The sequence below is a fragment of the Akebia trifoliata genome, chromosome 4 (assembly GCF_017979445.1).
Source record: "Akebia trifoliata isolate Shusen 1 chromosome 4, ASM1797944v1, whole genome shotgun sequence".
NCBI lineage: Eukaryota > Viridiplantae > Streptophyta > Magnoliopsida > Ranunculales > Lardizabalaceae > Akebia > Akebia trifoliata.
The window spans coordinates 28,054,141-28,126,229 of NC_141378.1; the positions used below are offsets into that span (position 1 = coordinate 28,054,141).

The 72,089-nt window shown below is 35.4% G+C and overlaps 1 protein-coding gene across 1 annotated transcript; it reads right to left on the bottom strand.

Annotated features, from left to right (window-relative positions):
- Positions 1 to 324: 324 nt before the first annotated feature.
- LOC147404655 (putative methylesterase 14, chloroplastic) lies at positions 325 to 7,681 on the bottom strand. The gene is made up of 5 exons (XM_086440699.1): positions 6,884 to 7,681; positions 5,312 to 5,551; positions 4,731 to 4,874; positions 3,062 to 3,196; positions 325 to 860 (listed from the first exon to the last, which is right to left on the bottom strand). Exons 1-5 carry the CDS (start codon positions 7,154 to 7,156, stop codon positions 588 to 590), a joined length of 1,065 nt encoding a protein of 354 aa, XP_086296825.1. The 5' UTR covers positions 7,157 to 7,681; the 3' UTR covers positions 325 to 587.
- Between the last annotated feature and the right edge of the window lie 64,408 nt (positions 7,682 to 72,089).

Below are 72,089 nucleotides of genomic sequence, written 5' to 3' on the forward strand. Positions count from 1 at the left end.
TTAGAACATGAACAATTAAAGTGTCTATGGATATTTTGGTCAAAATTTAGTATTCATCAAAATATTTGCACAAAAAATTTACACTTTTATAACTAACATTTGATTATTTCAATAGAAATTCACTATTTATTGAAATATTTTCTGAAATGAATAGCGATTTCTACCAAAATATATACATAAAGAAACTGTCGATTAAATTTCGTGTCTGATCTTGTGGAAATGGAAATATTTTGATATATTTTGTGGAAATATGTAGAAATATAATACTACTCTTATACTACATATTAGTCTGATTGTAAAACATTTATAAGGCCAACTAACAACTGCAAATAAATCAATAAATTATAATTCAAATAAGAAAAACATCTCTCCCAAGAACATTAATCTTCTACCATCCCTACCTTAATAACGAATTACTATGCTACTTGTCAATTCTAAGAATCACATTTCCATCTCCATACCTGAACCAACAACATGCCTCTCTCTCTCTCTCTCTATTGTACAACGATGGACGCCTAGATTGAACTTTTTAAGCCATGTAATACTTCTCAGAAACGAAACTAACCAGGCAGATTCCGTAATTTCGGTTATGGGATTTGAGCAATTTCAAGAAAAATTTTGTGGAGGGACTGAGGCTTTGAGAAAAATGGGCAGTGGTCACTACCTTTGATCTTGTAGACGCCTTCAGGGGGGTTTACCCGGACGAGCTTCTCTTGGACATCCGGCGAGAGTGCATGGTCATCGAGTGTCTGAATAAAGAATCGCCTGCCAGTCCCATAATTTTCTGGTGAAAGTGAAAGCTTCTCCATGATTGGTCCCAGAGGGATAGGTCTCATGGAAACTGTGGACAAAGCAATATCCTGACATACACCGGCATCCTCAAGTCAAATTCATTATACATAGCTAATGTAAAACAGCGAAAACAGGTTGCGAGCAATATTTTTAAGAGACACCCACTTTTGCTAATGCCACCCCAAATGATTGCAAATTCTTTGGTGATTTACATATGAATTGGGGCGGCATAAGAAAAAGTTGGTGGTGTGGCAATAGAATCTCTCCTTTTTAAACTTGGAAGTGCGTAAGAGGTGCCTCCACAGCCTAAAGTGTAAGGCATAATCTTCATGAACACATATCCTTTTAAAAGGAAAGAAAGAATTATGCCTTATCAATAGAAAAAAGCAATCTACTTTCTTTTCTTTTTAGGAATTTGATTTTACCATACCTCATCCTTACCAATTTAATGACTATACCTCATCCTATTATAAAATCACATCATAAGTAAAATTATTAATTTTAAAGGTTATAAAATCATACCAATTATTTAAGATTGCATAATTTTGAAGAATCCCTTTAGTTTTGGTGAAAATTAGAGATACCCCCCTTACTTTTTCAAATCAATGACATACCCCTTGACCTCTGTTTCTGTGAAAAATCCATCAACTTCTAAGGTAAATTATTTTAACCTCATCTTCAATCTAAAGATTACCATCTCCTTCGGCCATCAAACCTCTTGAATAAGATAGGGACGTGGAGCATAGTAACCTAGTTTGGATTTGGCAAAATATAAAATAGGGTGTAAATTCGATTTTTTTTTTCCTTTTTTTATTTTATTAATTTTGGATAAATCCAAGAAAAATTTGGAAGAAATCCTCCCTAAAGACCCTATATTGTTATTGAGATTCGAATGTTAAGGAAGATTGAATCTTGAAGTTGGGAGGGGCAAATAGCCGATGATTCACCGATTTTACCATTTAGTCTCTTGTTTGGGGAATTTTTCCAAAATTTTTGGAAAAAAGGCCTATGTTATTTTTTTGATGGAATCTCCAAGTTGCTTGGCAATGTGTTGAACTGACTGAACTATGGGTCTAAGCCCAAAAAAGGCCGAATTTTGTGACTGATTTGGAGGGGGTTGAAGACAATAGATCTTGGGGAAGAAAAATCAAGGGGGCTTGACAACAGGTTGAAGACAAGTTTGAGGAGGCTCAATAGGTTAAAAAAAACTCATATCAGATGTTGCAGACAACAGGCTTCTAGGGGAAGAAAAAATCAAGGGTTTTACTTTTGTCATGAGGTTGAAGATGAAGATGTTTCCATCCTTTTATCTTAGTCTCCAGCAATACCAAAGTCAAGGGATATGCCATCCATTTGAGAACATGAGAAATCTTTAATTTTCACCAAAACCTGGAGGGGGTACCTCAAAATTATCCTTTAAAGTACTGGTTCTAGAGTTATGGTTTTGTAACCTAATGCAATAACATTTAATATTAAGAAAAATATCATAAAATGGGATTGTCATCTTGAGCATGCTAACTTAAAAGCCAACTTCCATGCGGATCTATTGAGGGTCTCATGTGATACAAAAGATAAAACAAAGTCCAACTCAAGAATGAGTCCATGGCAAGTAACATAAGTTTTTTGACTCATGGGGTGTAAATCCCTATTCAGAACAGATGATCTAATATATTACTGAACAGAATGTCTACATTAGTCTTGATTGCATAAAACAACTTCAGAAGAAAAAGGGCATATACGGAATGTTGAGAGATTTTATGGTCAAGGATAAAACTTCATATATGAGGAAAGAGAGAAGTAAAATAAGTAGGATAAACTTAAAAAATTGAATTACATAAATCTGACATCTCACTTGCTGTATATTGGCAAGTAGAATACAAGAAGAAAGGACCTAATACAAATGTTCTTAATTTATATTCCTAATATATTTACAAGATTTTTGTATAAATAATGAGAAATTAAAGACTAATGACTTAATTGCAACAAAACAATGGCTCTTTAAACTACTTTTCAAAAAAGAATTAGGGATCATCAAGCATAAGATTGTGGATCATGTGGATCTATTTTGTATTTCTAATAATTAAGAAAAAACTTGTCCTTAGATCTTAATAAGAACAAAGAAAAATGAATGTAGAGGTTGATTTTATTTGGTTGATAAAATACGGAATTTTAAAGAAAATTCAAAAAAGCAGTATTTCGTGCAATAACTTCATCCAAATAGTAGTGAAAAAGAAAATTCTCCAAATAAAATGTTTGGCCTTAACCATACCTTAGGGGGAGTCTGGTTGAAATATAGCCCCTTCATTTGTTGTTTTTCAAGTATGAGACTAGTAGGTGGCTTGTCTTTACCATTTCCATGCACAAGAAATTGCGACTCCTGCATAAACATCTCAGCCGAACCTAGCTGTGGACATCAATTTCCCTTGTAAGAACACTTATTCAGGGATTTTTCAATTCTTTTTTTTTTTTTTATAGTTTTTTTTTGCCTCAAAGTAAATATGGCTTATAAATAAAAAGATTGAATTTGATCTAGATTCCTAAAACCGGAGATCAGCTTGTTAGGCCAACATTTGTTAAAAGTCCAATACACTTGGCCTGAGACTTTATGACATTTTTTTTCTGGGTAAATTACATTTTCACCCCCTGTAGTTTGGCATAATTCCTTGTTAACTCCCTAACATTTGATAATTGCAATTACCCCCCTTCTCACTGACGGTATTAACAATCAGATGTTATTTTACAATTATATCCTCTCATTTTATCTTTTTTTATTAAAAAAATTGTAAAATGATAATTTAAATGCCCCCTTTAAGCATTCACACTCTTCTGCATGAATCCATTTTTTCACAGAAATGTTTCTTTATAAGAAAGAATAATATTTTAAAAAGGGTAAAATGGTCTGTATAAAATTATAAAAAGAAAAAAAAATCATATTTTAACTGTTTGATCTACAGAAAGTGGATGGGAAAGGGTAAGTGAGCCCCTTAGAAAATTATAAGGGAGGTAAGTGCAATTGTCAAAACGTTAGGGGGTCAACATAGAATTATGTCAAACCACAGGGGGTGAAAGTGTAATTTACCCTTTTGCAAACTATTGTCTTAGGGGGTTGACTAGGCGTGTATAGCAGACCGTAGTTCAAGGCTTATACATGAGTATTTGGGCTGGAATCCCGAGACATTTGATTTGTATCAAAATGCCCCAGTCCCAAATACTCAGAAAAGTTTCTGTGTAATTTAAGTTAAGTTGAAAGCTTGGGGTGAAGGGCTGACCTGGCCAGCACCAGCCACTACTTCAACGATTCAATTGATATAATTTTATTTCAATGGAAACATGACTCACCAGTCATTTGCTCTAGTGTGCTCTTACTTGGCTAAGTCATTTTGATTCTATTTGGGAACAAATCAAACTAAAGTTGATTTGGGATGAAGCACTATCATCACCATTTCCATCACCATCATCAAGGCCTTATCCAAATATTTGGAATCTGACGAAGGATTGTGGTTATGGACAAACCCCATATCCAAAATGACTCACACTAGAAGGATTTATTTACTACCAATATGACTTTTTCCAAGTATTTAATTTCATTTCCTTGATTTTAGATGGAAAATTGAAGGTTTGGTGTGGCTAGAATATAGTGATTTTGGTATGTCTCATCTAATATAACGAATACAGGCCAAATACCTTGTTAATTATGTGGCCTGCACTGACCCATTCAAATGCTAGAACATGTCAAATAAACTATTGATCATTTTCTTCAGAGCCATTTGAGTAGGGCCGACTTAGCCCTACATAGTGGACTCATTAAAAACTTGGTCAATTCACTGTGATTTGAGTGAATGATGCATGCATGTCTTACTCTAATTGACATCAACACAGCAATCAACTGATTTTGAAACCTTGAAGTACCGATTGAAAATTTGAAATAGATTACCAACCTCTTCAGCAAACACGTCGAAAGGCCTCTGGCCATCTGACACCATTGTAGCACAGAGAAAAATTGCTTTTGATATCTTTTTTGGGTAATGCTCCAAAGCATATGAGATGCTTCCACCCCCACAACTGTGACCAACCAAAATAACCTGTACAAGAAATACACAAATCACAACCTTATCAAGGATAATTACTGGGGTATTTTAGAAACACCCTCATTAAATAGGTGATATTAGGCTTACCCCCTTGCAAAATGCAAGATTATGTTTACCACCCTAGACCTTAAGTCAAGGTTGCTTGTTCTTGATCATTTTTAACCCTTAAATTTTGATTTTCTCCAAATTTTGATAAAGTAATTTAAGTATTTGAAGAGCATTTTGAAAAAAATCAAAATTTCACTAATAAATCATCAAGAAAATGCAATGTTCACTTGCAGTCAAGGGGGTAAACCTAATCTTGTATTTTGCAAGGGGGTATACCTAATATCACCAATTTAACAGGGTGGCATTTCTAAAATACCCTAATTACTGCTAGAGTACCTGTAAGACAAATGGAAGTCATGACCATCACCGGTGTGCCTTCTCACCTTTTCTTCCTCGGGTAGGTTGTGTAGATAATCAATCAGAGGCTTTGAATAGTCTGCCAATGTTGTTATACTATTTGTATCCGTCCGATCAATCCCAGATGCCAAAAGATCTAATGCCATGGGAAGCAAACCTGCTTCCTCTAACAGAGCAACACTCTTGTACCAAGACCATGCTCCAAACCCTTCTCCATGAATTAGAACGAATTTCTTTGTTTTGATAGTCTCCAGAAAATCTGGGTCCTGGAAGTTCCAAGTTTTTCTATATTATTAGTTTGACATCCAATGAAGAAAATAAATAATGAAGCATACCATACGCATGTAAAAAATGTAGCACATAAATTTCATAAACTAAAACAACAGGAATTTTCTTTTTAAATCATTTATCAAAGTTACCGTAGATTTTATAGGTTCTCTATATAAATCTACATTTAAATTAATCCTGCTGCAGAACATCAATTTCCTTTCACTTCTGTTAACCAAACTGGGAAAATTATAGTGGATTTTCCAGGGAAATTAGCAAATTCAAAAATTTCTTTCACAAATATAACCTTAAATATCAAATGCAGTTTAAGTTGATAAACAAAAGATGAAGTTGTTGACCACAAGAACATTACATAAACTTCATAGGTGGATAAGGACCATCAAGTACACTCCACTGATAGTAAGCTTGAATGTATACAAAACTCTTTGATTCATGAAATGTGTGGTTTCCTTGGTGTTTTGTTTCCCAATTGGATGGACTCTTCTGGTTATAATTAAGATTGGGATTAGTAAAAGCTTCAAATGTTTTTGTTCAAGTTCTTAGTTACAACCTAGGTAACCAAACATATTGAGCCACTCAGTTTACCCCTTTACTACTAAGCACTGTAACAAAATTCTTGAATTTTTGTAAAAAATTGAAAAAATTCTCTAAATAAAGGACCAGCCGGTTAAATTTACAAATGGATGATATTTTTATTTCCAAAATGAGAACCTTGATTTTTATCCTAAAAGTCCATCTCTTCAACCTCTAGGGCAAGATTTTTGCGCTAGAGCTTCAAGATTTTATACTCTTTAACCTGAAAATCTCAAGAACAAGATGGGATTTTTAGGGAGGTTGAAGATGACGGGTTTTGGGGAAGAAACCCAAAAACATCATTTGTATAATCACCAAAATTTACCCCATTTTTTTTTCCTCCGAGACAAGCTGATTAGACTGAATTAAACCGAACTAAGCCCCTCCCAAACTTGGTTACTATGCTGTGGTAAGCCTAAATGGATTAAAAGAACTTCAATCCAAGACATGGGCAATGCTTGTTCTGCCAAACAGAAGGACTTCCCTTGATTATAACCAAGAGTTCAATTCATAATGCCTCAAAATCAGTTTTCCATACCACAGAGAGGTAAACATAAAGCTAAGAAAGACTTGACAATTTGCACTATCAAAGGCGCAATATTTCTTGAATTTCTGTTACAGTCGAATACTCTTTCACTAGAAAACACACAAGAAAGTAAAATAAGGAACAAGTGGGAATCAAATTAAAGACTAATAATTAGAAAGAGAAACTTGAATTCGATCTCGAACTAACAGACCTGCTGCTTTCCATTGGAGAAGGGATCAGCGATAGTTCGCCTTCGAGAGCTCGTCGATCCCGCAATTCTGCGAGACATTGAGCCATCAAACCTCTGGGAAAGCTGGTGTTGATGTATGGCCATTGATAGTGCCTGTCTATGAATTAATTCTTCTTCTGATGACATTTTACGCTGAGATGATCTTCCATTGTTGTTGGTCGTGCTACGCTTGCTCCTTGATCCAATAATATCTTTGCTGTCCTTCTTCGACACGCAAAATAATCGATTACCCATAGTAGAACAACTCGATTTGAAGAGAACCCAAAGATTTTTCTCAGCGGATTTTGCCGGAGAATGGCTGGAATCAGGAGAAGATACAGAAGGGGACACAGGAGGAATTTTGCATTTTTCTCTTGTGTGTACGTGCGTGAGAGAGAGAGATTTGGTTTGCTTTGGTTTAGCAGAAGAAAATATGAGAAAGAAAAAAAAATTCCAACAGAAAATGCGAGCGCAATCAAAGCTCTCTGTTTCAACGCTTGAGCTTTCAATCTTACCAACCTTTCTTTTCTTCCCTCAATCAGTGTTTACTGTTCAACAACAGCTGTTCTAAAAGTCTTTCATTCTAAACTTGTGCGTTCATGTAAAATGGTGCCCTGTCTTTCTGCGCTGCCACAGTAGGGTGCTTATTTAGTGGTTTACTACACTACCACTTTAGAAAAACGTAATTATAATTCTTAAGTTGAAAAAGCTTGAAATCATTTTGGAATGTCACAATTATTTTATAAATATTATGAAAGGATAAATTCTCCAACCTATGAGATAATGACATGTATCATTAGAGGTGAGAAGGTTCACAGGATGGAGTCATCCCACTTGTGCTTTGGCATCGCTCGGGTGGTTCACTTAGGGAATGGGTTTGGATGAAGGACAGGGGAACAAAGTTCCGTAACTAGAAAGTACTCCGATCCCTTATTTTTTTTTTATTTGGGCGATTAAATTAGGAAGGACTTCCTACGCAATTTTCATCCCAAAATAAAGGTTGATAAGTAGAAAAACGTGCAAAATGTAAAATCTCCTCTATAAATAGAGGTCCCCACATCAAAGGTGCGCAATTTTCTTACACTAGAACCCTATCAAAATTTCTCTGGAATTATAGATTCATTAAAGATTTCAGGAAAACCTTAAAACCTTTATGTAAGTTATTAGGTAAGGATGTTCCTTTTAACTTCTCAAAGTCATGTCTCTTTGCTTTCAACCAACTTAAGTCCGATTTAACCTTGATACCCATAATTCAACTTCTAAATTGGAAAATTCCATGTGAGGTTGTGTGATGCTTCAAATTATGCGATAGGCAATGTCTTGGGTCAGCGAATCGATCAAAATTCTTACGTTATCTAATATGCTAATAAAACTCTTGACGATGCTCAATTTAATTACTCTACAATAGAAAAGAAAATGCTAGCAGTAAAGTATCTTCTATCCAAGAATGATGTTAAAACAAGACTAATCTATTGGATTTTGCTATTGCAAGAGTATATCTGAGACAAAAAGGGTGCAAAAAATATTAAAGTAGATCATTTGTTTAGGATAATTACTAAGTCATTGTAATGCCCGCGAAATACTAACACAAATCCCAATGTCAAATCTCGAGGTATTAGGTGGTGTCTCAAAATTTTGACATAGTTTTCTCTGTTTATGTTAGCGTTTCAAGGCATTTGAAAACCTGATAAAAATAAACACAATATGATGAATATATGAAAATGAAAAATATAGTAGCGGAAATCAAAATACATTGAATAACGTAGATAGATCAGAGTGCGGAAGGATGACAATATACAAGATTACAAAAATTATTCTCTCTCTAGCATGGACCTATCACTCAACTCAAAAACTATATACACCTCTTGGATGAACTGACTCCTAATGGATGTAGCCCCAATGCTTACCAGGTAACGAACTCTAGTCATCGATCTAACCAACCATATAATCTTCACTTGCTGACTCTAAAACTCCCTCACCAACTGCCGGCTTTGAAGTTAAAAAAATAGAAAATAAATGGTGAGTAGCAGTGGTTACCCAGTAGGTTCATAAATAATTCCTACTAATAACCTCTCCTAACATGAACGAATAAACAAATTGAATCAATATAATACATGCAAAATTTTACAGAATAAACTATGATTAACTGGTACATATAGTCAGAGATGAATAACTAAAGATTTTAATAGTACTCACTATAGCATTCTTTTTATATAGAAATCTAATTGGCAACATGGAAACATTAAACATGCATTTTCTTTTATAATTCAAAATAAAACAACATATACATAATACACAATGGTGGAGCTAGGGGTGCAAGTTAATTCGGTTCAAACCGAGAACCGAATCAAACGTGAGATTTGGATTAGTTTGGTTTGGTTTAAATTGATAATGGTTTGATTTCAGGTTGAAAAAATGAAGAACCGATGAATTCGGTTCGGTTCTCGGTTCAGACTTTATATATAACTGAACCAAACCGAAAACCGAACCCATATAAGACTTTTTTTAAAACCCTAAACATCTCACTCGTTCTTTCCTTCTTTCACTATCGTTCTCATCTCTTGCAGCCAACCTGCGGCGGTGGGCTCAAATCTAACGGCCGGCATTCAACGATCCTCCCTCCATCCTTCTCCTTCTCTCTCTCTCTCTCGTAGTTGTGTGCGACTGTGCGGCGTGCAGCAGCTCACTTGCGATTGTAGCCTCAAATCTGGCGGCCAACGATTGACGATCATTCCTCTATCTCTCTCTTGCAATTGTTTGCGATTGTATGAGCGTGCAGCTGTGGCTGTGGGTTGCCTCAACTCCGACAATCGACGGTTCATCCCTCTCTCTCGTCTTTTGCATCGACTGTAAGATAGCCTGTAGATGGCTAGTAGAATGGCCTGTAGATGGTTGGTAGATGGCTGGTAGAATGGCCTGTAGAATATTTATTGTAAAATATTTTTTTTTCTTAATTATTGATGACATGTATTTGGCAACCCATGGAACCGAACCGAACCAAACCGAATGAAGATCGGTTCGGTTTGGTTCGGTTATACATCAATTCGGTTCGGTTTCGGTTTCAATATAATGGAACCGACCTTGGTCGGTTCGATTCTACTTTTGCTCGAAACCGAACCAACCTGAACCGAGTTGCACCCCTAGGTGGAGCAGTAGAATTAGAGAGTTGGGATTTACGACTGGATCGCTCCCAATCAGGATATGATGTTACAATACTTTACTGACTTTTAATTTCTGATTTTGTGGTCAGTCGCTGCATTTACCACACTTGGTTAATCATTTATCTGACTCAAGCTAATCGTTTAACGTAACCGTAAGCAATGAGTATCTTTTCGATGTGTTGGAACGTTTGACTACTCTAGATTGTTAGTGATCATTGACTAATCATCTTTGCCTATAACTATCAGACGTGCATGTGATTCCCAAAATATACAATTCAATTCATGTATGACCATATTTACATTACAAGTTCATTGATAAAGAAAAAGAGAAATAAACTTGAATTCTAGTTGTGACTCCACTCTCATATGCGTCCCATACGACGTATGAGCTGAATTGTCCCTTCCAAACACCCTAAGATAGTACATCACTTTGGATGATATGATAGGCTATCCCTTCAAGCATTCACAAATTTTTTAACAGTTCACAAAATAGCTATATATATATATATATATATATATATATATATATATATCATTTTTTCTTTGAAAACAAAAGAGAAATTAACATTATAATGTTGAGAATAGATATCCAGTTTCCTACCATGCAACAATAACCCTATGGTCTAAAATAAATAACAGTGCAAAAATATAAACCACCACCTTGCGCTAACAGAAATTAAATAAACATGCCTCTGATATCATTATCCCTAGATATCCGTTCACCAACTTACACATAACACAATAATGTAAAATGCATATATCACCTCTTTGACGTGATTATTACATTTTACCATTTCATCTCCTTTTCCCTAATTTTTTTAGTATTTTTACTTTTCGTTTTTTCGAACACAAAATTATTTTTTTTCAAATTCATTTTGATCATTCAATTGAAAAAGTACCGAAATTTTGTCAAAATAAGGTCCCAATAAATGTGTGAAGTCAAATTGTCAAAATTGGGAAAATTGGTGGAAATTTGACTAAGTGTCAGAAATGTGATTTTTCATAGTTCTTTAAATTGAAAAATGAGTTTTTTGAAATGAAAGCCTTTAACATAAGATTCGACATCATATAATTTTTATAACTCAATTCAAAGTAACGCAAAAGATATTTATTTTTGAAAATCTGATGAAAACGTTGAAATTTACGTTTTGTTCTTGGAATCAAAAATTGGATTCTAATCCTTCGAGATTTGGATTTAGAAATCATTCCCATTGTTTTGAAATGGGGTGTAAAACCCTAATTTCATTATAGAAATTAAAGTAAATGGAAAGTAAAAAATACATACAAGTGGAGGGGAAAGCAAAACAAAAACAAAAGTCAGTCTCTATGAAAATTTTGTTCTAACGGTGGCGCCATTAGCAACTCACAAGTTGCGTGAAAAATTTGCTTTTTCAACCAAATTTTTGAGTTTCTTCGACAATACTTCGGTCAATTTCCCATCCATGATTTGATTGTTAAATTACAATAAAAACACATCAAATAAATAGTTCTAATATGAATTTAAAAATAAAACAAAGAGTTTCTATGATTTATAAACACAACACATTCGATATAAGCCCTAGATGTAATTTTCGAAATCTACGGTTGCCAATAGGAATTGAGAGTCCCCTACTAAAATTCGTGGTTGTCGGATGTGAAAAATTAGCACCTAAATCGATGATGGACAACACGGAACTTAAGATTATATTGACTTGAGTGCAAAACGAACGGAGGTTTGCGAAGCTCTCGGTAACATGTTATTTCTCCTTCTACGATGAAGAATGATCCTTCCTCTAACTTGATAAAACTTCGAGTGGGTGGTATCGAAACCTACTCCCTATTTTTTATGAGAGATGGAGAGAAAAAAATAAAATAAAGATTAAAAGTGGATGAGTTGTAGAGTTTGTCAACGTCAACAACTTTCCTTTTTTCGTCAAGGCTCAACTATGATGAGAAATAGTAGAAACCTTGGTTCAATCAGCTGGGGTTTAGTTCTTTAGAGAAGAAGATAATGAAATAAAATAATGGGTTTATTCTTTTATAAAAAGGACTGGAGGGGTATTTTAGTAGTTTTCCATTTATTTCGATAGTTGACGATATTTCGATTTTTCGGACTCAAAAATCGATAAATGAATATTCTACTCTTAATAATTTTTCATTGCAAACTTAATGGTACGATCGAATTTTATTAATTCTCACTCTAACGAAAATTCATCTTTTTTTATCTCATCTGACACAAAATTCGAGGATTTTATAACTATTTCACCCGAACTTGAATTTGAGTATGCTTACAAGGTAAAATGTATTTTTTGACCATTTTGAATCTAATGGTGAAGTTAGATTTCGTTAAAAACGAATAAAACAAAATTAGAGTGTTTTACACTAAATCTTTCTTTTAGAATTTCCTCCAAATTTCACTATTTGATTTCTTCGAGATACGAATTAAAAAATCAAGGTATTATAGTCATTCGAGGAATCCTTACCCATCTCTGAATCTTTTCTCGATGAGCAACTTATGTAAATCTCTTATTCAAACGATCCATGGTATGTTGACATTGTTATTAACTACTTAGTTACAGGTCAATTGCCAATCTCAATGATTAGCCAAGAGAAACTTCGTCTCCTTTCGAAAACAAAGTGGTATTTCTAGGATGAACCTTACTTATTTAAGTACTATTCAGACCAAATCATTAGATGTTGAGTTTGTACCTGTGAGCAAACTAATATCTTAATATTTGATCAGTTTTTATCATTTCGTATCCTCTATTAGTTTTGATTATTTTCTCTCGATTTTTAAATTTTTTTAACTCGATTTCAAAACCTAAAAACAATTAAATTGGTTGTTTTTACCATCGTGACCATTTATTCAAGTCAATCATGTCCACCACTCATCTTTAATTAAAAATAGGATCTTGTTTATCCTAATGTTAATATTTGATCCTAATTGGGTTTTGGATCCATATCCGAATCTAATTAGGTCCACAATCTATATTCGATCCAAATCAGATCCATAATCTAAGGTTGACCTAAACTGGGTCTACGATCCAAATTCAACCCGAAATAGGTCTATGATTCATATTCTACTCAAATCAGGTCAACAATCAAAATTTGACCTTAACAGGATTCACAATCCATATTTGACCTCAATCGAGTCCACAATCGTCCAGTCCACCCTAATTACAATGGACCGTTATCCATCATTCATCGATCCAAATTGAAACTACTACTTATAATGGACCCCGATAAGGTCAACCATCATCCGATTGATCATAATCGATCAACTATCTTCCAATCAACTTCAATTGGGTTTATTACCCATGATCGATTCAAATCGGTTTCACCATCTACGATCGACCCCAATCGAGTCTATTATTCACGATTGACCCGATTGGGACAACTATCCGTGATTGATCCCAATGAAGTCACAATCATCTGATCGACTTTAATTATGTTTACTATTTTCAAGATCAATCCAAATGGAATCCATTATCTCCAAGATTGACTCTATTTGGATCCATTACCTTTCAAGTTAACCTTCTTCGAGTTTACTATCATCCATCGACCCCAATCGAGTCTTCCACCTTTCATCAAATCACAATCAACCACAATTGATTCACAATTGTCGATCAATCGAATGAGGTCAACTATCTTTCAATTGACCCGAGCAGGATCCTCAATCCAAGCTCAACCCAAACCGGATCCACTATCCAAGGTCGACCTAAATCGAGTCCACAATCCAAGATCGAATTGATCCAAGTCCGCTATCCAAGATGGATCCTAACGAGGCCAACCATCCTTTAATCGACCCTAATCAGGTTAATTATCCTTCAATTGACCCTTAGTGGGTCCACTACCTACAATCAATATAAACCCAATCGGGTCAATTATCCAAGATCAATCCCAATTGGGTCCACTATCATTTGATCGATTCTAACTAGGTCCACTATCCTTTGATCGACCCAAACGAGGTCAATTATTCTTCAATGGATTCTAACGAGATCAACTATCCTTAATTTGTCCTCAATTGAGTCAACTAATCACAATTAGGCTCATAATTATTCGATTAATATTAATAAAGTCTATTATTAGTCATTATCCCCAATCATACCCATCATTATTGATAATCTTTTTTCTAAAAAAAAAATCTAAACTTTGAAAATTCGAGGAACTAATTGTAAGAGTCACAAGAACCCGAATACCTCATCTTTCCAATTCCCGCGCTTATGCCAACTCTATGTTGATGAACTCTTATCTTTAAAAAAAAAAATTCTACTCCATGCTGATGAACTTTTACAAAACCTTGATGTCAGTTCCATGCATATGAACTAGTCACTTTTTCAAAACTTTCCCAGTTCTGTGCTGATGTCAGTTCTATGCTGATGAACTTGTCACATTTTCAAAATTTTTAAGCTCCATGTTGATGCTAATGCTATATTGATGAACTTTTCATTTTCCCAATTCCATGCTGATGAATTTGTTTCATTTTTCAAAATTTCCCAACTACGTGCTAATGAACTCGTCTTTTTTTCAAAATTTTCTCAGCTCAGTGCTAATGATTTTTTTTTCTTTTACGAGCTTTTTCAACTTCGTGTTGCTGCCATCTTTGTGTTGATGAACCTCAAACTTAGTGTTTATGAACTCATCTTGTTTTCAAAATTTTCCTGATTCCATGTTGATGCTAATTCTGTGCTGATGAAGTCGTCACTTTTACAAAATTTTCCAACTCCGTGTTGATGAACTTGTCTTTTGTTCAAATTTTCCCAGTTTTATATTGATGAACTTGTAGACACCCCAATTTGAACGGGTCCCACTCAAAAAGACCTAAAAATCAGATTTTCTAATAAAATTCATCAACGGGCTTAAAAAGCCCAAATCGCCGAAGCGTGACATTTTGATTAATTTGAAGTCCCTAAGACCCCTTAAGGGTCCAATGGACTCACAAACAAAGACTTGGTGTGTCCCTTCCTCCCCACCTACCACTGCTCCACCCTCAAAATCGAATTACCTCAAGCCTGCAAACTTTCAACTCACAAAAAATTAATTTCTCACCTTATCCAACCTAATCTTACATCACCTAAATCATAAAACATATCCACCCTAAAAAATTTATTCTAAAATATACCTTAACCTATATCTAATAACCTAAAACCTTTCCTAAAACCTAAGCCCAACACACCAAAGCCCAAACCAATTTAAATCCATATCCATAATCCACAAAGTATTACCCACAAACCATTATCCACATCAATCAATCACCCTTTGATCATCAAAGGGGACACACGTCATCACCCCAACTCACTTCCCTCATCCAACTATCTACCCCCATCACCTTTCTCCAACAAATCATCTACCTACATCACCTCTCTTTAAAAATCATCTCAACCCATAACTTTCCCTAACCTATCCACATCACTTCTCTTTAAAAATCATTTCGACCTATACCTTTCTCTAACCTACCCTCATTATTACTTACAAATCCATCTCCACAAACCAAACCCACACCCCTCTTCTCCAATCAACTTATCTAATCACCTCACCTCCCCATCCCTTTTGACACATGTCATCATCCCCTTAACCCTCCCAAATATCGAAACACCTAACTCCTTACACAACCCATTCTTTTAATCAAACATTTCACCTCTTCAACCTACCTAACACTCAATCCACAAACCATTTTCTTACACTCTCATTCTCTTAAACCAAACACCCATCATCTCACTTCACCAAACACTCCACCCAAATAGATTGGGTAGGATCAAAATCATTTGGATCAAACAACTATCCATTTACCCTCCCTTCCACAAATACCTTATTCTTTACCTAAAATTTCATACCCTTCATCCTTAAATCCCATGCCGTTATCTACTATTCTAACATTTCATCCCATCTTACCCTTAAAAGCAACCCTTCATCCCTATAAATACCCCCTTATCTTTTAAAATGGGTACCAAAGTCTAACTAAAAAGATCTACTCTCAACTCATCTCTCTACTCTCAACTCTCTATTACACTATTTCATATTCTCACATTAGCTTCTAAAAGAGACATTTTCATACTTTACTAAGGACTCAAGAAGGACTTAAGAAGAAGAAGAAGAAAAGAAGAAATAAGCTAAGGCCTCGAAGTAGAATTGAAGGAAGCATTGTACCCCTCTCTTTACCCTTTCCATATCCCTTTTCTATTATCATCTTCAACTCTTTATTATTATTATTTTATTTTAGAAGCCTCTACGGTGTGATGTTCCTCCTCCCCTATCCCTGGTAGATCAGACTTTGGTTCGATTAAAAGTATAGGGGTTGTAACTATTTTAAAAAACAAAATTGTTTCAATCCTTAAAATAGTTTTGAGGCAACCGGCATTTGGGTTCTTCCTTTCATGAGAATGGACCTGTAACCATAGCCAACATTTTTCAAATATGTATTATTTCCAAGGCTAATGCCCATTAGGATCATCTCTTTCGATGAGATAATCCTTATAAGCTAAAGTCGATAGTAAATCCCAACTTAGGGTACAAGTTATCGACACGTGGTAATTTATTTTATTTTGCATTTTCATCCAAAAATGACCAAGTTGAGTTGAGGTTACCACTACTTGGTGAGGAGAAAAGGGTGCCTAACACCTTCCCTTTTCTCCAATCGAGCCACTTACCCTGATCTCAAGTTGGGGAGCTAGGTTCAACCTTGTGTCAACTCGATCATTTTGGAAAAAAAGAAAAAAAAAATTATTGATTTAATAACATTGCGTGTTATTTATTGATTATATTTCTTTTGTATTCAAGATAACATGTTGTAATGTTTGTTCACTTTCTTTTTTACTTCACTACATATTTGTAAGGGGGTCGATGATGAAAAGAAAAGAAAAAAAAAAGATGCATGAGCACTTGTGAGCATAGCCCATTGCACAAGCTACCCCACCTTCAATATATCTAGCCCTGATGCATAGTAGTTCTACGGCTTGAGATCGTTATTTCAAGTGTCGGGGATGAACACATCAAGTCCAATCACCAACTAACAACATGTATACTCTGGTATGCATCGAGATTTGAAGATCGGATAACCATAACCCATATATTAGCCGTATGCATATGCCCGACTAGATGTGCTGGGACACATGTTCTAAATGAGCGCATCGACTCCCAATTGTGAGTTGTATTTATTTTCGAGGCCTTGAAGACCAAGTTGTAAGCCCACAAGGGCAAATTGTATAGGCTTAGGTGTGCTTCTTTTTTTTTCTTTACCTATTCCCTTAGGTAAGAGGGGAAAATACGTTTTTTTAGTAATGCATATCATTAAAAACAAAAACAAAAAAAAAATGTATCTTTTTTTATTGGCTCAAGCTAAAAACCAGAGGTAATGTGCCTTTAGTTTGGACTAACAAACTTAAAAAAAATATATTTTTAGCCAAAAAATCGTACTGGCCGTGTTTAAAACACGGATAGGTATAAAATACCATGATTCGTACTTGAAATACGGATTAATTTTTTTTTTTGCTCATTTCATTCCTAATATCAGTCTTGACAACTTTTATTCTGGAGTTTATTTTTGTTTTGAATTTTAAGGGCTTAAAATGCTTAAATGGGTGGGTCGTTTTTGTAATTAAGTTAAGGGCTTACCACTCGTCATCATTTTAAATAAGATTTCGACTCTCCTAAGTGTCCATATAAGATTCAAATTGAGTTCGTCTATTTTCTATCGAGACCTAATGTGGCGCACTATCGATTACAATCACATCCACTATTATCCATTACTGAGGGTCAACTCAAATCGGGTCCACGACCCGTAACCACTCTGAATTGGGTCCATGACTCGTAACCACTCTAAACCGGGTCTACAACCCATATCCATTACAAAATGGGTCAATGACCCATATCAATCCAAATGGAGTCCACGACTCGTATCCATTACCAATCGGATCCATGACCCATATCAATCTAAATCGAGTCCACGACCCATGTTAATCCAAATAAGGTCCATGACCTATATCAATCCAAATAGGGCCTACGACCTGTATCCATTACGAAACGGTTCCACGATTCATTACAATCCGGATTGGTCCACGACCCACATCCATTTCAAAATGGGTCCACGACCTACATCCATCTCAAATCAAGTCCATGACCCGTATCCATGTTGAATCAGGTTCTACGACCCATGTCCATTCCAAACGAGGTCCACAATTCAATTTTTACCCGAATCGAGTCTAGGATCCATATGTTACCCAACAAGATCAACGACAGGTCACTCAAACCAAATGAATTCAATCACTTTCCAGTAAAACATATTTTCAAAAAATAAAAAATTTCAAAATAAAAAAAGGAAAAAAAAAAGAATTTTAAAATACCAATTGCAATTCTTGATCAAAGTCGGTGTCCTGTTAATACGAAGGGGATAGATTACGTCTATTCAAGGAAATATGGTGATTTAAGAGTGCTTTTGCGAAAGCATTGTATGCCACCTCTTCCTTAGGAATCTAACTGACCGACCTTGATTTCAGATAATTGAATTGAAGGCTAACAGAAAATGTGTGCTCTTCCAACTTGATTTCGTAAAAATTTGATTTTACAAAGTATCTTCCAACTCTGTGTTGATGCCAGCCATGTGCTGATGTAATCTATTATTTTCAAATTAATTGAACTCCATGTTGATGTCAGTCTTGTATTGATGTAATCCATTATTTTCAAATTAATCTAACTTCGTATTGATGCCAGCCCCGAGTTGATGTAATCTATTATTTTCAAATTAATCCAATTTCGTGTTGATGCCAACCTCGTGCTGATGTAATCCATTATTTTCAAAATTAACCTAACTCTGTGTTGATGCCAACTTTGTGCTGATGTATTTATTTTCAAAATATTACTATCTAGCTCCGTGCTGATGCCAACCCCGTGTTGATGCCAACTCCGTGCTGATATAATTATTTTCAGAACTATGCACGCCAACTCCGTATTGATGCCAATTCCGTGTTGATGCCAGCTTCGTGCTAATGCAATTATTTTTAAAAAAATACGACCCAGCTCCGTGCTGATGCAATTATTTTCAAAAATATATAATCCAACTCAGTGCTGATGCCAACTCTGTGTTAATGCCAGCTCTATGCTGATGTAATTATTTTCAAAAATATGCAATCCATCTCCATGCTGATACCAACTCTGTGTTGATGCCAACTTCGTGTTAATGTCAACTCTGTGCTAATTTTCAAAAATACGCAATCTAACCCTGTGCTGATGCCAACTCCGTATTGATGAAATTATCTAAAAAAATGCACAATCTAGCTCTACATTGATGCCAATTCCGTGTTGATATCGGCTTGGCGCCAAAGAACCTTTTTTAAAAAAAATAAAAATTTCAAAAATTAGAAAATTTTCAAAATATATTCAGTCCCTTCTTCTTGGGAATATTTAACGGACATTTGTCCTCAGAAAATGTATTAATTAGAATATCCACCTTTAAAATATATATATATATATATATACATATTTAAAAAGTTCACAAAAATGCATGCCCTCCCTGGGAATATTTATCTGAAATTCATCACCAGGAAAACTATTAATTTATAATGCTTGTCTTTAAAAAAAATAAAAAAAATGCAGCCCTTCTTGGAAATATTTATCGGACATTCATCCTTAACAAGACTATTAATTTATAAGGTCCATCTTAAAAAAAAAAAAAAAATTCAAAATTTCAAAAAAAAATCAAAAACACCTTTTAATTATGAGCTTTATGACCATAAAGAATTTGGAATTAACGAACGACATGAGTGTCTTGTCAAATTTTGAAGAGTCGAACTCAGTTCGATTAGAGAACTAAAAATGGTGAACGGTTAAAAATACAAAAAAAAATATCAAAAAGCTCGAACACTTGATCTTGAGCTCGACCAAAAATCTCCAGCCTAAACAAGTTCGAAAGATATTGGAAGGAGACATAAATCACTTTTTCGAAACAAAAATAGACGAACCCCATGTTTAACCCACTCTAGACAGACCCTAACACTAACTTTAGTCTTTTTGTAGCTTTCCACTACCCTTAACCAAAGCCAATATTTCATCTTACTGAAAGTCCTTTCAGGTCAAGAAATGTTCTAGGGCAATACAATGACGATGGCAGCACCAAGGATCTTATAACTCGATCCGGACATCAAGTCTTATCAATCGTTGGAAGATTCGAGAGGGAAATCCAGGTCGGATATTTGAAAAAAGCATCTTGAAGTGTAGAGTAGCTGATCTCGCGGCTCAACTTGAGTTACCGAGCCATGAGAAGTTGTCAAAATATTTGAAAAGAGAATCTAGATCGACTACTCAAGAAAGAGTGCCACTATAAGAGTAGAGTTGCCGATCTCGCAGCTCAACTTGAGTCACCAAGCCACAATGACACAAAAACTTCGAGCAAGAATGGTAATGCAAAAGTCCAAAAAAATACAAGCATTGTCCGAAAGGGCATAGTAAAAATTTGAAAGGGCGTTATGAGTAAAAGAATCAGACTACGGTAATATTAAAGCCACCGGCATGATAAAAATCTCAAAAAAGGGCATCGATTGACAAAATGTGGAAATCAAGTCTAGTGAAAATCATAACTGATGCTAGGGGCAATAAGGGTAAAAAAGACAAGAACTCCTGGCCCGCATGAGTATAAACTGTAAAAGACGAAATCTTTCCAAAAATCCTGAGGCCCAAACAGATAGCAATCTTCTAATTGACGCTTGTATCCCCTATGGTTGGCAAAAACATCAAGACCGTCACAACAAAAAATTTTACAAATTCTGAATTTATCGTACACATTTGATAAAGACATTTCATAAAATTTCAAAAAATACTATTTTGGCTAATGACGACAAATCTATGACTTATTCAATAAAACTTTGTGTTTTCAAGAACAATAGATATACTTGAGGCCAAGTAAGTACAAAACCTATTTTCTTTGTATTAAATCTTTCAAACATTTTGCATACATTCAGATAATGTCAAGAAAATAAAAAAAATGAAAATACAACACGCAGTTCGTCAAACATTGTGGTAAGAAATGAAAAAGGAGTTAAGGCATTTCTCCAAAGCGCGGATCTGAGCAGCTTGACTAGTCATCACTCTCTCAGCATCCGATGCGTCACTGAAAGCGCCCTCGATCCGTGGGGTGCGTGGATCCACTTTTGACCTTTGAGGTTTGGGAGTCGCCACCTAGTTATTACGATTTAAGAATCGAACATCGACTCTAAACGGATAAAAATAACTAATCTACTTAAAAAATAACTGAGTTCGGGGATCACATTACGGGGTTAGAAGGTATTAGGCACCAACCCCGCCCGGTAAACATCGGTCTCTACTAATTTCCAAATAGAACTACATTGTTAAAAAGACCTAATCAATATTTTTTTTTAGATCTTTACCTTTACGAAGACAGCGGTCTTGTTCCTTTAGATCTGGTAGAATAGTTCTTCGTTCAATACTCTTCGTTTCATTCTGTCACTGGATTCGTTTCGGATCTCCAAAATAAAATATCTCCTTCTGAATTTTTCTAATTTTTTTTTATAGATTTCTAGGATGTTTTGGAAGGATTTCTAGGTATTTTTTGAGCTAAAGTTGGGGTATGGATGTTAGGTAAGGAGTTAGGATTTCAAAATTAGGGTTTATGAGAGGCTAGGGAAGCTTTTTGACATATTTTTTCTAGGATTTTTTTATATACGAAAATAGGTTGTAAGGACCCCTACTTATAGATTTTTTTAAGTACTTGTTTAGATAGAGTTAGTGTTTAATTATAATTCTTTTAGAAAGAGTTATTGTTTAATTATAATTGTTTAGGTAGAGTTATATTTTAATTAGAATTGTTTTAAATAGAATTATTATTTAATTAGGATTGTTTTAAATAGAGTTATTATTTAATTAGAATTCTATTAAGATTTTGACTTTTAGTCTCACTTAATTGACTTTAAGATTTTGACTTTAGTCTTACTTGATTGACTTTAAGATCTTTACTTTAGTCTTACTTGATTGACTTTAAGATCTTGACTTTAGTCTTACTTGATTGACTTTAAGATTTTAATTTGAGTCTTACTTGATTGACTTTAAGATTGAATTTAGTCTTACTTGATTGACTTTAAGATTTTAATTAAATTTTTACTTTACATTAATTAATGTTTTAATATTAATTTCAAAAATTTTAATTATTAAAATTGTAAAATTACCGTTTTGCCTCGGAGATGACTTTTTGCGTTTTAAGTCGGTTTTTGATGTTCCTGGATGTTTTGGAATCAATTTTTTGTAAAGAATTCAATGGGAGTGTTGATTTTTATCATTTATAAAATTTTTGTGCGAAATGGTAGTGAACTTTGTGAGGGGCATTTTCGTAATTTTGTCAAATTCTGTGAAAATTGGCGAAATGATTTATTTGGCTTCGATTTGTTGTTTTATGTATTTGAAAGGGTTTTTCTAAGCGTAATGTAGGTTCTAGGGATGTTTTGATGTTAGGAGTATTTTGGTAATTTGGTCATTTTTTAGTGATTTTTATCGTGAAACTTCTTTTTGTCTGAAAAATGATGATTTCTATGTTTTTGGGGTTATATTTTCCTAGCGTAGCCTGATTTCTACAGTTTTGTTAATTTGAGATACCTCATCCGGATTTCTGAAACATATCTGGTAACAAAATAAAACATTGGAATAAACATCCATCATTGGAAACCGTTGCAATCGGGTTGACGAGTTGAGTAATCAGGCGAATGAAAAAATGGGGTGTCTACAGATGTCCCTCTTTGGTAGAGGGTTGAAGCAAACTAGATAGCAAATCCATTTCAGTAGATAGTGCGATATCCAAATGCCAAAGCTAGTGACAGTTCTTTTTGCACCCTGATTTAGCAATTCGTCAAGATGTTCGGATCCTTGAGGGTAAGCCTCTCACCAAAATAAAAGGTTGTCAGTCCTTGAGTGGGAACTCTAACTGACGGTGTCAGATCCTTGAATTTTAAAAAATTCTCCTTGACTAATGTGTGCAATGTGCACGTGTGTGCACTTAAAATCTAAGATAAATGTCAAATAGTTTAAGTGAAAATTGAGTAGAATCTGAGCATAAAATGAGTATAAACTAAGCATAATTTGAACATAAATTGGGCATAAACTGAGCATAATCTGAGCATAATTTGAGCATAAATTGAGCATAAACTCAGCATAACTGAGCATAATTCTGAGAAACCCTCTGCGATATCTGAGCATAATTCCAAGAAAACCCTTGGCAGTAACTGAGCATAATTTCGAGAAAACCCTCGGCGGTAACTAAGCATAATTCTGAGTGGGTAACTGAGCATAATTCCGAGAAATCCTCGACGGTAACTGAGCATAATTCTGAGAAACCCTCGACGGTAACTGAGCATAATTCCAAGAAACCCTTGGCGGTATCTGAGCGTAATTCCGAGAAAACCCTCGGCGGTATCTGAGCATAATTTCGAGAAACCCTCGGCGGTAATTGAGCATAATTTCGAGAAAACCCTCGATGGTATCTGAGCATAATTCCGAGAAACCCTCGGCGGTATCTGAGCATAATTCCGAGAAAACCCTCGGTGGTAACTGAGCATAATTCCGAGAAACCCTCGGCGATATCTGAGCATAATTATGAGAAAACCCTCGGCGGTAACTGAGCATAATTATGAGAAAACCCTCGGCGGTAACTGAGCATAATTCCGAGAAATCCTCGGCGGTATCTGAGCATAATTCTGAGAAAATCCTCGGCGGCATCTGAGCATAATTCAGAGAAAACCCTCGGCGACATCTGACTGAGTAAAACTGGGAAAGAAAGAATGAATCTGGGAAAGAATGATTGAAAATGAACCTGAAAAAGAAAGAATGCCCTATCTCCTTTTCTAGGTAAAAGGGTAGTGAATTAATCTCAAGGCACAACCAAATGTGAGATCAGAAATGTTTTTGTTTGAACCTCAAGGTTTTTCGAAATTTTATGAATTTTAACTTCTCTTTAACCTCAAGGGTTTTTAAAAAAAAATGCTATCAAGAGGGTTACCTTAAATTTGGGGTTCCCATTATCTTTTAGGATTAACATTGCTCAACCTTAAAAATAAAATGCCCTTAGTTTGATAGGAAACATGGTATTGGAGATAATTGAACACATCATGCAAAAATAAAAAAATGCCCCTAGTATAAAGGGGAAACTACGTATTTAGAGGAAAAAGAAAATGCTCATTGTATGAAGGTTTGAATATTTGATTATCACAAGCGCAATAAAGATTGAACTTTTAATTTTGACATTTTATATTGAAAATTTTAAGTTAGGCTCAAGAGAACAAGGTATTTCCTTTAGAGGCTCTTCATGGAATTCACCCTTCTCTCCCTTTGATTCACTTGGGGAAGCAAAAAATTTTAGATCAATCGTAGATAGGATACCTGTGGCTTCTGAATCTCTGTTTGGTTCAAACTGGGTATTGAAACTTGATTATTCGGACTTCAAATATCTCGGCTTGAACCTCCTGGGATTTTCTTTTGTTTTTCTTTATTGCTCTAACTTTTGCCTAGATCTCCTTTTCAAGTTTTAGATCTAGTAAGCTTTTTCTTTTTTCTTTACTCTGATTGTTGCCAAAGTCGTCCTTTCAGATTTTTAACCTTGCGAACTTGCCTTAATTTTTGCCTAAATCGCCCTTTTCGGATTTTCAACCTAGCAGGCTTTATTTTTATTTTTTTTTTCTTCTTATTTTTCTTCTTATCTTCTAGAGTTACTGTCTGGTCATGCTTTGCTACCTTCCTTGACTTTTTCAAACGGTACTTAGGAGGACTTTTATGGGTAAGCTTAGGACTGGGTATAAAAAGAAAGGGATTTTGAGGTTCAAAAACCCGTATGCCCTTTGTGTGACATTTCTTTTATTTTGCTTTGAATTTTCTTCCCTATTTTGAAGATATATATATATATATATATATTTTTTTTCTGGGGAGTTATATATTTTTTATTTTGATGTGGTCGGGCCTGAAGTAACTTCTTAGGTTGCCTATGTACCCCAGAATTTTGGGATCAGACCAAAACGTAATTCAAATTCTTCCCTCCCCTAGGTTAGGTGATCGGGCTGAGAAATAAAAAGGCATAATTTTTTTTTTGAAAAGGCTGCAAAGGGGTTGAGAAAGGATATATTAAACTGGATAATAGGAGAATTGATTCGGCCAAAGATGGCTTCCTTAAATGTAGTACCGTTTAATTTGGTTAAGATTGGTTGGTTCTGGTAATTCGATTCCATCATAATCTTGAAGTTTGACAGTTTTTCCTGGTAATATTTCTTTGATGATGAACGGACCTCCCCAATTTGGATTGAACTTCCCTCTAGGGTCAAAGATAGGTGCTCGATTTTCTTTGAGTATCAAATCTCCGACTTGTAAGTGACGGGCCTTGATCTTTTTGTCAAACGCACGGACGACTCTTCTTTGATAAGCTCGTACGTGGTACAAAGCTCTTAGTCATTTTTCTTCGATCAAATTTAATTCTTCATACCGTTGACGAACCCTATCTACTTCTGACAACTGACTTTCCATCAAGACCCTGAGAGACGAAATTTCCATTTCAACTGGCAAGACTGCTTCCATGCCATACACTAAGGAGTAGGGAGTAGCTCCAGTAGAGGATCAAATTGAAGTTCAATATGCCCATAGTGTAAATGGCAGTTTTTCTGACCAATCTTGATGTGATTGACACAGTTTTCTAATGATAGTCTTAAGATTCTTATTAGCTGCTTCGACTCCTCCATTGGTCTGAGGGCAAAAAGGAGATGATTTGTGGTACGAGATTTTGAACTTCGAATACAGTGTAATAACTTCGACTTTGAAGTGCGATCCATTATCAGAAATCAGCTCCGAAGGTATGCCATATCGACTGATGATGTTCGTTTGGATAAACTTTGCAACTCGAGATGCTGTGAGAACAACATAAGAGGCAGCTTCGACCCACTTAGTAAAATAATCGATAGCAACTAGAATGTATTCATGCCCGTTTGATGCCTTAGGTGATATTTTACCAATAATGTCAGTTCCCTAAACTGCGAATAGCCATGGTGAAGTCAGACCAACTAATTGAGAAGGTGGCACATATATGAGATTTGCATGTATTTGGCATTTGTGGCAGGTTTTGACCATGTGATGACAATCTGTTTCCATCGTGAGCCAGTAGTATCATTGTCTCATAATTTTCTTAGCTAACATTTTCCCACTCATGTGGGGGCCACAGTCCCCTGAATGTAGTTTAACCATTATCTATTCAGCTTGATATTCATCAACGCATGACAAATGAATCCCATCATAAGACCTTTTGTATAAACTTCCTGCGCACAGGATGAATTGAGATGCTAATCTTAGTAAGGTTTGTCGTTCTTTCCTCGATGCTTCTTTCAAAAATTTTTATTTTTCCAACACTTTCTTTATATCTGTGTACCATGGCTTCTCATCGGTTAGTCGAGTAGCAATGTTGATCTGATGACAATATGCAGGTGATCGGTCTCAATTCTATGTCAAGGGGCAAATGGATTATTGAAGAGAAAGTGACTAAAGAGTCAGCAAATCTATTATCTTTCGTTGACAAGTGTTTGAATAGGATAACTTTAAACTTACTCACTAAGTTTAGTAGATACTCATGATAAGGCTTCAACTTTTCATCCCTAGTCTTTCATTCTTCCAATGACTGATATATAACCAAGGTCGAATCTCTGAAAACTTCAATTTCTATAATGCCCAGGTTCAAAGCAGCTTCGAGTCCAGCGATGCATGCCTCATATTCTACTGTATTATTAGTGTTCTAACTTAATAGCGATAGGTATATGGCATCCTTCAGGAGAAAGCAAGACTGTCCCTATTCCATACCCATTCTGATTGGCGGCCCCATCAAAGTATAACTGCCACGTTTGATTCTGCGGTTCTTCTTCAACATACAAGATATTTTCATCTGGGAACTGATCAAAAGACCTTATTCCTTCTACTACTGGATAATCTGCCAAGTATTTTGCCACAACTCTCTCCTTGATAGATTTCTGCATAACATGCGTGATGTTAAATTCTGATAACAACAACCTTCATGTGGTTCTCCCTGTCAGTATCGATTTTTTGAAGAGATATTTGAAAGGATCCATCCGAGATAACAAGATAACTGAATGAGATAGCATATAGTGTTGGAGTCTTTGAGTAGCCCATACTAGTACCAAATTTTTTTTTTCTAGGACTGAATACTTTCGTTCATACTCTAACATCTTTTTGCTGATGTAATAGATAGTTATTTTTTTGTGAGTATCTTTGTCATATTGTGCAAACATGTATCCCATAGCTTCTTCTGTGACTGACAGATAAAGAAGAAGTGATTTACCCGGTATAGGTGGAACCAAAATAGACGGGTTCAAGAGATACTCTTTGACTTGGTCGAAAGCCTTTTGACATAGCTCATTCCAAACTGTCGGTTCATTCTTCTTGAGAAGCTTGAAAATAGGTTCGCAGACGTTGGTGAGTTGAGCAATAAATCTGCTGACATATTAGATTCTGCCCAAAAAATCTCGGATCTGCTTTTTAGTCTCAGGCGGTGGCATATCTTGGATAGCTTTAATTTTCACAGGGTCCACTTCGATCCCTCTTTAACTGACCACAAATCCCAATAATTTTTCAGAAGTTACTCCAAATACACATTTATGCAGGTTGAGTCGGAGTTGGTACTTTTGAATCCTTGTGAGAAACTTTTCTAGTACAGCAACGTGCCCCAGTCGTTCCTTAGATTTGACTATCATATCATCTACATAGACTTCGACTTCCTTGTGTATTATGTCATGTAGTAAAGTCGTAGCTGCTCTTTGATAGGTGGCTCCAGCGTTCTTCAAATCAAAAGGCATGACCTTGTAGCAAAAGGTTCCCCACTGTGTTATGAATGACATTTTATGCATATCTCGAGGATCTATTTTTATTTGATTGTATCCCAAAAAACCATCCATGAAGGACAACAAAGCGTGCCCTGCCGTACTATCTACTAGAACATCTATGTGTGGTAAAGGAAAACTATCTTTTGGACTTGCTTTGTTTAGGTCTCTGAAATCCACATACATTCTGACTTTTCCATCCTTTTTAGGCACCGGGACGACATTAGCACTCCACTCAGGGTATTCTTCTACTTCCAAAAATTCAGCGTTAATCTGGTTTGTAACTTCTTATTTAATCTTTAGAGTCCATTCCGGTTTCATACGTCGAATTTTCTGCTTGATTGGTCAAGCATCAGGATATAATGGAATTCGATATTGAACAATATCTGTGCTTACTCCCGATATATCCTCATAAGATCACGTGAACACGTCTTTGAACTTTCTGAGCAAGTCTACTATCCCCTTGCATTCATCGGGGGATAAGGTGATCCCAATTCGAATCTCTTGAGGACTTTCTTTTGTTCCGAGGTTAATAACCTCTACTTCCTCTATTAGAGGTTGAGCCCGACGTTTATTTTCTTGTTCAATTAATTTGATTATTTCAGGGGGAGTTTCGTCGTTAGAAGACTCTCCCTCCGAAGCCAGATTATTAGTTAAATTATCATTGTGCTCAGGGTAATCAAAAAGTTCTTTCATTTCATTAAAAATAGATGGGGTAACAGGACTCATCGCATACTTAACAGATTCACTTGACTCAGTAGAAATAACGGACTTACTAGAAATAACAGACTCAACAGAAACAACTAACTTACTTGACTCAACAGAAATAAAGGACTCATCAGGCATGTCAGACTGAACAGGACTAATAGGACTGACAGACCCAGTCTTGACGTGCAGCACATGACTAATTATATGATAGTTAGAGAAACACCCAACATCGGGTTTGATTACAGACTGAGGATTTGGGATCTCTTTCTCAATTGACAACACTATGACGCTGTGATCTTCAATGAATAACTGATCAATATTGAGGGAGTCCAGATTGAGCTGCCAGTCTTCAACTTCCTTTTCTTCAACTTCTGTGCTTGCGTTTTTTCAGGCCATTCCATGCCAAAGAATATCTCAAACCCAGGCAGACGAGTACCTGTGATGTGATCAATGAACGACTCTAGGAACCCACAATAACATAAATCTTCTCTTTTTTTCACGAAATAGCCATTAAGGGTCTTACGATAAGGCTTCATTTTAATGGGATCCGTGGTGCGTCTTTGCCTTTTTGTAATTGCTTTGTCCCACTTTGTCTTCCAGTATTGGGCCCAATCTTCCTTAGTAGGCTTATATCCTAGCCCGAATGTGCCGATGATTTCTTTAATTACTGGTGCCTCTTTAATACCTTGTTGCTTGTGACCTAGGCCCATGCTAGGGAAAAATCTCATTTTTTTGAACATATTGGCCATGTAACAGTTAAAGTTATTCTCGATAGGAAAATATTCTTTCATCGAGTGATCCCATTGAATTGAGTAGATCTTCCCAAATTCAAACCCGTTAAGCTCTATCCCCTATTGTTCTGGTTGAATCTCAAGCAGTGGCTCATTCTTGGTTTTGGTACTATTTACAATCCCCACAATCTCGGCATCTCCATGAAGAGTAATTACTAGTTCATCTTTGATAAATTTAACTTTCTAGTGTAGCGTGTAAGGTATGGCTTTGATCTGGTGTAACCATGGTCTCCTTAACAGTAAATTGAAAGAGGACTGAATATCAATCACCTGAAATTCCACAGGAAATTCAACTATGCCTGTTGACAATCGAAGCTGCGAAATTCCCAGTACATCCTTCTTGGTGTTATCATAGGTCCTAACACCTTGATTAGTGGGCTTGAGATCTTTAGCCTTAAACCCGAGGCAGGTAGCAGTCTTTAAAGGACAAACATTCAGTGCACTCCCATTATCAATCAAAACCAGAGGTACCCACATCCCGTTACAATCGACTGTGATATGCAAAGACTTAGTGTGGCTTGCTCCTTCTTTTGGGAGATCTGAGTCCGAGAAGGATAGGATATTCTCTACGTAAGTTGCCCTTACTATATTGGCCAGCTGATCTGGAGAAGTATCAAAGGAAACTTGGGTTGTACTTAATGCCTTGAGAACGACTTCTCTATGAGCAGTGGAAGCCATGAGTAAACCTCAAACTGAGATGTTGGCTCCTGATTTCTTCAACTGCTTGATCACTAGGTTATCTTCTTCAATATTTTCTTTGATATGATTTTCTCTTTCTTTTCTTGTCAAGGCCGCAGGGTTATCAACATAGAGTTCTTGTGGCTTAAAAACTCTATCCCCTCGAGTCATATGTCTAACTTTATCACAGGAAGAAAGGCTCATCTTCTTCCGTCAACAAGTATGGATCTTCATCTATCAAGGAGACAAGGCTCTCTAGGTTTATTTGAGCCAAAAGATAGTTAGTGAATGTGGGGCTACTGTAATGAGGTGGGGATAGACAATACGTATCATCCGAGATTAGATCAAATGGTTCATAGTTTGTGGTGAAAACCTCATCAGTGAAAGCTATCCCGGCAATGGGGTAACTAGGCGGTTTGACTCGGATTGGATAGATGAGAGATATGGGATTGAATAGTAATGGGATATGGGAAATCATGTTCACCGTTGGTGGAGGTTGATAGGTAGGTAGTAGATTAGCTGTGACATTTGGTGATGTTGGACTAGGGATTGTGACCTTTTTGTTGTCAATAAGGTTTTGAATCTCATTGCACAAGGTGATATATTGATCAGTGTGATGGTCAGAGTTTTGATGGAACTTGCAGAACAAATTAGAGTTGTGTCCAGCTGGCAAGGGATTTGGTAAAGGTCGGGGTTGGATAGGGGTAAGAAGCCCTTTTTTCATCAATTTGTGAAGAGCTACCGTGAGACTCATCCCTAGATTGGTAAACTGACACGAAATTCAAGGTTGACTTGGGTGAACCTGGTTATTAGTCTGGGCTGGGGGTTGAACTGGGGTAGCTGACGTGTTGGCTATGTAAACATGGTTGGTACTAGGTTTGGGAACATAGGGTTTCTTAGACTTGTTATCCGAGGGGTTAGAAAGAACCCCAGAGGCAAAAACATCCTCGAGTTGGCTCCCGACTTATAATAGGGATTCATAGGTAGGAAGATATTGAGCAACCAAGTGCTAAGCATATCCTTGTGTAAGGTTTTTCAAGAGAATGGCTACTTGTTCCTTTTCTGATGATCTATCCCACATTTGGGCAGCCTTGGCTTTTCAACGGCCAATGAAATCAGTAAACGTCTCCCCGTTCTTCTGCTTAGTTGACTTCAAATCCCTTCTTGAAGTCTCAATCTCGGTATTGTACTTATACTGATGCTAGAAAGATTTTGACATTTTTTCCCATGTACCTACGGTAACTGGATCTTGAGATATCAGCTAACGTAGTGCCGATCCTGATAGAGTTCTCTAAAATAACAACATCAGCTATTCGTCGTTGAGTCCCATAGTGCTCATGTTAGTAACATACACCACTGAACTTGTCCATTTTAGGCATCACAAACTTTTCTGGCAAATAAATTCTAGGGATGCGGTTCAGAGCTTCAATGCCTGCTGTAATTTCATCGATACCCTTTATACTTTTCATAGCTGACTCTAACTGAGACATTTTGTTAGGTAACATCGAATTTTCATCGACATATTCTTCATCTCCGTCGAGTTCAAAAATCTTATGTGCACGTCTCATTATATTTTCTTCTACTCTTTTTCCTTTAGGATTGTCAAAGGGATTGCCCATTGATTCTGAAATCTGTTCTAAGACTTCCACTTTGCATTTTATATTGTTGATATCATTGGCAAAGACTGTCAAAATCTTACGAATCTCTATAAGCTCAGACTCTGAAGCCATTTCTGCCTGTTGACTCGGTATTGACGTTCGCTCTAACCGACTGGACTTACGACTCCAACTAGGAGGTGGACGCTTGAATTTGGGTGCAATGATAATCCTAGACACCCCATTAAAGATAAATTTAATCAAATTCAGTATTACCCCCTTGATAACATTTTAATGAGTCATTTTATTGAAGTTTGTGCACTAATCCATTAAATAATCTACTCATGCGATGATCATTCAACAAGGAAATAAATGTTTATTCAAAAGAAAAATAACGTTATTAAAAATGATTGATAAAGAAACGTTCTCATTAAAACATTTTTCAACAAATTTAACTTAAGTTATTCTTTACATGGATGCTTGGCTTTGTCTTGGTAGTCATCAGGATTGCTATCAGGCTTGATTCTTTTAGCTTTAACAACTAGCTCTTTGAATTCTGTTGATCTCCTCTACAGGGTGCATCCCGATGACGGTTGTTTTGACTAACTGGTCGATCGGACTATTGCCTGTGGTTAGCACTCTGGTTTGATACAAAGGGGTATTTTAGTACACTTCCAAGGTCCATGTAAAATATATTTTTATAAGTCATTTATTCAAAGAAATCAATTACTTTTTCTTTATCTTCATTGCTTTGTAAAACATTTACTTTTGAAAAATATTTTTTTTTTGAAAAATCTTGTTCTTATAGAAAATATTTTCTGGAAAACACTTTTTCTTGAAAAATATTTTTTCTAGAGAATACTTCTTCTGGAAATTTTTTTTTTCTAGAAAATACTTTCCTTTTGTAAACTATTTTTCTTCTTTGAAAATGGGTTGAAACCCGAATTTAGAAAAGAATTTGATTTCCATTTTGATTTAAATGGCCCAGCCCATCATGATTGTTGGATCGAGATGGACAGGGTCATTATGAATTATTGCAAAAAATGGATTCTTTATTGGGTCGGTACACCCATTTTAATCAGGTAAAACAAAAACTTTAATTTTTGAGGACAACCATACATTCTGATCTCATCATTCACATACATTCATCATTCAATAAGCAATCCGGGAACACCCATGATAAGTTCGAGTCATGACTTACAAGGGAGGTTTCTAGATTCTAAGCTTACTATGTGCAATGCATTTTTATCTAGCCACCCTTGCCCAAGTACACCTATATACCTCTCGAACGTACTCAATCAGACGGTACGTGGTAACTTAGTTTGATATACCGTATATGTGATAATCTAAAACTCCAACCCACTTATTTGAAGTCAAAAGCAGCCATTTTAATCCCCAGATCAGAGGTGACGTGCGATGCTTGAGCAAAGGTACTCTTAAATCACCTATTTTCTAGAATAAATGTAGTCAATCCTCTTAGTACTGTAGTACATCAAAGCAGGATCTCGCTTAGGTACTGGTTTTGACCAAGAAGTGTAATTGATATCCTTATATTATCTTTGATATACCTATGGGTACGAGTAAAGAGTTGTAGCTTTCATAAATGGTTTGGCATCCCAGGGGACCGACCACGAACAAGTACTACGTTGGCAATAGGGACATGTGACTGTGCGGCTTACAATAGGTCAAAGGCTCAGGTCGCTCCAGCCTGGGTGCATCTATATACCTTTCAGAGTCACCTGATCAGACGGTACTGATGCCCTAGTTTAATATACCCTAAGGTACGTGACTGGAGTTGTGATCATGAATGACGTCGCATCTCCGAAGAGACCGGGCCACGCACTAGTGCCGCGTTGGCTATATTGGGACATGCAAGCGTGCAAAGCAATAAAGTAAACGTGCCAGTGGTGTGTGCAAAATAATGTGGGGTGTGCCCGAGGCCTTTTTTGAACAAATGAGTCCATGGGCCTCATCATACTATCATAACATGAATTTCATATAAATATTAATCAAGATAATGCAAAAACAAATCACATCGAAATTAAGATCAAAGCCATAAAATCACATATATCAATCATGGCATGTTAGATATACAATCAATGGGGATAACATAAAGACTAATAATCATAAACAAACACCCAATTTTTAATCCAAACCACAAGGATTTATTTTTTTGGTCCAATTGGGGGTTACTTTTGGCGACCCGAAATAATCCGAAATTTCAAGGATATTGAATTAAAAAAGAACGATGATTGATGAGATAAGGAGCGAAGTTTTTTCTTATTATTATTATTTTTTTGAGAAAACAAATTGATTTTTAAAACCCAAAAGAAATTTATGAAACAAATTATATGTTACTGCCAAAAAAAAAAATTTCATTTTTTCAAACTCAAAGACTATAAATTTAAGATTAGCCTTAGGTGTCAATCAAGGAACAACATAACCAGTTAAATACAATTCCATAAAAAAAAACAAGACCCTTATTCAACGAGACAAGATTAGAACCTTGACTATCAATGTGATAACAACTCCATTTGATTTTATGTGGATGCATTGGTAAAGTAGAGACATCAAGCAAACAAGGTAAGAAACCTTGCATCTTCTCATTCGGTTCAAAACTTATCACCATCACCATTCTCTTTACTGGTTCTCTCATCCCCAATCGACACACAAAACAACAACTTTTCATTCAAATTCAAGGTATCGTCTGTGATCCAAGTTTGGAAAATCGACTGCATTTGATCTATTCTTTCTCCACCAAGTCTAGATGATTTGGTAGCAACAGCTAGAATGCAATAAAACTTGATGATCTGAACTACGAAAAGTGGTGAAAGAAAGGTAACCAATGATTTCGACAAAGTTAATCTAGAATAGAGCCGAGAGAAAATAAAATATCAGAGTTGCAGCCTAAGAAAAACTCATGGAATTTGTTTATCCGTCATCTTATCTTGCTGAGATGAAGAAATTCTCTATGAACTGCCTTTTGGTGATTTGAATCTTTTATTTGAAAGAAAGAAGAAGAAAACGAGATTCAAATAACTCTCCATGGAGAACCTTGCGCTCGAAATTGAAGTCAAAAGCTCCTAGATAACAAAATGATCGATCGAAAAAACCTCACAACTAGAAACAAGAAGTAAAACGATATTTGTCTGAGAAGAAATGCAGAGAGGAAGATCAACATTGAACTTATTCATGTGATCTCTGATCTTCATTGAATCTTTCATCTCATGTAGAAGATCGTACCACCTATCAGACCCTTAATTTATCGTTACTCGTTTGATCGAGAAGTAAATGATGAAAGAAAACTTAATCGACTGATCTCTGGATCGTTCGAGATTCACAAACCAAAGTACGGGTTTGGAACCCTTGAGGAGTAGAGTTCTTGAGTCTCTGTTGAGACTGACAGAACTAAATGGGGAAGAAGACACGTTGTTTTAAAAAAATTGATTAAAAGAATTGAAAAAGTAAAAGGACTTTTTCACTAACAGCACCTCATTTATCAAGTTAAAAGTTAAGGGTTTGAAAATTAAAATTAGATTTTTCTTAAAACATACCACCAATAAAAAAAAAGATTAGAAATGCTATTGTTGCTGTTCCCAATAGCACGCCCAAATCTTCTTTTTATTGGTATATTTTTTGCTAATTTCCCAATAGACAGATCACATCGTTTTTTTTTTTATAGAAAAAAAAACACTACTGTATCGATACCTACTTAATAAAACTAAGTTGAAGTTTTTTCTTTTTGTTATTTTTTTAAAATACTGTCAAAGGATAGATCAACACACTCCTAAAAAAGAAATTTTTTTATATTTTTTATAAAAAAACTGACAATCTCCTTGCTTCAACAACCATTAACCTGTTGTTAATAAAATCAACTTGTGAGATCTTGCATTATTTGAGGTCACCTTAAATGACCTTCAATTGAGCCATAGAAAATAATATGCCAAATCAAATATTCAAAGTCCAAATCAATGATCAATAATTGAGCCAACAAGAATAATAAGAACAAAAATAAATAATTAAACAAATAGCTAAAAATAAAAAACAAACTAAAAAAATTATGTTGTTTTGGCAATGTTCCCATACTTGGGGCTTTTCAAGTCTGATCCTCAAAAATCCATAGTGGAGTCGTCATTGAAAGCGTCCTAGATCCGTGGGGTGTGCGGATCCATTTTTGATTTTTGAAGTTTGGGAGTCGCCACCTAGTTATTACAGTCTAGGAACCGAACATCGACTCTAAATAAATAAGGAAAACTACTAATCTACTAAAAAAATATTGAGTTCGGGGATCATATTACGGGGTTGGAAGGTGTTAGGCACCAACCCCGCTCGGCAAACATCGGTCTATACTAATTTTCAAAAAATCATTACATTGCACAATTGACCAAAAAAAAAATAATAAAAAAAAATAAAAAAAAAATTACCTTGCGGATTACAACGATTCCCTCAGCATTGGTGGAGAGTATCCTCGTATGTATTTCCTTGCTATACGCCCGTCACCGGATCTGATTTCTGATCTCCAAGTTGAGGTATATTCTTTTTATATCTGTGAGTTTTCTGATTTTTTTTATGGATTTCAAGGTGTTTTAAAAGGGTTTTTGGGTATTTTTTGAACTAAAGTTGGGGTATGGATATTAGGCTTCAAAATTAGGATTTTGGGAAGGTTGGGAAGGTTCCTTGACCTACTTTTTCTAGGATTTTCTCTTGGATACGAAAATAGGTTGTAGAGACTCCTATTTATAGATTTTTTAAGAGCTTTTTAGATAGAGTTAGAGTTAGATTATGTTTCTTTTAGATAGTTTTAGAGTTTAATTAGAATTATTTTAGATAATTTTAGACTTTAATTAGAATTCTTTTAGATAGTTTTAGAGTTTAATTAGAATTCTATTAGAGTTTTGACTTTTATCTTATTAGATTGATTAGGATTTTGACTTAAGTCTCACTTGATTGACTAGAATTTAGGGTTTTGACTTAAGTTTTACTTGATTGACTTGACTTTAGGATTTTGACTGAAGTCTTACTTGATTGACTTGTCTTAAAAAAATTTAATTTTAATTAGGATTTCACTTTACATTAATTAATGTTTTAATTATTAATTTCTGAATTTTTAATTATTAAAATTATAAAATTACCATTTTACCCTCGGAGAGGATTTTTTACAATTTAAGTCATTTTTCAATGTTCCTAGATGTCTTGGAATCGATTTTTCGTAAGGAATTCAATGAGAATATTGGTTTGTGTCATTTATGAAATTTTTTTGTGTGAAGCGGTAGTGAATTTTATGAGGGGCATTTTCATAATTTTGTGAAAATTGGCAAAATGATTTATTTGATTTCGATTTGTTATTTTATGTGTTTGAAAGGATTTTCCTAAGTGTATTGTGGGCTCTAGGGATGTTTTGATATTAGGGGTATTTTGGTAATTTAGTCATTTTTTAGTGATTTTTATCTTAAAGCTTCTTTTTGTCTATAAGATAATTTCTATGTTTTTGGGGTTTATATTTTCCTAACGTAGTGCGGTTTCTATAGTTTTGTTAGTTTGAGATACTTCATCTGAATTTCTGAAACACATCTGGTAACAAATAAAGCATTGAAATAATCATCCATCATTAGGAATCGTCGCGATCGGATTAACGAGTTGATTAATTAGGCAAGTGCGAAAATGGGGTGTCTACAATAGGCTTCGACGCGGTCTCATAGGTTAATTAGTGATCACTGTTAGTCTGCAGTCGTTAAATGATAAACCTCATCAACAGGTGAATTGAATATTAGATTCTTGGTCAACGGCCAGTCTGAGCCGGATAAATGATCTCAAAACTGTGGTATGCTTGACCTGTTAGAAAATTAAATTTTAATAATGAGATTCCATATTAGATTTGAAGTTTGAAATATCGAATTGTCATAGTTAAGGCGGTCATATCGATGTGTTCCTCTGATCTTTTATCGATTACACCACCGTGTTCTTATTATGTATCTTTTCTTTATTTTTATAATGTTGATAGATGTTTTCCATTTGAAAGTTGTATATGTTACTTTAAATGATAGAAATGATAGATTGAAGTTTATTACAATTGTCTATTGAGTATGCTTAAACATTTATCATATGTTACATTTTGAAAACTTGTCTTATTAAATTATTCAGATGATTACTTATGTATGTATGACTCACTGTTAGAATGACGTTCATCCTGTTGAGTAACATTCCCCTATTACTTACCTTATCCTTCACCCTTACAGATTTATTAGCTTTGAGAAGCTTTTCTTGAGGTGTCATTCGAAGAAGTCCTTGAGGAGGATCAGGTTGATGTCTTGCCACCGCCTTCTATTTAAAGATTATTAGAGGATCTTAGCGGTTATTTGATTATAGACTAGAAACATGTTTGTTTAAGAATTTTGTAATCTAATGTATTATGAAATTGAGGATTTGGATTATGATTGTGTTTGATTACAGCTTCCACATACTCTAGATATTTATAGATGTTAGTTATTTTATTGTTCTACTGTGTATATTTTCATTCCTCAAGTATTATTGTTTGTGATTATTCTATCAATATCTTGGATAGATTATAAAGTCTACCACCAATCATCACACAATCCTTTATCTCATAATCAAATACCATTTAGTCATTTTCTATCCTTTCATCAATATCCGATGGTGGGGATGACTCTAAAGGACCTTAGAGAGAATTGAGGAAAACTACTCTCTATTTGACAGGCACACCATTATCAATATTCAACAATGAAAAATTATCGATATAAGTATTTTGCTTATACTAAAAGGATAATTTCAAAGAACAGAAAAAAAAAAAAAAAAAAAACAAAACAAAACAAAAAAATAAGTAATACAAAAAGGGTTTTTTGCATGCATCATGCAAACTAATATTTTTGGCATATGACGAAAACTTCAATTTGTTCTTTGAAAAAATATCGAATTACTTGAGACTAATAATTATAAAACTATTTTTACATAAACATTTTTTTTGCACTTTGCTCTTTTATGAGTCTAAACTATATTATGCTCTTCCGTAAGATCCTAAACTGCATATGACTCATTATTGCATGACTATAAATTGCACGATATTCTCAACTTGTTAAAAAGAAAAAATAAAAAAATAAAATATTGAGGAAAAATGAATTTTGATCACCATTAGATTTCATAGGTTCGTCGTTTAAAGCAACATATGCCAAACCATTCTTATCGAAATAGTCTTTAGATTGCAATCTCTACTTTTCATAGTTTGTTCTATCCCTATTACACTCCTAGTCCTGGAAACCTACTTCTTAGTAAATAGATCCCATCCCTGTGAGACTCAAAGCTTCGGAAGATCATATTTTTTTTTTCCAACCACTGCAATTAGAAAGTGTTACGGTGAGGTTGAAAGTCTCTTTAGTGTAGACCTACCAAATGATCATCACAAGCCCTTTACTTCTTCCACAAAAAGTCTTTGTTATTTGAGTTTATTTTGTTTAGGAAATGTATCTCAATGTATGAAAAAGTAAAATCAAGAATCAAAAATTTTAAAAGATCCTTTTGAAGTTGCATTTAAAATACAATTTGTCGGAATACAATTAAAAAACAAAAAATTCAAAAATCATCTTACTTTTATCACAACCTAAAATTTTAAACGAGCTCCATGCCACGAGATCGAAGAATTCAAAGGCCAACCCTGTTAGACCTCGTACTTGGGTAGCTACTTCCTATAAAAATCATCAACTTATGTGGTGTGTCAAAATCGTTTTTTAACAAATTTTCGAGGTCCATACAAACAAGGATTAAGTCGATTCTTTGCACAAAATTCCTCTAAAGAAGGTAGCTATATAAACAATCTAATTTGAACAGATCCCACTGGAAAAGGGGTTAAAAAGACATTTTTATCAAAAAATCGATCAATAGGCCTACGGGCCCAAATCATCAAAATTCAATATTATTTTCAAATCAAAGGCCCTAAGACTCTTAATAGTCCTATGAACCCACAATAAAGCCAATCTAATTTCTAGATCCAATCTTTTTCTCAACCCATCATCACTCTAAACCCAAATCTAGAATCAAGACCTAAGCTTATTACCAAGCCCATTTAGAATCCACTACTTCCAAACCCCAAAGCTTCTTCAAATCCTATCCTAAATCAATTCTTAACCTAGCCCAATCCAACCCAACTCATCCCCTAACCTAAGACCATTTCAACCTAACTGAAACTACAACCAAGTCCTAAGCTCAATATGTAAAAGCCCATTATAGATCAAACCCCTACTCAAGTCCAAACCTATAAATCAAGGTCTACTCAAGATAAAAAAATTCATGATCATCAAGGTGGATACTTGTCACCACCACAACCCACTTCCCAAAATTAATCTACCTAATCTAATCATCATTCTCAAAAGCTACACAACCCATACCTCAACATACACCATTTCTCATCACCAATCTTCATCACATTCTCCAAATCCTCATCACAAGCCATCCCTATACCCCTTCTACTTAACCTCCTTACGTAACCCACCAAAAAGTTACACATGTCTACCACCTTTGGGAGACATGTCACAACAACCTTCACTCTCTTAGAATCGAAATACCTAACCCCTTACATAAATCATTCTTTTGACCCAACACCCACAATTTTCAATCTCACCTAATACTCAACCTATGTATGGATTGCTTAACCAACCCATTTGGATCTTATCCATGGGTATGGTTCAGAATCAACCCACTTAACCTCTTTCCCATAATTACCCCTCTTAAACTCCAAAATTTAAAATCTCTTATACTTAAAACCCATGTCTTTTTCCCTTAACTTTTACCTTTGCCTTATCCTACCCTTAAAAGTCATCTAAAAAATCTATATAAAAAAATCCCCCATCTTTTGAAAATGATCATGCGTGAATCCCTTATCTCAAGCCTCTCAACTTTTAATCTCTCAAATCCCTTTTAAATCTCTATTCAAACCTCTAAAAACCCTTAATTCATAACTCAAAATCCTTACACTAAAATACCTTTACTATCATCCCCAAGTTCAAATACAAGATCTTGAAGACATATTAGAAGATCAAGACGAAGAAAATTCAAGAAAAGAGGACTCAAAAGACAAGTTAGATTAAGGACAAAGTGAAGCAAAAAAAATCCCCATTCTCTCCCCTCTATCTTCCCTCTTCTATTTTCCCCATTTCGTTTATTTTATTTTTTATTTAGAATAGTTATTTGATGTAATGCTAACTTCCCTACCTTCGATAAGTCGGACCTCGGTTTGGTTGAAAGTGTAGGGGTTGAAACATTTTTTCAAAATAAAATGTTGTCATCTTTAATCACTACTCACAACTTGCACACAACACAGAAAATTAGTTTTGAGGCTAAGGTAATTGGGTTCTTCTTTCATAAGTATGGGCTCATAACCATCAAAGCCTAAAGTCTTCAAAAATTATTTGAATTTAAGATAAAGTTATTGTTGAAATTCCCTCTTTCAATGGGGTGATTCTAGTGACTTTGATAAAAAATAATGTCTCCCTTTTCTTAGGGGGTACAAATCGTATTTTTCAACTTTTGTTTTTTCTCTAAAATGACCATGTATTTATGGTTACCACTTTTTGGTGGAGAGAAAGGGGTGCCTAACACCTTCCTCAATCTCTAACTGAATCCTTACTTAGATCTTAGGTAGATCAATGTCCAAATCCATACGAGAGTCACTATAAATGTCCATTTTTCAAAAATACTTTTTGGAGGACCATTCATATTTTTTTTTCCAAAAAAGAATGGTGGCAACTCCACATTCACATGGTGGTTATCTTCGGACTCGAAAATCATGTAGCTACAAAGGCTGATTTCTTGTGAGGAGTCTGAAACTTTTAAGTCGTATAGGACAAATTTTGACTCCAAACATTGGCTACCAAACACTACTCGATGGACATCTAAAATTGACAACTACTTTTACCTAATCACCCAGATGTTATCTATTTTTCAATATTTCCTGCAATATCACCAAACATGACTATATGAAGGTCTCCTAAATGCGTATTTGTATATATATGAGTAGCGATTTAGTGGTTATATGGACTGAGGGACTAGGCTGAAGTTTTACTAAATGAATGATAAAACGACATGTGGATAATAGTTAACTTGAGTAGAACCTTGGTGCATCCCACTCGTCTAACTCACTTTTTTTTCTCTTCCAACTCTCATTTCTCTATCTAACTTCATTTTCTCTCTCTTCTCTCATTTTTTAAAATTGTTCCCACTGATTTCTTCATCACCAAAATCATCTTCAAAACTGAATCCAAGTATTTCTTCAACCCCCTTTATTTTTTTACCATTTATGGTTTTTCTCCATTCAAAATTGAATTTCTTTCGACTTTTGATTTTTCTTCTTCTTTCATTTGGTTGCTTTTTATTGGGGATTCTTTTTCCAATAATTTCTCTAAAATTTCTATGGAGAATGAAAAATCACAACTTTTATTTAGGAATTTTTTTCTTTTCATTTGTTGTTTTAGAATGGAACCCACGTATTTAGAGGGTGTTTTTTTTTTTGCATTATGAGAATTTAACAAAAAGTGAAACCCTTTATCATTATTTTATTTGTTAGGTAATATGTGACTAGTTCTTTGTCCACTGGGTGGAATCGAAGGCCATGAGGGATATGAGAATCACTGTTTCCCATTGAAATAGAGAGGGATGCAAAAATAATGAAAAATTTGCATTTTAATATTATGTTTAGATTGAGAGAAATGGAGAGCAGAGAAGAAAAAATAAATGAGTTTCTCTCCATTTCTTTAAGAAAGAAGAAGAGAAAAGAGAAAAAAATTGGATAGAAAAAATGTACGTTTCCTTATCTCTAAAAGTAGAGAGAAGAGGAGAGAAATCCTTTTAAATATTGTAGACACCCCAATTTGCACGAACCCATTAGAAAAATCCAAAACTTTTTTGAGTTGATTTCAATTTAGAGCTTAATCCCTCTAATGGGCCCACATTTCCACTTGGCACCATTTTCATGCATACATGCATCATGTTAAATAGTTTTGTATGCCCATACTATGTCCCTAATCCAATTAAATTTCACACCCACCTTCCTAATTGTAGACCAACCCAATTTCATAGCCATTCTCCATTAACCAACCCATTATCCATAACCTAAGCCCATGAGCCAAGTCCATACTAAATTTACTCTCAAACCTAGCTTTAATACCCAAAGTCCATAACCCAAGTCCATTCTAAGCCCAACAGCAAGCCCATTTTCTCACACCCCCTCAAAAAGTGACACATGTTGATCTCCCTTAAGTCCTCAATAACCAATGCTTTAATCTAATTGGAGAGTCAACTCCCCATTGTGAAAATCCAAGAATACCCTTCCTAAAAAGGGTGGTCAAATCAAAAAGGTTATTTGGTCATTGAGAAAATTAACAATCATACCCTCAAAAGGTGGGAATCTTCAAGTACATACATGGATCTCTCATTAGTTCATTTAAAAAATATACATTTACCCTTCTTTATGAGTTATTTACAAATTAACCAAGGTCTACTTTTCACCTACCACTGCACCTTTACATATGTCATTCTCCTACTCACCCTCCCAAAAGTACTTTTGTTCTCCTATTAGTCAATTTTAAAAATATACATCCACCCTTATTTTATGAGTTATTTACAAATGAACCAAAGTCTATTTTTCACCTACCACTTTACCTTTACACATGTCACTCCCCAATTCACCCTCCCAAAAGTACTTTTTGTTCTCCCATTTCTATTTATTAAAAAATCAAATATGAAAAAATATTTTATAGGTTTCTTCACAAATGTCACCTTTACCCTCATACAAATGAAAAATCCAAAAATAAATAACTTAAACCTTATATCCATTCTTTTTATTTTTAGGGTTGGACCACTTTATCCCTAAAAGTTATCCAAAAAATCTATAAATATCTTCATTTTCTATGAACAAGGTATGCTCTTAAGCCCTTATCTCTCAACCTAAAATTCCTACTTATTCTCTCATTTCCAAACCTTCATCTCAATGACTCTCATTTTCTATCCTTAACTAAATCTTTCAACCTTCAAGTTCAACCCTCAAGGCTCAAGCTCATTCGAAACTATCAAGGGACAAGGTGAGTTAAGAATTAGTTTACTTTTAAACTTGCATCTTCTTATTTTATCTCTTTTTTTAGAAGCCTTTAGATATAGTAGAGAACCATTCTTTATCTCGAGTAGATTGAACCTCAACCTTGTGCATGAAATGCTTGAGTCGATTTGGTCGAAAGGATGTAGGTTGAAGCCTTTTTTAATCCATTGCCTTTCATGCATCATATGTACACTATGCATGCATATCATACAGCTTGGCCATGATGAATAATTGTGTAACTCTTTCGATAGGGTTGAAACACTATGTTTTTAGCCAAGCATGCATGCATTAAGGTTATGAATTTAAGGGGACTCCATCCATAGAATTTCTCTAAAATCCTAAACCAACATTTCAACTCATATAAAATGTGATGACTCCATAGGATGTCCCCTTCCATAGGATAATCCCCATGTCAACACTAACATTAAACCTCTTCCAAAAATGTACATATCCCCCCATGTGCACATACCCACTTCATACATCTCATGCATTTTGTTGTTTTGAAAAATTATTCATTTGGCCGTACCTAACTATTTGGTAGGGAGAATGGGGTACCTAATACCTTTTTCATTCTCTGACCGAATCCCCTTACCTAAATATTAGGTAGACCGTACATTTTTCATTAATGAGAGTCACTGCAATACTATACAAAAATGATTTTTCTAAAAAATTGATTTGGATGCCCATTCACACCAATTTCCAAAAAAAAAATGGTGGCAACTCCAAACAACGTAGCATTAGAGGTTCTAATAATGAATATGTCATGTCGACAACTTGGTGACTCCATCGGGAATGTTGCGGGTTCAAACTATAACCATTTGGCCATTTTTACAAAGTTAAAATTTTTTTGATAAGTGTTCACTAACATTTTTATTGTTTGTGTTTGTTTAGGTACTTTGCTTTCTCTATTTTTTGGGAATGGTTGTAATATTGTCATTTTCTTTGGTGAGTGAAATGTTTGTAAGGGGGTTGATACCTTTTGTTCTTTTTTTAAATGCACTTGCACTTGCATAGCCCATTCCACAAACCTCCTTTACCTATGAAAGTTTAAAAACCCGAATGTTTAGTAGTTTTATGACTTGAGGTCACTTATTTTGGGTATGTGGACGAATGCATCCAACCCGATCACCAACCTATGACGTGTATACTTCGGTATGCATCGAGGTTTGAAGAATGGGTAACCATGAAGCTACCTATAACCGCATGCATCAATACGATTAGAGGCATAGGACACAAATGTTTCAAGATGTATCAACCCTTAGGTATCTTGTGTTTTTTTAGCCATTGAAGGCAAAGCTGTATAGATTTAGGCTTTCTTCCCTTTTTGTTTTCGTACATGTTCCCCTTGGTAAATGGGGAAATATACTTTTTTTATGTATGGTCTACCACTCACCACCTTTTGTTTGATCCAAATGGAGCTTGCTTACTCTCTATCGATCAAAATTGATCCTGACCCAATGTGACACTCTATCAACCTCAGTCACAATTAAACTCACTATCATCTATCATTGATGATCAACTCAAATCGAATCCACGACCCATATCTAATCCAAATCGAGTCCATGACCCGAATCCAACTCAAAATGGGTCCACAACCCATATCCATGTCAAATAGGGTCCACGACCCTATCCAACCTGAATTGGGTCCACGACCTATATTCACTCCAAATCAGGTCGATGACCCATATCCAATCCGAATGGGGTACATAACCCATATCCACTTCAAATTAGGTCCACGACCCATATCTACTTCAAATTGGGTCCACGACCCATATCTACTGCAAATCGGGTTCGCGATCCGTATCTAATCCGAATAGGATCCATGACCCATATCTACTTCAAATCAGGTCAACGACCCATATGCATTTCGAATCGGATCCACGACCCATATCCAATTGAACCTGGGTCCGCGACCTATAACTAATCCTAATTTAGTCTACGACCCATATCCAATCCAAACTAGGTTCACAACTCGTATCCATTTTGAATTGGGTTTATGACCCATATCCTGTCCAAACCAGGTCTACGACCCGTATCCAATCCAAATTGCGTCATCGATCTAAATCCAACCTAAATAGGGTCCATGATTCCTATTCAACTCAAATCAGGTTCACGATCCACATTTCACCCAAATCGGACTTATCCTCCAATTTCAACTCGAACCATGATCCATATGTAATCCATCAAGATCAATAGTCGACCGATCAATCCAAATGAATCCAATCATTTTTTAACAAATTAGATTTGAAAAAAAATTAAAAAATTTTAAAAATTAAAAAAAAAGAATTTTAAAGCACTAATTGCAATTCTTGATCAAAATCGGTGCCTAAGAATGATCTTGCTCTATTGATACGAGGGAAATAGACTACGTCTATTTAAGGAAATGAGATAACTTAAAAGTGTCTTTGCTAAGGCATTGTGCGCTCTACTTCTTCATTGGAAATCTGACTGACCGATTGTGATTTCAGATAACTGAATTGGGGTTTAATAAAAAGGTTTTTCCAACTCAATCTATTTGTAGTAATCTGTCTTTACAAAATATTTTTCCAATCTCGTGCTGATCTACAGTTCTATGTTGACCAATACCTAGTTCCGTACTAACAAATTTCTAGTTTCGTGTTGAAAGCCCATGGTTCCTTTCTAATAAACCTCCAACTTCATGCAAACAAACCTTCGGATTCGTGTCAATAAACTCCAACTCTGTACCGATTAACCTTCAATTTCGTGCTGACAAATCTTAGGATCCGTGTCGATGAACCTCCAGCTCCATGTCAACAAATCTCTGGCTCCGTATTGATAAACCTTCAGCTCCATGCTGACAAACTTCATATTCCGTGCCGATAAACCTTTGGTTTTGTACCGATAAACCTCCAGCTCCGTGTTGACAAACCTCCAACTCTGTACCGATAAACCTTCAGTTTTGTGCTAAAAATCCTCCAGTTTCATGTCGATGAACCTCCAGTTCTGTGCTAACAAACCTTCGACTCCATGCCGATAAACCTTTAGTTTTGTGTTGACAAACCTTCGGCTCCGTGTCAATGAACCTCTAGCTTAGTGCTGACGAACTTCTGGCTTGTGCCAATAATACCTAGTTCCGTGCTAACAATCTTTCAGCTTCTTGGCATTGAACCTACAACTCTATGCTGACCAATATCTAGTTTTGCACAAAAAAATCCCCAGCTCTGTGCTAACAAAAAAATCTGACTACAACCCAATTTAAGGCTTCCTTAGTTTGACTTTATCAATTAATATAATTTGATCTAATAAATCATCATGCATCCTCATTGTGTAAATAATATAATAACAATCAACCTCTTATCCACAAGTGGTCAAATGACCCAAAAAGAAGTACTTGCCACCTGATAATCTTCTGTATTCCCTACGCTTGCAACCAACCATTAGCACTTCAGAATAACCTCAACAATCAGTGGCAGAAGTAGTAATAGATCTCACCTCGAAGCTAGATTTGGTGGTGAAGGTATTTGAAAAATATGATAAGATTCTGTACCTATTGATGGCAAATTTAAGCATCATTTAGGCAGTAGCTTCCAAATCAAATCAGGCTACACTGGAATAATCACAACAACAACTGCCACTTACGCAAAATACCTTACCATCCATGGCTCTTGCCAATCAAGGACCACCCATTCACATTCATTTCAACCCACAACGACATGAGGTCGATCAAGAAGAAGAATGTAAATTTAGAGCAGTTAAGGTGAGAAATACCACAGAGGAGAAACTGGCCAACAAGCTTGAGGCAGTTGAGAAAGAAATTCAAAGAATGAAAGGTAAATACTTCACAAATGGAATAAGATTCAGAGATCTATGCTTATACCCGAATGCACCATTATTGTCAAAGTTCAAGTATCCTAACTTTGAGAAGTATAATGGCATCAAATGCCCTTTGTCCCACTTGAAGTTCTATAGTGGATCCATATGCTAGTTTCGTGATGACGACAGGTTGTTGGTCCAACTCTTTTGTTTAACAGGGGCGGCCCTCCCATGATTCTTTCAGTTGGGTCATTTTTGAATTAAAAACTAGTAAGATTTGGCTATGATTTTCTTGGAAGATTACATATTCAATACATACATAGGGTTGGAAAGGAATGATATGGAAAAAATGACTTGGAAGCCCAAAAAAAGCGTGAAGGAATATGCCCAAAGGTCGCGGGAATTAGCCTCCAAAGTGAAGCCACCAATGACTGAACAAGAATGAACACCTTATTCATCTCAACTCTGGGTCACTCATTCTATACACATTTGGTGGGTCATACAACTGCAAGCTTCTCTTCACTGGTCCAAGTGGCAGATCGAGTCGAAGACGATATCCGATCAGGTCTGATCTATGACTTATCTAGTCTAGGGGTACTGACAAAGGGGTTCACCCAACATAAACCAGTAATTCTGAACAAAAAGAAGGACGAAACACAAGTTAACAATTTACAACCCGTTCAACTTTTCTTCATCCCAGCACCAACAGTGAACCAGAGGCCACCAACACCTCAGGTCCCTTTTACGGTTAACCCATCCCAAACGGTACTTATTTAGCAAGCATTTCAGTTTGGCCAGAACCCAGTGTTTCGTCAAAACCCACAGTTCACCCAAAATCATCAAGTCGAATAGCGTAAACCCAATAGGGTTCTTCGAGTCTTCATTCGCTTGCCGATAACACTATCAGAACTACTCTCAGTACTACTCAGGGGAGAATATCTCACCAAGAGGCAACCAAACCCAGAAGTAATAAAGGGACCATGGTATAACCCCAATCAATCCTATGAATTCCATATGGGTGCATTGGGGTATGCCATTGACCAATGTTGGCAACTTAAGCACCAAGTTCAAAATCTAATAGACAGGAAAACGATCATCTTGGATGGTCTAACAACCCAAGTAACTCAACAGAACATCAACCAAAACCCATTATTGAGGCTCAACGAAGGAGGAAATGGGCCTAAAATGAATGTCTTAAAGAGGGATGGACCAAGCTTCGACCCTTCAGTTCTGTAGCACCTATTGGCTCCAAGGTTAAAGTCTACCTAAGGAAAGAACTAACATCCTCAAGCATCAATGCTTTACCTCAAGACGTAACTAACCAATTACCATCCCAATTCCCTATTAGAATGGTAAGTCTTACTATTCAACCTAGCTCCCAAACCTCGAATCCTTCACGACCAACCCTCATCATACATTACACCTTACCAACTTCAAGTTCTTCTTCTCGACCACCACTCATCATACCTTGCACCTTACCAACTTTAAGTTTTTCCTCTCGCCACCTCAAACTCATCATTCCAATCACCTCTCGTCCTACCTTGTATTAGCTCGCAAATCCCTGACATCGTTACACCAACCATCAAGCTCAGTCTACCACCTATTTTACTTCATCTAAAGTCAAATCCTCAACCTATGACCATCATATCCCTTAAACCCTTCCCGCACTGCTCGAATCAAACTGTCCCATTGAGTTATGAGAAGATGATCATTACATAGGTAGGGATTGAAAAATTGAAGGAGGCTATAGTCACGAACATTGGTCATTTGATCAGATCAGGGAGGCACTACAAAGTGCCAGAAAGGGAATAGAAGAAACAGACAGAGGAGGAAGAAAAAAGAAAAGAAAAAGGGAAAGAAAAACTAATGGAAGAAGAATGAATACCGTAAAGAGAGCCAAAGAAGAAGAAGAGTAGAATAACTGACAAGGAAGTGGTCGATCTCCTCAAACACATCTAAAAAAGTGAGTATAACATGGTAGAGCAGTTGAACAAGATGCCAGCCCAGATTAGTATCTTCGACCTACTATTAAATTCAAAGAAATATCTGGAAGCATTACGTAAAGTTTTTAGTTGTGCATATGTGTTTGAGACTACTTTACCGTAAGAGTTGGAGAAGACAATGGCACAGATCATGACCCCCAATCCGATCACCTTCATAGAAGAAAAAATTATCAGTGGAGGGCATGGTCACATTGAGCCATTGCACATCGTAGTAATGTGCAAAGACATGATGATAGGAAGGGTATTGATCGACAATGGCTCGGCTATTAATGTTTGTCCTCTACAAACTTTGCACAAGTTAAATGCAGATCTGTCTCACCTCAAGCCAACTAAAAAGACCGTCAGAGCATTTGATAGTAAAAAAATTGAGTCGTTAGGGGAACTGGATTTCTTTGTCACCATTGAATCATACACATTTGAAGTGATGTTTGAGATCTTGGACATACCATTGGCATTCAATATCCTTCTAGGAAGACCCTGGATCTATATCACAATGATGGTCCTTTCTTCCTTGCACAACGGGTCAAATTCATCATGGGACAGAGGGTGATCTTGGTTTTTCCAGAAAATCTCATACTAGTCGATCGATTACCGGATGTACCTTATATTGATGTGGAAATGATTGGCGATAAAGAGGGGTATGACGTTTTCCAATTCACATCCGTCAATCATATTCTAATAGGAAAAAAAATAAGGGCAAAGTCGTTGAAAGAAAATCTGATGATTGGGTGAGTGATGAAAAAGGTAGGGTATTGTCCGAAGTAAAGACTTAGACCTAAAGGAAAAGGCAGAGTCACTCTGATTAATGCACAAAAAAGGATATCTCAAACATTAATGATAAAAAGAGGGAGCTTTGACTCGCACGAAGAAAAAATTGAGAGCCTAATGTATAGAACTTGGGTAAAGTACCATACATCAAGGTCAACTTCCCATGATCCTCGAAGAGGCCAGATGATCTGTTAGAACTATTGTTGGCAAACTACATATGAGAGTCAAGTGTTGTAAGTATCGAGCTTATTTAAGTACAAGAAGACTCATTTGTTGAGTCCCTGCATCTCTTTATGGATGGCATGGACATCTTGTTCAAAAGGGATTCCGAATGTAGTCAAGAAGAAGAAGAGCCTGCAGAGGCGGAAGTCGCAATATGCGAAGAAGAAGAATCAATGTTCTCCTTTCAAATCGATTGGAGATCTATCGTAATTTCACTTACCCTTCAAATGTCTACACTCGGATTTGACGACAATCAGTCAGAAGTGATGGTCATATCTAAATCAAAGGAAGCCATTCTCACAACCTATCTACCCTATAGAGAAGAGGAAAGTTATCAAAAATTGGGAGAAATACCCAATAACTTATGAGACCGCGATGGGTCCAGAATCTCTACGGCCTCCCAAAAAAAGCCATTAGCAGAATCTCATTTGCCCGAGGACTATAATGAGCCTTTGTCCTGGGAGCAAGGTTGTTTTCGGGGCTCACCTTTGTTACTGATGAATTCGCATGATTCTTTTTATCTTGTTTCAGGAGTTCAGATAATTCACAAAACCCAAAAAAATAAAAAAATCTTTCAAAATCTAAAAAAATTTAAAAAATTTAAAAAATTCAAAAAAATTAAATATTTTTAAAAATTCAAAAAAATAAAAAATCTTCAAAATACCAAAGGTTTTCAAAGAATTACCTCAGTTGAATGAGCCTAGTGACAGAACATAGTATGAAAGGGATGAGTACGACTTTGACCTCGAACTCGACTTCGATCTCATGGGGATTGAAGAAAAGTTAGAGGAAGATGTTGAATATCTTCCAAAAGAAATCAAAGAACTCATGAAGCGTCACGAGAAAGGTGTTCAACCAGATATAGAGGACACAAACTCAGTAAACCTAGGCACCGAAGATGACCCATGGATCATCAAAATTGGAGTCCTATTGACAATTGAGCAGAAATAAAAGATGACAGAGTTCTTTACCAGGATGTCTTCACACGATCCTATCAAGACATGCTTGGTTTAGACACAAATTTAGTGGTCCACAAGTTACCTATCACATCAGGAAACAAGTCAGTGAAACAAAAATTACGAAGATTAAAGCCAAAATGGACGTTTAAGGTCAAAAATAAAGTAATGAAGCAGTTCTAAGTGGGGTTTCTCACGGTTTCCACTTATCCCAAATGACTCTTTAACGTCATTCTTATACCAAAGAAGGATGGAAAAGTATGCATGTTTGTAGACTATCGAGATCTGAATAGTTCTCTTTCATGGATGGTTTCTTGGGTTACAATCGGATAAAAATGTCGAAAGAAGATTAAGAGAAGACTGCGTTCATCACACCTTAGGCACATTTCACTATAAGGTCACACCATTTGATCTCAAGAATGTTGGGGCACTTATCAACGAGCCATGACTGTTTTATTCCACGACATGATTCACAAAGAGATAGAAGTAGATGTGGACAACATGATAGCTAAATCGAATCTTGATGAGGACCGCCTTGTAAATCTGAAGAAATTGTTCGACCAGTTAAGGAAGTATAGCCTAAGGTAAAATCTGGGAAAGTGTGTATTTGGGACAACATTAGGAAAGTTGTTGGGATTTATTGTTTGTAGAAAAGGCATCGGAATCGACCCAACTAAAATGAAGTACATTATAAGCATGGAACCGCCCAAATCAGAGAAAGAGATCAGGAAATTCCTAGGAAGGATTCAATACATTAGATGGTTCATCTCACAACTCATGCTGATCCGTGAGCCATTATTCAAACTACTGAAGAAGAATGAAAGAAAAGAATAGAATGAAGACTATCAGAAGGCTTTCAACAAGATCAAGAAATACCTTCTTAATCCACTAGTTGACCTTTGCTAATGTATCTCTCTGAGCAAGAAAACTCCATGGGTTGTGTACTGTGGTAACATGATGAAGCTGGTCAGAAAGAACAAACTATCTACTACCTTAGTAAGAATTTCACAAGTTATGAGGTAAGCAATTCGATTCTCGAAAAAATGTGTTGTGCCCTCGTCTAGACATCACGACGGCTACGCCACTATTTGCTCAATTATTTGACCATGCTTATTGCTCGAATGGAGATACTTCAAAAAGTCGGTACTAACAGGACACACTGCAAAATGGCAACTACTATTATCTAAGTTCGATAACACCTATGTTATTCAAAAAGCCATTAAAAGACAAGCCATTATTGACTACTTAGCAGAGTACTCTCTACCCAACTATGAGTTACTAAAGACAAATTTTCCTAGTGAAGCCATTTTATTTGCTGAAGACGACAATGAAAACTCAAGTTGGAAAATGTATTTTGATGGAGCAGTAAATTAAAAGGGTAATGAAATTGGGGCAGTCCTAGTTAAGCCAGATGGAACTCATACTCCTAATGTAATCAGATTAAGGTTTCAATGTTCCAACAAGAAAGCCAAGTATGAAGCTTGCATTATGGGGTTGAAAGAAATAATCGACCTCGAAATAGATGAAATAGATATATCTGGAGACTCGAGTCTGCTAGTCTACCAGACAATAAGAGAATGGAAGATCCGAGAGTAGCGGTTGGTTTTTTATCATGAGTATTTCAAGGATCTAAGCTCAAACTTCGTTCGAATATCATTTATTTATATGTCGAGGGCAAAGAACCAATTTGTAAATGCATTAGCCACCCTGACCTCAATGATCAACATCTCTAAAGACACCATCGTCGACCCTCTTGAAATTAGTATTCAAAACGAACCAGCATATTGCTTGCTAGTGGAAATTGAAGAGCTTGAGGAAAAATCGTGGTATGTAGACATCAAGGCATTTTTAGAAGATCGAACTTTTCTACCTGATGCCACAACAAATGATTGAAAAACTATTCAGATATTGGTAGGACAGTTCTTCTTGAGTAGTAGAGTCTTGTACAAGAAATCACACCATGAGGTTTTCCTAAGGCCTGTAACAGAACCAAAAGCTCAATGTTTGATTGAAACTGTATATGGTAGAGTCTGTGGACCTCACATTAATGGACATATGCTCGCAAATAAGCTAATGAGAATTGATTACTACTTGATGACTATGAAAAGTGATGTTACCAACATGTTCGAAAATACCATGTGTCAAATCTATGCCAACAAAATCAATGTGCCATCTTCAGAATTGCACAACATGACTTCTCCTTAGTCCTTTTCACTTTGGGGCATGGACGTCATCAGGCAGATCAATTCTCAAGCCTCTAATGGGTATCGTTTCATCTTAGTTGCCATCGATTACTTTACAAAATGGGTAGAAGCCGCATCCTATGCCAATGTTACAAGGGGCAACGTCTTCAAGTTCGTGAAGAACAACATCATATGTTGATACAGCCTCCTAAGTGGGATAGTATCTAACAAAGTCAAAAATTTCAAGAATAAAGAAATATACAAAATGTGCAAAAATTTTCAGATCACCCATCACAACTCAGTCATTTACAGACCAAAGATGAACGGAGCAGTCGAAGTCGTCAATAAAAATATCAAGAAGATCATCGAGAAAATGAATGTTACTTTCAAAGATTGTCATGAGATGTTACCCTTCGCTCTACACACTTATCGAACGTCAATCTGAACTTTGACTAGAGCAATGCCTTATTCGCTGGTCTATGGAATGGAATTAGTTTTACCTATTGAGGTAGAGATTCCCTCCCTTTGGATCTTGAAAGAAATTGAACTAGATGAAGTAGAATAGGTCCAAGCCCGATTTGATTAGTTGAACTTAATAGAGGAGAAACGTCTTTCAACAATTTTTCATGGACAAACTTATCAAAGGAGAATAACACAAGCCTATAATAAGAAGGTTCGACCTCGAGAATTTGTACCAGGAGACCTAGTCTTGAAGAAGATTTTGCCAATATAAGAAGACGCAAGAGGAAAGTTTTGTCCAAATTATTAGGGACCATTCGTCAAAAAGGTATTGTCTGGAGGAGCGCTAATCTTCATAGAGATGGATAGGGAAGTCTTTCCATAATTGATCAATGCCGATACCATCAAGAAATATTACGCCTAAAGTCAAAAAGGATGAACCGTTGTTGTTGGATGAACTGTTGTTGTTGATTTAACAACTCAGTCATTAAGGACTCTAATGATGAAGTTAAATGAGAGGACAAAAATAAGTCATTGAATGTTGACTCTGGCTCTACAGTTTTATATTCGAAAAAATGTTGAGAATCAAACGATTGTTGGGGAATTATGGTTGGATTCATCATCGAGGTGTCGTGCATATGAAAATCATCATGGTTACCAAAATGACTACCCTGAGTGAACTCATTTTAACACGGTATGGTATCCGAGGGAAACCAATTATTTATATGGTATGGTTGGTTGAACGAACTAGGTATCGGCATCCAATAAGAATTTTGCGAATGATGCATATTGGCCTGTGTAGCACGAAACATGGGTAGACTTGGACAATACTTGGGAAGATGACCATAATTATCACATAGGACGCATGGGAACCAAGATTTTCTGCTAAACTCCATGACAATAAAAAATTTGCTCAAGGTTATGTATTTATACACTATTGATTTGCACACAAGAGAGGGAGGAATTCATACGTGATATTGGGTTCTTACGACTAGACACTATCGTTGTTCTTTGAACGTCTACTAGGCATGCAAATCACATAGTCAATCAAACAATCACGAAAGAAAAGACTGGAGTTAGATAGGTTGCCTAAAGCTAGACAGCTCTTAACTGGGTAGAATTAGCGTAACTAGCCTTCCAACTCAGTTATATGAAGTCAAGTTTGAATCATTCGGATCTCTAGATCGGAAGTGGCGCACAATGCATAAGCAATGGCACTTTTAAATCACATTTCTTTCTTGAATAGACTGAGTCTATCCCCTCAAAGGGCAAGATCTTACTAGATACAAAAGATGATCAAGAAGCGTAATTGGCACAACTAGAAGATGAATTTCTCCTATTGAGTTCGTGGGCCTTATAGTCAAGTCTAATTGATTTTATTTAATATGATTGGATGACTAGTGAGTTGATTATCCTAATTAGAGCAAGGAATTGATAATGACTTCCAATCCTTATCTTATCATGCCATCCCTAAGAGATGGGTGCTCTTTACTACTTAATTAACTATTTCACGTGTGTGCAAATTGGAAAAATAACACACAAAGACAAAGAGTAACGCACTAGCATAGAGAGGCGAAGGTGTTTCGAGATAACTTCCCGTGCTAGACGGGGTGAAGACGGTTTGGTGTGAGAACCTAAGTAGCCATGACGGTATTGTCCACCCATCGTCCTTCCTTAGTCTATTACAATCCAAGTCTTCTCGGATAATTAAAAAAAATTACAAGGAATTCTATACAAGAGTTTTTAAAATAGAAGAATAAACCTAATTAAAGATTAAAGGAAATTGAAAGAAGAGAAAAAAATATACACCTACAAGGAGCAGAACAGGAATGTTAGTAGAAATGATAGTAAACGGACTCAAAAACAGATTCTGACTCATCAAAATCCTGTTAACTATTTCACATTTTATAGAAAATTTCATTCGATCCCAAATCGATAAACTATAATAGTTAATCGAAGATCGGAGCAGAAAGTTATAGTCAATTTAAGTTTTGCTGTCTGGGGTGAAAAAAAATGGGAATGACTTTTTTTTTCAATTTGTTTTTTCTTATTTGTTCTCTCTTAAACCCCCAAGAACATTTGTACTTATACAAAGAAACCAAAAGAAAAAAAAATAAAAATGAAAGAAATAAATTTTAAATCAAAACTTAACACTACTATTTTTACTTTTCCCCCCCAGTGGTGCCAAAAATCTGGTGGGACTATCGTTGTTCTTTCCACCGGAGTTAATATTAATCTTAATTTTACCTTAGTTGTGGGGTAAGTAGGGGATCGAACCCAAGAGAAAGGGGAAGTAGAGTTAAGCTAAGAGGATAAAATTTAAATTAACCAAAAGAAATTAAATTTTTTTTTTTTATATTTTTGAACTTACCAAGAAGATTTTAAGTTGCTAGAAAATTAATCAAAGTAAATGAAGTTAAAAGCAAGTAAACTTATGAAATTAAAGTAACATTGGAGGTGGATCTACCTAGAACATGTTGATGAGCAATTCCTAGTCTCTAACCTTTTTATAACTCAATCGTAAAGACTTGGTGTTAGTTCCTTAGATCGGAAAGTTTAGCAAATGAAATCAAATTAGAGAACATAAACAAAGTAGAATTCCTTGAACTTCCTACTACCAATTATCTAGTTTAAGCATACTTTATCTTGATGTAATCTAAGCATAAAGTATCTATATTAAGAATAAAAGGTACAAAAAATCTTAAAGAGAACTCATAAGCATTTTAGATAAAAGAAATGCATGAAATTAGAAACAACACAAAACTTGCTCTAGGCTTTTCCACTTTCAAATGAAGGGGAGCTTAGCCTAATGTCATTACAAGAGAGGAAAGCTAAGAGATGAAAGAACTTTTCTTCATTTGAAGGAGAAACTTACAAATTCTTTTTCTTCTACTTCTTACAAGATTATTTAGCCAAAAAGAAAATAACTAGAAGATAAAAATACAAAAATATAAGAGAAGAGGCTAAAAGCCTTAGATTAAAGGAGTCTTGGATAAGAGAACCAAGAGGGGAGGGAGGATTTCTCTAGAGATTGAAGCTCTATTTATAGAGAAAAATGTGTGTAGAAGAGTCCAAAAGTAGCCTCAATTTTTCTTTGCACAAAAAGACAAAAGAAGAGAATATGAGTTAAGGATTAGGACATTCCAAAGTGGGCCCAAATGCTTTTGCCTTGAGATTTCGATTCCAAAATGTTGATTTTTTGCATAAAAAACACACGTAATTAGATTTACCTAGTAAATGAATTTATTTATATATAATTAAGCCTAATTAACATGCAACATGATGTTTCGAGGCTTATCATAATTATTACCTTAATAGGAAAAAATAAAAACAAAAATCAAGATAAATGTTTGGGAAACGTGCGTATAATTTAGTGTTTCGAAACACTCATCAAAGTCTTTCTTGCAAATTGACGAACTTTGACTTTAGTTGAGTCACCTAGACCTATAGCTCTTTCTCAGAGCGAAGCCAGATAGCTTTAATCCTAGTGTTCAACACGCACAACTCTTCCAACCTATCTCAACAGTCGAAGAAACCAATGAAGGAGGACCTCACCTCAACAGAAGGTACAAATGCCAACACGTTCAGCAATCTACTTCCTCAGCCAAAACGCATAATCAAGAATGAAGTGGCTGAGGAAAATAGGTTTGTCGAGAACAATCACACTACGCCAAACCCTTTCCAGACAATCCTGTAACTGCCATGAAAAGGATGAAAAAAGTTCAAAATTCAAAATCAACAAGAGAAAAAGAAGAAAATATTTCAAAATTGCATTACATGGTTTGTAGCGTCAATCATTTTTAAAATTCAAAGTTTTATCCAAAATTTCAAACGAGTTCTGTGCCACGAAGTCAAGGATTTTACATAAAACAAAAAGGCTAACCCTGTCAGACCCCGTGCTTGGGTAGTCACATTTTACAAATAAACCATCAATCCATTTGACATTTTCAACCGTTTTGAGATGAATCATTTCGGGTTCGTACAAATAAGGGTCCTATCTATTCTTTGTAGTTTTATGTAAGCAACTCCTACAAAGAAGGGTAGCTGTAGACACTCCAATTTGCACGAACCTATTAGAAAAATTCAAAACTTTCTTAAGTTGATTTCAATTTAGATCTTAAGCCCTCCAATGGGCCCACATTGCCATTTGGCACCACTTTCATGCATACATGCATACATGCATCATGTCATATAGTTTTGCATACCCATACCTTGTCCCTAATCCAATCCAATTTCATACCCACCTTCTTAATCATAGACCGACCCAATTTTATATCCATTCTCCATTAACTAACCCATTATCCATAACCTAAGTCCATAAGCCAAGTCTAGTCTAAACCCAACTCCAAGCCCATTCTCACACACCCCTTCAAAAGGTGACACATGTTGATCTCCCATAAGCCCTCAATACCCAATGTTTTAATCTAATTGGAGAGTCAACTCCCACTTGTGAAAATCCAAAAATACCCTTCTTAAAAAGGGTGGTCAAATAAAAAAGGTTCTTTAATTTTTAGCAAAAATCCATAAAGTGGAGAAAATTTTCAATCATACCCTCAAACGGTGGGAATCTTCAAGTATATACATGGAACTCTCCCATTAGTTCATTTCAAAATATACATCCACCTTTGTTTTATGAATTATTTACAAATAAATCAAGGTCTACTTTTTACCTACCACTTCACCTTTACACATGTCACTCCCTTACTCACCCTCTCAAAAATACTTTTGTTCTCCCATTAGTCCATTTAAAAAATATACATCAACTTTTGCTTTATGAGTTATTTACAAATAAACCAAGGTCTATTTTTCATCTTCCACTACCCCTATTCACCATTCCTAAAGTATTTTTTGTTCTCTCATCTCTATTTACCAAAAAATCAAATATCAAATAATATTTTTTAGATTTCTCCACAAATGTCACATTTACCCTCATACAAATGAAAAATCCAAAAAGAAATAACCTAAACCTCATATCCATTATCTTTATTTTTAGGGTTAAATCATTTTATCCCCAAAAATTCTTCAAAACTCTATAAATACCCTCATTTTCTATAAACAAGACATGCTCTCAAGCCCCCATCTCTCAACCTAAAACTCCATCAAAATCCCTACTCATTCTCTCATCTCCAAACCTTTAACTCAACAACTCTCATCTTTTACCCTCAACTAAATCATTCAACCTTCAAGTTCATCCCTCAAGGCTCAAGCTCATTCTAAACTATCAAGAGATAAGGTGGGTTAGGAACTAGTTTACTTTTAAGTTTGCATCTTCTTATCTTATTTCTCTTTTTCTTTTCATTTTGGAAGCTTTTAGGATATAATGGAGAACTCTTTTTCATCTTGAGTAGATTGAACCTCAACCTTGGACATGGAATGCTTGAAACGGTTTGATCGAAAGGATAGAGGTTGAAGCCCTTTTTAACCTTTCATGCATCATGCAACCTTTCATGCATCATATATACACTATGCACGCACACCACACATGCTTGGCCATGATGAATAAACGTGTAACTCTCTCGATAGGACTGAAACAATAAGTTTCTAGTCAAACATACATGCATTACAGTTATGGATTTAAGAAAACTTCATCCATAGAATTTTTTCTAAAATCCTAAATCAACATTTCAACTCATATAAAATGTGGTGACTCCATGGTATGTCATCTTCCATAGGATAGTCCCCATGTTAATACTAACATTAAACCCTCTTCCAAAGAAGTACATACCCCCTATGTGCACACACCTACTTCATGCATCACTTTCATTTTGTTGTTTTGGTAACTTATTCAAAAATGGCCAAATTTTAAAGGTAACCACCTTTAGTGGAGAGAATGGGGTGCCTAATACCTTCCCCATTCTCTAATCGAATCCCCTTACCTAATTCTTAGGTAGACCATACCTTTTCCATTAATGAGAGTTACTACAATACCATAAAAAATGATTTTTCTAAAAAATTTATTCGAATGCCCATTCACACCCATTTCCAAAAAAAGAATGGTGGCCACTCTAAACAACGTTACATTAGTGGTTCTAATAATGAATATTTCATGTCTAAAAATATATTATAATTCCAGCGTTGTCCCTAGATATCTTCTAAGATGTTTTAAAATTCCAAAGTTTTCCAAAAGTCTATTTTGTCAATCCAAACATGGTAGAGAGAAATTGAGTTTCTCTTTTCTTCTCTTCTATCCACTTCTCTCAATCCAAATATAATGTAAAGAGAGAAGTTTAAAAGATTCTAAGTTTAGATGAAACCTAGATTTGGTAGATGAGAAAAAGTTTTTTAACAGAAAATTGGAAGAATAACTCAAAGAGAAATAAATAAGAAATATGGTAAAAAAATTTTAAGTTTCAGACGAGATTCAAACACAAATACATTGAAAAATCTAATTAGCCTTACTATGTTAGATAGAATTTCACCCTTTCCAAGGGTCCTTGAGCGCACCATTTGGTATCCAAAAACATGATTTGGAGATGCTTCAGGATTGTAGAGGACAAAATTATGTGAAATTTGAAAAAAAACAATTCTTAAAAAATATATTTTTCACTATAGAATTGAGTGGGAGGAGTCTATGACAACCAGTACTAAAATGCAAATAAGGATAAAAAAAAAATGTAGTCTCATGAGTAGAGGGACGAGTACTTCATATTGCCGTTGTTGAGTAAACTGCCTGGAGTGAAAGTTATATGTTTGGTCTATATGGAATTTCATTGAATGATTTTAAGTTTTGGAGTTAGGTATGAGTTTGATAAATGTCCATTTTCAAAATCTTGGATCAAGCTCAAACAAAATTGGTTTTTGAAACTTCCTTTTTATCTGAGTTTTTAAGATGAAAGCAATAGGATTGTCATGTTGGATTGCTGATAAGGTAATCCATTGAAGCAAAATGACCATTAGTAAGGCTTAAAATATTATTATGTTAGTAAGGAAAGTGTTTCACCCAAAAAATCTAATGACTAAAAATGAAAACTAAATACTTGCTGAAAAAATGAGAAAAATAACTGATTTGATTGAAAAAACAATTCAAAAATGAAAAACACAAAAATCTATGATAAATTTTTCTTTGAAACGTAGAAAAAAAAAACATAAGTATTTCCAAAAAAAATTGTTTTTTAAAATAGAGTTGGTAATTACCATGTTTAAGGACTCTTTACCATGAGTGTTTTTCAAAAAGAAATAAGGTAAGCATGTAATGTAAATGTAAACCCATGATTTTCTTTAACCAGGGTTAATATCTTAGTTAAGCCAATACCATGTGTAAGATTTTTACATTTTCGGTCCAAGCATAGCCCGCTCTTTCGAACTGGGCAACCTTTTCCCTGTATTTGACAATGGTAGAAATTTTGGAATGGGTTGATTTTTTGTGAAGATGATCTTCGAACCACAAAGATCACCCTCACAAAAACCATCCCATTCCAAAATTTCTAGCCATATAGGACAAAATTTTGGCACACTACCCTATATATGGCATTGTCATCCTCTTTGTTGTATGACGGTAGAGAGGAAAGATAATAATGTTGTAAGGGTATTATTGACAAATAGGTAGAAGGATAAAAATAATAAAGGTAAATTAACATTTTGTGATCTTAATATGAAAAAATTCCAATTCTGTATTACTTTTCATTTTAATTCCCAAACTATGAACATCGAAATTGTAGGTCTTCAAGTGACGATCACAATGGTTTAAAGTGACAATCTTGTTGATATTTTTTACTAATATTACAATTTTGTTAGTTTATATAGTGATGGTCTCATTATTAGTAGTGAACCTGCGTGATTGTCACTTTAACTAGCAAGATCGTTACTTGAAAAATTTGCAAGGTCATTATTCACATTTTGGGAATTAAAATGAACATTGAGCCAGAATCAGAATTTCATCAAAAGTTGATCAAAATTTGGAAGATTTCTCAAATAATCAAGTTGAAGTAATACATTGGAAAATGGGAATCATGGAAATAGAATAAAGTTGGAGGGTATTCTTGGAAAGGGAGGAGAAAGAAGATATAAATTATTTTTTAAGATAAGTAGGGATATTAAATCCCAGTCCCTACTTATTTGAGGATAAACATTGGGAATAGAACCATTGTGTTTTATTATATAGATTTGGATCCATTCAGTTCAATCTATGTAATAAAATGAGTCATTCTAGATGGACTTCCTTCGATACAATACTCAACATTGTGCTAACATGGCAGTGGGCAAAGAACCATTGTTAGGAGCTTGTGTGTTCTGAAAGATCTTTCTCAACAACAAGTCTCTTGGCTTGAATACCCTTCTACGCATCTTTTGATCAAAAGACCTCTTCAGCTTTTGATGATACCGTTCGAGTATTTCTAACATCCTTTCCCTTATTTCTAACATCCAGTGACTTTAAGATTTTGACTTTAGTCTTACTTGATTGACTTTAAATTTAATTAGGATTTCACTTTACATTAATTAATATTTTAATTATTAATTTCAAAATTTTTAATTATTAAAATTGTAAAATTACCGTTTTGCCCTTAAAGAGGACTTTTTGCGTTTTAAGTCGTTTTTCAATGTTTCAGGCTGTTTTGGAATCGAATTTTCGTAAGAAATTCAATGAGAATATTGGTTTGTGTCATTTATGAAATTTTTTGTGCGAAATGGTCGTGAACTTTATGAGGGGTATTTCCGTAATTTTGTTAAATTTTGTGAAAATTGGTGAAATGGTTTATTTGATTTCAATTTGTTGTTTTATGTGTTTGAAAAGATTTTTCTAAGTGTAATGTAGGCTCTAGGTATGTTTTGAGGTTAGGGGTATTTTGGTAATTTGGTCATTTTTTAGTGATTTTTATCGTAAAACTTCTTTTTATATGTAAGATGATGCTTTCTACGTTTTTGGAGTTAAATTTTCCTAACATAGTGTGGTTTCTATAGTTTTATCAGTTCGAGATATCTCATCTGAATTTTTGAAACATATCTAGCAACGAAATATAGCAATGGAATAATCATCCATCATTGAGAACTGTTGCAATTGAGTTGACGAGTTGATTAATCAAGCGAGTGTAAAAATGGGGTATCTATAGATGCCCTCTTTGGCAGAGGGTTGAAACAGACTAGATAGCAAATCTATTTTGATAGATAGTACGATATCCGAATGCCAAAGTTAGTGACAGTTCATTTTGCAGCCTGATTTATCAATTCATCGAGGCGTTCGGATCCTTGAGGGTAAAACTCTCCCCGAAAAAAGGTTGTCAGGTCCTCGAGCGAGAGCTCTCACTAATAGTGTTAGATCCTTGAATTTTTAAAAAATTCTCCCTGACTAAAATGTGCAAGTGTGTGCACTTGAAATCTGAGATAAATCTCAGATGGTTTGAGCAAAAACTAAGTAAAATCTAAGCATAATCTGAGTAAAAATTGAGTAAATAATTTATTATTTTTTTTTTGAAGTCCTACTCTACTTACTCGGGGTGAAAGAGTAATGAACAAATTTTTTGAGAAGTCCTACTCTACCTAGTTGGGGTGAAAGAGTAATGCACTAATTTTTTTTTTGGGAAGTTCTACTCTACCTACTCGAAGTGAAAGAGTAAAGAACTAAGCTTTTTAGGAGTCCTACTTTACCTGCCCAGGGTGAAAGAGTAATGAACTAATTTTTTTGGGATTAGTGAAAGAGTAATGAACTAAGTTTTTAGGGAGTCCTACTCTACCTGCCCAGGGTGAAAGAGTAATGAACTAATTTTTTTGGGAAGTTCTACTCTACCTACTCGGAGTGAAAGAGTAATGAACTAAGCTTTTTGGGAATCCTACTCTATTTGCCCAGGGTGAAAGAGTAATGAACTAATTTTTTTGGGAAGTTCTACTCTACCTACACGGAGTGAAAGAGTAATGAATTAAGATTTTTGGGAGTTCTACTCTACCTGTCCAGGATGAAAGAGTATTGAACTAATTTTTTTGGGAAATTCTACTCTACCTACTCGAAGTGAAAGAATATGAACTAATTTTTTTGGAGTCCTACTCTACTTGCCCAGGGCGAAAAAGTAATGAACTAATTTTTTTGGGAAGTTCTACTTTACCTACTCGGAGTGAAAGAGTAATAAACTAAGCTTTTGGGAGTCCTATTCTATCTGCCCAGGGTGAAAGAGTAATAAACTAATTTTTTTGGGAAGTTCTACTCTACCTGTCCAGGGTGAAAGAGTAATGAACTAATTTTTTGGGAAGTTCTACTCCACTTACTCGGAGTGAAAGAGTAATGAACTAATTTTTTGGGAGTCTTACTTTACCTGTCCAGGGTGAAAGAGTAATGAACTAATTTTTTTTTTTGGGAAGTTCTACTCTACCTGCTCGGGTGAAAGAGTAATGAATTAATTTTATTTTTTTTGGAAGTTCTACTTTATGTAGTCAGAGTGAAAAAATAATGAACTAAGCTTTTTGGGAGTCCTACTCTACCTGCCCAGGGTGAAAGAGTAATGAACTAATTTTTTGGTAATAAAAACGGGGGATTAACACCGCATTTGAGTTTTTTTTAAAATAAAAAATTAGATTTTTTGAAGGTCCGGTAAACATTTTAACTCTCTTTGAATCTTAGGAGTTTTCAAAATTGCTATCAAGAGGGTAACATTTAATTCAAGTTAACCTTATCCTTTGGGGTTGAAATTGACCGGGCTTCAGAACCAAAATGCCCCTAGTTTGACAGGGAACATTGCATTGGGGATAATTGAACATAATTTGAAAACGAATGCCCCTAGTGTAAGGGGGGAAACTGTACTCTTTAGAAAAAGGAAGTGCCCTTGTTATGAAAGTTTGAAATCCTTGATTACCGCTAGCGCAATAAAAATTTAACATTTAATTTTGACTTCTTATATTGAAGATTTTGAGTTAAGGTCAAAGACATTGGAACAAAATATTTCTTTTCTGAAATTCATCATAGAATTTGTTCTTTCTCCCCGTCGGTTCGCTTAGGGACATGAAACTCTTCAGATCAATCATAGATGAGATACTTGTATCCACTGAGTCTATATTTGGTTCAAACTGGATATTGAAACTTGATTATTCGAATTTCTGAGGTTTTCAACTTCTCAACTCAACGGAGTTTTTCTTTTATTGGTTGCTTTAAGTTTGGCCTAGATTGCCTTTTCAGGTTTTCAATCTAGTAAGCATGCTCTAGTTTTTTCTTAGATCGTCTTTTTAAGTTTTCGATCTAGCGAGCTTACAATTTTTTCTCTTTTCTTTGCTTTGATTGTTGCCAAGGTCGTCCTTTCAGATTTTCAACCTGGCGAGCTTGCCCTAATTTTTGCCTAAGTTGCCCTTTTGGGTTTTCAACCTAGCAGGCTTCATTTTTCTTTTTCTTCCATTTTGAACTTCTGGAGTTACTGTCTGATCATGCTTTGCTATCTTCCTTGACTTTTTCGCACAGTACTTAGGATGACTTTTATGGGTTAGCTTAGGAGTGGGTATAAAAAGAAAGGAATTCTAAGGCTCAAAAACCCAAATGTCCCTTGTGTGGCATTTCCTTTTAAATTTTTTTCTTTTTCCTTGAATTTTCTTCCCTATTTTGGGTGATATTTTTTTTTCTTTTGAATTTTTTCTTTTTAGATTTTTTTTTTGTCGAGGAATCTATTTTTTTATTTTGATGTGGTCGGGCCTGCAGTGACTTCTCAGGTTGCTTATGTACCCCAAAAATTTGGGATCAGACTAAGACGTAGTTCAAAATCTTCCCTCCCCTAGGTTAGGTGATCGGGCTGAGAAATAAAAAGGCATAATTTTTTTTTTGAAAAGGCTGCAAAGGGCTGAGAAAGGAGATATTGAACTGGTTAGCAGGAAAATTGATTCGACCAAAGATGGCCTCCTTAAATGTAGTATCGTTTGATCTGGTCAAGGTTGGTTGACTCTGGTAGTTCAATTCTATCATGATCTTGAAATCTGACGGTTTTTTCAGGCAGTATGAATCTCTCCAATTGAATTCAGGCTTCCTCCTATGGTCGAGGAAGAGTGCTCAAATTTTCTTTTGGTAATCTGATGGTTAGATCATTGACTTGTAAGTGATGAACTTTGACTTTCTTGTCAAACATGCGAGTAACTCCTCTCCGTTGACAGACCTAATCTGTTTTAACAATTGACTTCCATCAAGACCTTGAGATACAGGGTTTTCCATTTTAATCGGTAAGATTACTTCCATATCATACACTAGAGTGACTCTAGTTGAAGACTGTATTGAAGTGTAATATGTCCATAGCGTGAATGGTAACTTCTCTGGCCAATCCTGGTGTGATGTGTGATTGACACATTTTCACGATGATTGTCTTGAGATTTTTATTGGCTGCTTCAACTATTCTATCTATCTGAAAATAATAAACTTTCTAAAAGTTCAGCACCGATACATTTTGTAATCTCTCCTCTGATTATATGAGTCTATTCTGGTTTGTACATGTGGTGTTCTCACAAGATGGGTATATATTTCATGTTGAACAACACTCCAAATTTAACCGTCATATCCTCATAGGACCATGTAAGCAAGTCTTTTAAATTTTCTAAATAAATTCATCATCTATTTGTGCTCCTCTAGGGATAAGTTAATTCTAATATGAATTTCTTAGGAATTATTATTTTTTTCTAAGGTCAATGCTCTTTACTTTCTTGATTAGAGGTCGAACAAGACATTTATCTTCTCATTCAAGAAGGAGTTCTTTATTAGAGGAATTTCTCCTTGAATTCAAGTATTAGTTAAATTGTTAATGCGCTCGAGGTATTCAGAAATTTCCTTTATTCAATTAAATTCAGATGGGATGACTGACACCACTGCAGATTGACAAACTAACTTGACTAAAACAAAATAAGAAATAAAAAGACAAACTTGATTACTGAATTGATAGAAAGAACTGGACTCAAGACTCATAAACAACTGGAGATAATTACCCACAACGGGCTTGATTACAGACTAAGAACTCGAGAAACTATTTCCAAGTGGTTGGACTTAGTCTTCTTCTTCATATTCTTTGCATTCTTCAGACTTACTTCTTTTCTCTTGGCCAAGACTGTATTTGGTGGCGAAAACCTCATTAGGAATCGTCACTCAGGTAAGAGGGGGGGCTAGGAAGTTTATGATTGAATGAGCGGATGTGTAGGATTGGATCAAACAAGAGTTGAGTATTGGATAGCATGTTCAAAGTCTGAGGAGGTTGGTAAGTAGGTAGAGGGTTGGTGGTAACATTTGGTTGCTCAGGGGCAGGGATAGTAACTTTTTTGGCGTTAATGTGGTCTTGAACTGTATGACGAAGAGCGACGCAACGATCAGTAAGATGACCAGGATTTTTGTGAAACTTACAAAATATGTTGGGATTGTGAGAAGTGGGGAGTGGATTTGGTAAAGGTCGAGGTTGGAGAGGTGCAATGAGCCCTTTACTTAATAGTTTCTGAAAGACAATGCTCAAAGGCATACTAAGATTGGTGAATTTCCTGCGTGGTCGAGGTTGATTAGGGTTAACTTGGTTACTAGGCAGGATAGTAGATTGGACAGGTGTAATAGACGTATTGGCTACATAGGCGTGATCAGCGCTAGACTTGGAATTGGTGAAAGACTTTTTAAACTTGTTGTCAGAAAGATTGGAAAGGATTCCGGAAGCGAAAGCATCTTCCAATTGGCTACCAGCTTGCAATAGAGACTCGAATGTAGGAAGGTATTGGGAGACTAAATGTCGGGCATACCCTTGCGAAAGGTTTTTTAAGATAATAGCCACTTGTTCTTTCTCTGAAGGTCTATCCCACATTTGTGCAGCCTTGGCCCTCCAACGACCAATGAAATTAGTAAACGTTTCCCCATTCTTCTGTTTAGTTGACTCCAGATCCCTTCTTGAAGTTTCAATCTCAGTACTATACTTATACTGATGCCAGAAAGCCTTTGACATTTTCTCCCATGTACCTACTGTAGTTGGATCTTGAGACATCAACCATCGTAGAGCTGATCCTGATAGAGTTCGCTGAAATAGTAATGTCATATGTTCATCGCTAAGCCCCACAATGAGCATGTTAGTGACATATACTTTGAGATGGGTTCTTGCACAACCTACTCCATTGAACTTATCCATTTCAAGCACAAATTTATCCGGCAATTGAATCCTAGGGATACGATTCAAAGCTTTAATGCCTATTGCAATCTCATCAATACCCTTTATACTCTTCAGAGCTGACTCTAATTGAGACATCCTGTTGGCTAACACAGAATTTTCATTGGCGGGTTCTTCGTCTCCGTCAAGTTCAAAGACCTCATGTGAACGTCTTGTTGCACTTTCTTCTACCTTCTTTCCTTTTGGGTTTTCAAGGGGATTGCCCATTGATCTGAAATCTGTTCTAAGGCTTCCACCTTGCCTTTTATACTGTTGATATCATTGGCAAAGGCTACCAAAATTTTACGGATCTCTGCAAGCTCAGATTTTGGAGCCATTTTCGATTGTTGACTTGGTACTGACGTTCGTTCTAACCGACTAGACTTACGACTCCAACTAAGAGGTGGACACTTGAGTTTAGATGCAATGATAACCCTGAAAATCCCATCAAAGATGGATTACTAGTTACAGACCCTAGAGTAGACTTTTAACAAATAGAGGTTCCTCTTGATAGCATGGATTAAGTTGACCCCTAGATTCAAAATCTCTAACCAATAAAATATTTCGATCAAGAAATATTACATGAATATGATTTACTGATCTTGTTAAGTATGAAATATTCAGTCCATTGAATTAAACTAGTTGATGCAAGGTGATTGGCACTATGTACCCATTTGAGTTTGGGTCGGTTCGACCCAATGGATCTGAATATTCCACTTGCATCACTTCATCCAATATTTTTAAGCCAATTAGTTCAACCGGTCCATATGTTGATCCATAACATCCATTTACTAATGGGGCTAATTGGTTTAACTTGATATTGACCAGTATGTCACATCAATTAAATCTGTTGGGTTGGACCGATATTGCGGGTTCGATTGTAGCGGTGTAGATCGGTCCACCCACTTACCTTCTGGTTGGATTAAATAGAGCAACCCGAGAACACCCATGATAAGTTCGAGTCGTGACCTATAGGGAGGTTTCTAGACTCTAGGTTCACTATGTGCAATGCAATTTATCTGGCCACCCTTGTCCAAGTACACCTATATACCTCTCGATACATGGTGACTTGATTTGATATACCGTATAAGTGATAATCTAAGACAACAACTCACTTCTCTGAAGCCAAAAGTAGCCAGTTTAATTTCCAGATCAGAGGTGGTGCGCGTTGCTTGAGCAAAGACACTCTTAAATCACCTCTTTTCTAGAATAGACGTAGTCTATCCTCCTAGTACCGTAGTACATCGGAGCAGGATCTCGCTTAGGCACTGGTTTTGACCAAGAAGTGCAACAGATGTACTTGGATCATCTTTGATATACCTATGGGTATGAGTCAAGAGTTGTAGCTTTCATAAATGGTTTGGCATCCCACGAGGGGACCGACCACGTACTAGTATTACGTTGGCAAACGGGACATGTGACTGTGCGGCTTACAATATGTCAAAGGCTCAGGTCGCTCCAGCCTGGGTGCATCGATATACCTTTCAGAGTCACCTGATCAGACGGTACTGATGCCCCAGTTTGATATACCCTAAGGTACGTGACTGGAGTTGTAGTTTTTATAAATGACGTCGCATCTCCGAAGAGACCGGACCACGCATTAGTGCCACATTGGCTATATTGGGACATGCAAACGTGCAAAACAGTAAACGTGCTAGTGGTGTGTACCAAATAAGGTAGGGTGTGCCCGGGGTGTTTTTCAAATAAATGGGCCCATGGGCCAGATCAAACTATTAAAACATGGACATCAGATATATATTGATCAAAACAATTCAAAGCCCATCACATCAACATTAATATCAAAGACATTAAAATGGACAATCAATGAAAATAACAAAAGAATAATCAATTTGATCCAACATTGAAACAAGCACAAAGATTTTTTTTTTATATTATTTTTTTATGATCCAATCAAGGATCGTTTTGGGCGATCCAAAACAAATCGAGATTCCAATAAATATTTGAATTGATGATAGAATGATATTCATTGAGATTGGGAGATTTAAAAAAAAAAAAAAAAACTACTAAAAAAAAAAACAAGAGTCTAAAAATAAAAATTAAAAATTAAAAAAAAAATCGTGTAACCAACAAGTGAGCCATTATTGTCATTCCATTTTTCACTAATGCCACCCCCATTCTTATGCAAATTATCAAGTAATTACTTATAATTGAGGTAACATTAGAAAAAATTGGTGTGCCAAAAAAAAATCTCTTTAACCGTAGAGAGGACTACCAATAGTTCTTTCCAACGATTGAGATAAAAATTGAGATACTATTGGCATACTAATTATTTACTTACAACGCACCAATCCCCTTGAAAATAAATAGTTGTTTACATATAGATTAGTGTGTAACAAGTAAAAAATTGGTGTGTTAATAACAACTCTCTAAAACTTTCGTTAGGCAGCTTTTTGGTCCTTCTTTCCGAGAAAAGTTGATTTTTTTATTTTTACTTTTTTTTTTTAATGTAAACACTCACAACAAACTTTTGTTTTTTTAAAATAATCATGTGGCGCTAGTAGAAATTGGTGTGACCCTAGCCACTCTCAAACAACACAGCGTTGCTTTCTTTTCCTTTCTTCTATTTTTTTATTTTTTATTTTGAAAACCCTTTATCACGCATGGGAAGATTTTATTGCAGTAAAATAAATAAATAAACTCTCTTCTCTCAGAATTGGAAACGGAACCTTAAAACCTTTAATCGATCATGGATCCTAGATTCTTGTAGTCGCACCAGATTTACCATTTTTGGTTAAAAACACACCAACAGAAGCTTGGTTTGATGAGATGAAGCAGGGGAACAAAGATCCTGGTGAGATTCCATTAGCACAGAATCTTTCGAATCTTCTTAGACTCACAGTTTTTTTTTTTTTTTTTTTTTTTACAAATATGGAGGAATCTATTTAGATACAGATTTCATAGTTCTTAACAAGCTTTCAGATATGAAGAACACCATTGGTGCACTAAGCATGGATGTTGGAACGAAGAACCGGACGAGATTGAATAACGTAGCTATGATTTTTGATGAGAAACATCCACTTTTGTTTAAGTTTATTGAGGAATTCTTCGTTACTTTTGACGAAAAAAAAGGAACTGTTCTTTGAGTTAAAAAAATCCGAGAAGATGGGTTTGAATTCGTTGGAGACAACCCGACAAAGAAAAAGGGATAAAAAGAGAGATGCAGGAGAGAGAGAGAGAGAGAGAGAGAGAGAGAGAGAGAGAAACGTCTCTCTCTTTTTCATTGCTATTTTTCATCTTCTTCTTTGTGGAGAAGAAGATAGAAACAGCAGAAACAGATTTTTGCTAACAGCAGACTAAAAAAAAAAAAATTTTTTTTTTTTATTATAATTTTTTTCTTGGAATCCTCTCCTCATCACGAACAACATTAAAAAAGGTAATTTTTTCGTTTCTTAGTGCATCACTCACAAATAATTTTTTTTCTATAACTCGTCGTCTATGCCTAGTAACGTGCTAAAAAAAATTCATCCAATTTTTTTAAAAAAAAAAAAAATCTATAACTCACATCCCAACCACCATCATTCTATCATCAATTTATGTCAATTTGAATCTTTCATTATTTAGGGTCATCCCAAAATGACCCTAGATTGAATAATAAAAATGGATACTCCAAAATGACATACCCAAAATCAATCCAAATAATGCCAAGAAAAGATAATATGACCTAAAAATATAAAATAAACCAAATAATGAGAATGGTTCAACAACCATTTTTTTCACACTATTATCCTCTTGACATCCTGCATTATTTAGGGTCATTCCGTATGATCATAGATTGAACCATGAAAATGTGTTAAAATAAAGTATTCGGAATCCAAACAAATGATCCATAATTAAGCCAAAAAGAATGATAAAAATAAAATAAAAAAGGTCTTGCTGGCAAT

What these genes read in the sequence shown, in the direction of transcription:
- LOC147404655 (XM_086440699.1), bottom strand. Translation starts at nt 7,156, where the DNA reads ATGGGTAATCGATTATTTTGCGTGTCGAAGAAGGACAGCAAAGATATT. An exon ending in TCTCCAATGGAAAGCAGCAG is followed by an intron (nt 5,552 to 6,883) that starts GTCTGTTAGTTC and finishes TGGAACTTCCAG; the next exon opens with GACCCAGATTTTCTGGAGAC. An exon ending in TCGACGTGTTTGCTGAAGAG is followed by an intron (nt 3,197 to 4,730) that starts GTTGGTAATCTA and finishes TGATGTCCACAG; the next exon opens with CTAGGTTCGGCTGAGATGTT.